The sequence below is a fragment of the Haemaphysalis longicornis genome, unplaced genomic scaffold, assembly GCF_048455015.1.
Source record: "Haemaphysalis longicornis isolate Haplotype H1 unplaced genomic scaffold, Haemaphysalis longicornis Haplotype H1 scaffold_717, whole genome shotgun sequence".
NCBI classification, from domain to species: Eukaryota; Metazoa; Arthropoda; class Arachnida; order Ixodida; family Ixodidae; genus Haemaphysalis; species Haemaphysalis longicornis.
Genome location: NW_027526428.1, coordinates 12542 through 83826, shown reverse-complemented (window position 1 = coordinate 83826; position 71285 = coordinate 12542). Strand labels below are relative to the sequence as shown.

The 71285-nt window shown below is 47.3% G+C and overlaps 2 protein-coding genes across 4 annotated transcripts; one reads left to right on the top strand and one right to left on the bottom strand.

The window, feature by feature from the left end:
• The first annotated feature begins 11124 nt into the window (after nt 1-11124).
• LOC144148035 (uncharacterized) lies at nt 11125-37927 on the top strand. 2 transcript variants are annotated; one of them, XM_077679637.1, is made up of 4 exons: nt 11125-11977; nt 13484-13909; nt 27171-27353; nt 37198-37927. In XM_077679637.1, the coding sequence occupies exons 1-4, from the start codon at nt 11371-11373 to the stop codon at nt 37311-37313; spliced, it is 1332 nt and encodes a 443-aa protein (XP_077535763.1). In that variant the 5' UTR covers nt 11125-11370; the 3' UTR covers nt 37314-37927. The 2 variants fall into 2 exon arrangements, with proteins under 2 accessions (XP_077535763.1, XP_077535762.1); XM_077679636.1 differs by having other exon boundaries at nt 11131-11977; nt 13478-13909; nt 37198-37921.
• Nucleotides 37928-53620: 15693 nt separating this feature from the next.
• Nucleotides 53621-61159, bottom strand: LOC144148034 (peroxiredoxin 2-like). Of its 2 annotated transcripts, none has more exons than XM_077679633.1 (6): nt 61026-61159; nt 56320-56457; nt 56076-56192; nt 55706-55828; nt 54595-54725; nt 53621-53792 (listed from the first exon to the last, which is right to left on the bottom strand). In XM_077679633.1, the coding sequence occupies exons 1-6, from the start codon at nt 61097-61099 to the stop codon at nt 53710-53712; spliced, it is 666 nt and encodes a 221-aa protein (XP_077535759.1). In that variant the 5' UTR covers nt 61100-61159; the 3' UTR covers nt 53621-53709. The 2 variants fall into 2 exon arrangements, with proteins under 2 accessions (XP_077535759.1, XP_077535761.1); XM_077679635.1 differs by lacking the exon at nt 61026-61159 and adding an exon at nt 57305-57457.
• Nucleotides 61160-71285: the final 10126 nt, after the last annotated feature.

Sequence of the window (71285 nt, the reverse complement as noted above, 5' to 3'; positions counted from 1 at the left end):
AAAACAATAGTTAAATAAAAAGTGACATGCAACTACATAAATGCAAGAAGCTAAACTAAGTCGAGTAAAAAAGTTAACCAAATGGTGCCGAGGAAGCACAGAACGCCAAACAACAAAAAAGGAAAACGTACATGACGACGCAAACACGTACAGATGTAGTCATGCACACAATTAAAGAATTACAAAATTTCTTCTAGTGCAGATTCCCGCGAAAAACACAGCAACATTTTTGTTCCTAAAAATGAGTCACTAAGCCATTAGCTTACACTCAGTTGTATACAAGCGGTTAACCAAAGTAATAGTTAACCGAATAAGTAACAGCCTAGATTTCCACCAACCCAGAGATGAGGCAGTGTTTAGGAAGACATACTCAACAATGGGTCCCATCCACGTCGTCGATCGAGTGATGAAAAGATCCGCACAGTGTAATAAATCCATTTACATGGCATTAGAGACTACAAAACAGCGGTTGATTCAATGAACACCACCGCAGCGCTGGAAGCATTGAAAGGGCAGGGGATAGAGGAGACCTATACTAGACGACATATATAAAGGATGTACGGGCAGGATAATCCTACGCTACACCATGAATTCCGGGGCACACATCCAACGGCATGGCGAGCGAGCCGCCGATTTCGCCATCGCCGAATCCAGTCCCCTCTTGAGAGTACGGGCTTGTCCGCGCCCCCAAACCCATGTCTTGGGTCCGCAGGATCATGTGCGTCGGCAGGGTTTTGTCTTGAGGGGGGCAAACCCGTTGAATTGGGGTGGAAAAGGGTGATGGCGAAAAGGCGGGGATATTGTTCTGGGGTGGCTAGGGGGGGGGGGGGGGGGGAGGGGGCAAGTGCCTCTTTTGCACCCCTCTGACGGCGCCCATGTGAAGAATGGACCACCACAGAGAGGTTCGCGCCGCAGCCGCGGCGCGAGCGGGCATGCAATAAGGATCAATCTTCGTGGAGTGCTCCCTCGATGCAACCACCGATCGTGGTATACCGTTGCTTAGGCAGATGGGTCAGCGCTAGTTTGACACCACGCCCAGCACAGTGCAATGCGAGCTGGAGGCTGTACTGGTCGCGGCGAACTGCATCGAAGAGCGCTACCAGGCGGAGGAGCACCGGGGCCGGACGTTTACCATATAGGGAGGTGGTGGCAAGATTCGGCGGCACTCGAGTCGTCGGCTCCACAAGTCACCTCATCAAGGCAATTGCGAAGAGGCTTCGTACTTGCAACGAAATACATTACCGCGCGGGTAGACTGGGTGCCGGGACACGCGGGCGGCGTCGAAAACGAGGACGCCCACGCATGGGTGGGCAGCGAAGCAAGTATCCGCTCCGTACCGTCGCAGCCTGTTCCCCTGGCATGGCACTGCCCTGACCCTGCGAACGGCAGAGCCGCTGCCACGAGAGCAGGGCGAAGTTCCGCCCCGCAACGCCCCATGACCCAAGATCGCAGCCAGGAGGACTTCCCAGGGGGGCCAAGTCCTGGCACATAAAATAAGATACGGCACTCCTCCTGCGGAGGACGTGCTCGCAAAGGGGCGGGTATACGTTCCACGCCGCTCAAGGCACCTGAGGGAATAACCCCCCAACGAGAACTACACGGGGAGAGAGAGAGAGAGAGAGAGAGAGAGAGAGAGAGAGAGAGAGAGAGAGAGAGAGAGAGAGAGAGAGAGAGAGAGAGAGAGAGAATACTTTATTTCGATTCAAAAGAGAAGGGGAAACCGCCTCGTTCCAGGCAGCTTCTGGTGACCTTCAAGATGAATTCCGGCAGGCTCCTCTGCTCCTCCAACTTGGTTGCAGTAGTCAGCTACTCTCAAGTGTGATGTGCCCTAATTGGCTTGGTGTTTGGGCAGACCCACAGGATGTAAATTTGATCCTGCGGTACCTTACAGCGTGCACAGTTTGGGAGGGGTGTGTGAGTGTGGTTTCTGTACAAGTGAAGTAGCTGGTGTGAGAAGCGTGTTTGTCTGTGCTTGACGAAGGAAGGGTAACCTGTTCCTGCCGGGTCAGTCTGGGGTGAGGTGACGGCAGACGTCTCTTATCGGGTAGGTAGGTCTTTAGTGTGAGGGTAGGAGGACTAAGGTTCTGGACTTGGTCACTGATGTCGGCCACCATCGTGACCTGGCCCCCGCGTCACGCGCCAACGAGGCCCCCAGTGCACCACATGCATGCTGTGAAAGCGCTCGGGGCTCGCTGAGTTGAGAAGAGTCCATCTCCCACCGAAAATCGACTTTCCAGAAGTGGGCATCACCTCCTCTGGGTTAGAGTGAACTAGAATGATAGGGCCATCGCCGATGAGAGGTTTTCGGCACTTGATTTCACGGGCCCCCACTGCTTACTGCGCATGCGCCGCGTTGCTATGGCAACGGAGGAGCGATTGTTGGAGCGTCGTCCGCTGCGACAAACCGGGCACACTGCGTCGACGGCGCGCCCAACCGAACCGCCGCTGCCGCTTGCTGCGGCTTGCTGAGCGCGTCGTTGGTTGAGCATTCTCGCGGATGGTTCGGTCAGTATAGGGAGCTTCGTTGGCTTCGTCTTTCATCGCGGTTTTGGTTTAGTATCTGGGGAGTCAGCAGACGCAGCTTCCTGTTCATATATTTGATTACTTTGAGTACACAGTAACACAGCAGAACAGCCAGGGGGCGTGTTTCGGTGTCAGAACTCCCCCGAAATTCGTGCATGCAGATAAATGACATATTACCGCGAACCATGCATTGGGTTGGTTTGTTTGTTTAATTATGTTTTGTTTTTGCCGATCGGCTGCGCCGGGCTGTGTTATCTGTGTTATCCGTGGGCCAAGTGAAGAGCGTGTTTCATTATTTTTTATGTCGCACGTGTTATCTGCTTTGATAGGGAGAGTGTTTAGAACTAATGTAACCAGCTTAGAATGATCATCTTTGATCTGCAATGTTCTGGATGTAATTCGACGTTTCGATAAACACTCTCGCCAGTAGAGCAGATGCCGCTGTATTCGATTCGCCGGCACTCGCCTGCACACGTCACTTTGTTGACTGCTGCTTCGCCGCCTCTGTATTCTTTGAGTTAAGGGAGCACAAGTTCGTTGCAATAAACTTATTTTTCCGTCAAGACAACTGCGTCATCATTGACTTCGTGAGAATATATTGTTTGGGCGTCCGGCGCAGTCTCTTTTTTTATTTTCCCGGTGGCGTACGGAATAACACGACGCAACATCTGCGCAACTGCAGGGATGAAGGAATTCCTCGCACTTCTCCCAGCATTCTTTATTTTTATTAGGCCGGCGAGGATATGCTTGCGGGAAGAGAAGGAATTTTGTTGTTGGCAAGATACGCTGAGCGTCATCCCACGGTTGTCTTTCGGCTCCTTTGTAAGCCCACCAAGAAGCGTATGGCACCAATAATAAGTGCAGATGCGTTCATAGCGGCAGGAGGCTCGTTTACTTCGTGAATTTGAAGTCGCCGAGTGCCGCAATCCTAAAAAAGTAACATGGGCACGCGCCGGCGCCAGTGCGTCTGCCGTGGCTATGACGTCACTCCTCTGGAATGCGCAGACCCAATTCTCTACTCACCCGTACTCCAATTGCATTTCCAATCAAATCCAATAGAATCCAATTTAATCCAATCCAATGCTTCTCGCGCTCGCGCAGCACGGCCCTTCAAGGTCCACGGGAAACTGCTCAACCTCGGCCAGTGTAGCTTACGCTATACAAAACAGCAAAGGGCCTTAAAGGAGCCATGAAGAGAAAACACAACTTTGATTCATTCGAAAGATTGCCTCGTTAGAACCATAACGACACCACTTATAACGCAAACTTCGCTCAAATAAGCTACATAATTAGGAAAAAAGGAAATGACCATGCGACCCACCAGCTCATTTTCCGCAACAGAACCTGTGATGTCACTTGGGAATGCTCTGCGATTGGCGGAGGCCGGCAAAAGCAAACGCATGTTAGGCAGGACTTACAGTTTGCATAGCGAGCTAAATGCCCGTGAAACATACTGCACATTCTTTTTATGACAAAGAACGGTGGAGTAAACGGTTGAAGGTCCGAACGAACTCGCAAGCGTGTGCGCCAATGCATACGAAACTAGCGCCGGCCGAGCTCGACATCTCGCCGTCGCGCAGACGAATTTTCGGGTTCGAGGCTCTTCGGGGCCAACGAACCGTTCCAGCACGCACAGCCGCGACCTTGCTTCGTATCGTAATCCCTTCACAGGAGGTTGGCCGTCATATCGCCAACCAGCAAAGGTAAAAATAGAAACGAGGGGAGTAAGGAACAGCAAGAAGCGACGAGATAGTGCCAGTCGTCGCGTAAGTTTCGAATGGTGTTGGCTTGGTGCTGTCGTTACGAGCTCGTTTCCAGTTTACAACCACTGAAAACTTCAGTTTGTTCGAGTACTTTCGAACGGCTTTCCATACACGACACCGGCCAACTGGCATAAGTGATACTGCTACTGAAATTGAACCATTATTAACCGTAATCAAAATACGGCACATACGTACCAGTCTATATTCGTCCGTCGCGACGGGGCTGACGAGGCAGCGGTGCCGACGGCTGGGCGTTCGTCTGTTGTGGCTATCGCGGAATGGTCGCTTTCCCGTCCACCGCGTATCCCACAACTCTTGCCGCTCGTGCACTTAGAAGCATTGAGCGTTTTTGTGGTGTGAGGTTGTTAAATGCAAGCCCGAGCTCCTCGGCGAGAGTTTTGTTCTCCGGATCAGGCGATTCCATGACTAGGGCTGCGGTGCACTAGGTTTTACTAGTATTTTTAAAATGGCCGCCGTCTCGATCGACTCCCGCGTGTGGGTGCTATATGGAGTCGACATACTAAGTATCTGTTTCATGGACCGGCTCTATGACGCCATTGTACACGTCAGGGAATGTTCAATTTTAGCGGGAGATTTAAAATTTTGGCTTAAATTGCCTTATTTCTCAGTGAATAAAGCATCATTTGCTTCCGGGAAAGCGCTTGGGGTACTATGAAACACCTAATCTTTCGAATAAAACAAACTTTTGTTTTCTCTTCATGGCTCCTTTAAGCATTTCTTTTAAATGCAAAGCATCTCTTGCTCTCGGCTCCGTCGTCCGTCGTCCGTCGTTCATCCATCCGCCGGCTCAGGAATACACCGGCAACAGTTGTCCAGCTCGAGCCTCGACGACCAGATGATCTTGGTTGACAGAGCGGGCAGAGCCAGGACAGCCCATGGACTTCCGGACTAGGAAGCCACCCCACAATTTATTTGCTCATGAAAGTTTCTTCTCTCTCTCTCTCTGCCGCTCCAGGAGCCCTTTAAAGGAGCCATGAAGAGAAAACAAAAGTTTGTTTTATTCGAAAGATTAGGTGTTTCATAGTACCCCAAGCGCTTTCCCGGAAGCAAATGATGCTTTATTCACTGAGAAATAAGGCAATTTAAGCCAAAATTTTAAATCTCCCGCTAAAATTGAACATTACGTGACGTGTACAATGGCGTCATAGAGCCGGTCCATGAAACAGATACTTAGTATGTCGACTCCATATAGCACCCACACGCGGGAGTCGATCGAGACGGCGGCCATTTTAAAAATACTAGTAAAACCTAGTGCATCGGCAGCCCTAGTCATGGAATCGCCTGATCCGGAGAACAAAACTCTCGCCGAGGAGCTCGGGCTTGCATTTAACAACCTCACACCACAAAAACGCTCAATGCTTCTAAGTGCACGAGCGGCAAGAGTTGTGGGATACGCGGTGGACGGGAAAGCGACCATTCCGCGATAGCCACAACACACGAACGCCCAGCCGTCGGCACCGCTGCCTCGTCAGCCCCGTCGCGACGGACGAATATAGACTGGTACGTATGTGCCGTATTTTGATTACGGTTAATAATAGTTCAATTTCAGTAGCAGTATCACTTATGCCAGTTGGCCGGTGTCGTGTATGGAAAGCCGTTCACGCGAGCTCTCTGCTTCGACCAGAAAGATACGAGCGTCAATGCGCGGTGTTTACGGCATTTTTTCCCCCAAGGTCAGAGCGATTTGACGAAGTCGGCGACGAGCGCCAGCATGTCCCAGGAGTGAGCTAACGTAAGGGTCCCTGCCGTAATCACTTCCTCGGAAATGAAGCGAGCACACTCGTACTTCCTTTAGCTCTCTTTCTCCTCCGTTTGCAAAGTTCACAAAACGTAGCCACTTGCTTCGCCTAGGTTCGTCGTTGGGCAGCACATGAAAGGAGATCTCCTCACCGGCGGGGATGTCGCACTCCCTCGACGATTTGCCCGTACTACATGGGCATTTCAAAACGCAGCAACGAAATTTCATTGTAAAGTGCTCGAACAAACTGAAGTTTTCAGTGGTTGTAAACTGGAAACGAGCTCGTAACGACAGCAGCAAGCCAACACCATTTGAAACTTACGCGACGACTGGCACTATCTCGTCGCTTCTTGCTGTTCCTTACTCCCCTCGTTTCTATTTTTACCTTTGCTGGTTGGCGATATGACGGCCAACCTCCTGTGAAGGGATTACGATACGAAGCAAGGTCGCAGCTGTGCGTGCTGGAACGGTTCGTTGGCCCCGAAGAGCCTCGAACCCGAAAATTCGTCTGCGCGACGGCGAGATGTCGAGCTCGGCCGGCGCTAGTTTCGTATGCATTGGCGCACACGCTTGCGTGTTCGTTCGGACCTTCAACCGTTTACTCCACCGTTCTTTGTCATAAAAAGAATGTGCAGTATGTTTCACGGGCATTTAGCTCGCTATGCAAACTGTAAGCCCTGCCTAACATGCGTTTGCTTTTGCCGGCCTCCGCCAATCGCAGAGCATTCCCAAGTGACATCACAGGTTCTGTTGCGGAAAATGAGCTGGTGGGTGGCATGGTCATTTCCTTTTTTCCTAATTATGTAGCTTATTTGAGCGAAGTTTGCGTTATAAGTGGTGTCGTTATGGTTCTAACGAGGCAATCTTTCGAATGAACCAAACTTGTGTTTTCTCTTCATGGCTCCTTTAAGGGGAAGCTTGCTCGTCTCGTGCCGGCCCGGGAAGACACCGGCAACACTGTCGCTCCAGCATCTCATGGTCGGGGCTATGTCCCACCCTTGTTGTGGCGCTGTCCACACCCCCACTGCGCATGCTCGGCTCATCTCGGGCCGGCCCAGGAAGACACCGGTAACGCTGTCGCTCCAGGAGCTATTAAAGAGTAAGACACCACCGGGCGTTCAGCAAGCCGAGCATGCGCAGTGGGGGTGTGGACGGCGCAACAACGACAAGGGAGGGACATAGCCCCGTCGCATCTAATAAAATTACACCATCTTCCCGTAGGGGAACCCTGAGTAGTATGCGAAACAGCCATGGGCTCAACGCAATTTCCCATTTCGTAGTCCCGCTAAGTGTGGTAGTTGTATTTACCATGGAAACCAAAGTGTGGTAGTTACCATGGAAACCAAACTAACTATAACGGTAGCTACGTACCTCAACCTAACGGAAACGATGAACTGAAAACTAATGGGCACTTGAATCGACCCCATGGCTGCTTTGCATACTACCCAGGGTTCCACTACGGGAAGATGGTGTAATTTTTTCTCTTTGGTTGAGCCACTGATCTTCTGAGTTGCATTATGCTTCAATAACAAAATGCTTCAATAACAAAGAAAGGCTGCTTATAGCACAGGATTCATGAACCCTACATTTACTAAAAGATATATTTGCACAAGCCCGTGATTTGGTGTATGATAGTGCATTCAAAGATGAGCTGTCATGAAATTCGTGATTTACGCATACGTATCCAATATTCAAACAAGACATATAGTGCGTGCTATTTCATGCAGTGTCGTTCCCAAAATCATTTTTGGGGGTGTTATACCCGCTAGGTAAAAATAAAAATAAACAGAAGCACCTGTGCCCAAACAATGTCTTGGTCGTTTTCTGTTTTGATAAAACCAATACATTAGATGCCTCATTCGCTGTAATGCCTACATAAAAGATTAGAGCGAACACAGGACTGCCAGATACCACTTATACACAAATGAATACTCCCCTTACCTAAAATTTTCCATTTTAATATATCGATCGATTCGGAGGGTAAATAGCATGGGCTAAAAAAGGCTTGAAGGAGGGGAAAGGGGCATTCTGTTTACGACACGAAATTTTCGGACCAACGAGAGGCTAACAGCTTCGCTTTAAAACGCGGGCAGGAACCAGCAATTCTCGCCTAATACGTCAGGCTAATTAAGAGTGCAGCATAGAGCTTATAGTATTCGTTTCAATAAAGAAAACCACAAAACAAGCATCAAACCACATGATGGATGATGAGGACCCCTGAACAATGGGCGCACCCTCCCAGGCGTTGCCGGTAAAGAGAAGGTTGCAGCTGCTTTTGGAAAAACCGTTTGACGCCATTCGAAGCCCTCGTGCGAAGTGCAAGCCGCATAAACTCGGTTCACTCTAAAACTGCCATGGGTAGACCACGGAAATTAAAGACACCAGAAGAACAGCGCGAATACAATGCTCGACGAAGGGAACAAATTTGTCTCGCTCAACAGCGTCGTAGGCAAAACCCAGCAGTTGTCGCCCAAGAAGCCCAGCGCAGGCGACAAGCCCGCCAAGACGACGAGGAGCGTCGGGAAGCAGAGAACGCTGCGAAAAGACGCAAGTACCACGCTGATCAGCTGGCCCATTTCAAGGGCGCTGATTCTAAATTTAAGCTGCAGGTCCTGGACCAGGAATTTGGCGTGCCGCGCAGTGTGTGCGATCGCCTGTGGTATGGCAATGACTCGCCGAAAATTGCGAGTGTGACGGATACGTCGAAAAAAGAACTGGCTCTCTTCGTGCTCAGCGATGCTTACCCCGACGAGGACGCTACAAACTTCAGTGTGTCAAGTGCGTGTAAAGACTCTCTTCTGCAAGGTAAAACGACACTCTTGTCTAAGACGCATGGCTGTACATTTCCTGAAATACCATCTCACTTTCCAAAGCTTACTGCAGTTGCAGAGCGGCTCCATGCACCGCGGCTCTCTTTCGTGAGCATTAGGTTCTTGAGGCACGGTGATGGACAGATCCGTATTAAAGGACACGTCGTTAACGTACCGATAAACATCAAAACCACGGTACACAGTCTATACCGAGAGTCTATAACGTGACACCGCCTTTAACGTACGTATCAATTAAGCGTAGTCGTATGGCGAAACCCACAAGAGCAAATGTGAAAGCGTGGTTGGACGTACTTTTACAGAGTCCGCTGTGCAAGCACAATAAAATCACGTTGGTCCCTAGTATATTGGTAGTGTCTATTGTCACGGCAACCGTGAGAATTACCCTCTGAAATTTCTCACGGAAGTCGCCTCTGATTGGATTAACACGCCACCCGGAGATTCTCTGGGCAAATATTACCCGAAAAGTAGGTCCTACAGCTGGTCCTGTGGCGCTGTGGTATAGCACCTGCTTTCAAAGAACAAGGCTCAGGTTCGAATACGGCACGGAGGAGGTGTTTTTCTTTTTTTAGCTTTCGGAGTTTTCGCTCATCGTGATTTTGTTAGTGCTTTTTTTTTCTTTCTAGTCAAGTGATCGACGCACATGACTTCTAGAATGAGTTGCATTACGTTTGATATAGGTTGTGTTCTGTGTCATTGAGCTGGGTTAGCTTAGGTTCGTTGCAGTTGGGCTGGATTTTGGTAGGTCATGATACGTTCGGTAGGGCACGTAGAATAGTTCGGTTAGAATAGGCTAGGTTACGCTAGGTTCGGTGAGGTAAGGTTATGTTACGTTACGTTGGGAGGTAATAATATTCAGCGATTTTTCAGGCAGCCAGCTTTTATAGAAACTGTCGTGAAAATTTCCCAATGGTAATTCTTACGGCTACCGTGAGATTAGAGGCAGCCTGATATATTCGCAAGTATCCCCGAAGATGTGGACGTAGACGACGAAGAAATCGAGCATTTGGCCGACGTGAATGAATTGGATGGCCCCAAGCATTGTGTCTTCGCAATGAATGCATTCAGTCAGATTATTGTGAAGGATGTGAAGCTTGCAGGCTTGGAACTTCAGACTAATTACCTTGCCATTGCTCCAGCCGAAGGACAAGTACCTATGTCGCTTCTGCATGACACTGGCCCCAAATCCATTATCACTACAATTACTCTAAAGTCACAGTAAAACATACCTCCCATCAGCATTTGTGGTGTTTGATACAGCTTCGCTGGACGTCCACGTTTGCAAGACGGGATGACAGCCTTTTTTTTTTTTTGTCGTGATCGGATATTCGGCGACAACGCTTGTTGTTGCCAACAACGCGTTTCGACGTGTGGTGGTGGTAAAAACTTTATTTATCTAGAGCTGTTAAGAAAGAGGCACCGGCTGGGAGTGTTTCAACTCGTTTCGGTGGCCGTGGCGTACTAACCGACGACTCCACCGCGCCCTACAATTTGAATTTGGCGCCCACCGACCTGGTAGCAGACGACGTGCCTTTGTTGCTATAGCAACGCGGCGAATGCGCAGAAAGCAGAGCAGTGGGGCTGAGATCTGAGATCATCTATTCGTTTCACCTGCACCACGTGAACCAGTTCAGGCGGTGCGGCACTTCGCCGTTCGTTTCAGTGGTGCAGCTCGCGGCACCTGAACCGCGCCGTTCGATTCACCGGTGGTGCCGAGGGGTGCAGGACGAGTTCATGGCTTCGCCTGCACTCCCTGCCGAGGAGGTGCAGAAGCAGACGAAAAAAGTGCAGGGCTGGTTCCGCCGATGGCGGAACCCACTTTGCACCGCTGTGAACTGGTTCAAGAGGTGCAGGCTGTATCGAATAGACCCCAAGTGCGAAGAGCTTCTCCCATCGCCGATGGTCGGGCGCACCCAAAAGAGACTACCATGTCCTTGTGGACTTTTGCAAGCATAGAGTTACTTCAGCCATTTCAGCTATCACGGGCATAGATGATCGCGGGGATACACAAGACAGTAAGAAACTCTATGACACAAGAGGATGCAGATGCCCTCACCTCCTTCAGCGCCTTCCCCATCCCTGACTAGACCTTGAGTCACCCGTTCTAAATAAAGAATAATAATAATTATAATAAACAAAACCGGAAAACAAGGGCTATTTTTTGTTTTTGCTTTTCTAGTTGGAGCGGCGTTGGCCGAAGTTCTCGTTACTGTAGCTACTGTAGCCGAAGGAAGTCGTTCCAAGTTGGCTAGTGCGAAGAACGTACTGAAGCCGGTCAGAGCCAACAACAGCCAACAAGATGGCGAGTTGTGAAATCTCGTGTGGAATCTAAAGCAGACGGAGTCGGTACTGTGGGTACCGTGAGTACCGCCAGTCAGGCCGAACTAAAACTGAGGTTAACTCTCACTTGACCAAGCTTCAAAACAACTGCACACTTCCGTGCCGAGACGGCGTGTTCGTGGTTGTGTTGCCTTAGCTTGTCGAAACGCTGAATGACATGACGCTTGTGACGGGAGCACACTGTGTGGTCGAATGCTGCAACAGCACGAGCAGGGACCGCGTTCTTCTTCACAATTTTCCTGAAGGGGGGCAGGAAAGGGAGGCCTGGATTAATTTCGTGCGCGGCACGAACGGCGACGACTGGGTTCCGGACAGGTTCAGCATGGTGTGCGCGCGACACTTCGCGGTGAACTGCTACGAAAGCAAGCTCAGCCACCCCACCGAGTTCACACATTTAGAGAAACTGCTGCGCGTGTCGTGGCACTTGCCGGTCCTGAAGCCTGGTGCTGTGCCGACAGTGTGCTGCACCCCAGCTGTAGAAGACGCCAGCGTTTCCAACCTTCTCTGCTGTCCAGGCGGTGCTAGTCATCAGCCAACGTTACAAGGAACTGACCCCGCGCTACAAGGATCCCAACCCGTGCTTCAAGGACATCACCCTGTGCTTCAAGGACATCGCACAGTGCATCAAGGATCCCGCCCTGTGCTTCAAAGACACCACCCCGTGCTTCAAGGACACCACTTCGTGCTTCAAGGACACAACCCCGTGCTTCAAGTACCGCATTCCGTAGTACAGGGGCCTTACCCTGTGCTGCCTCTCCCAGAAGGTACCGTTTTTCATCTAAAATTGCGCCCCATTGAGTTCCCCTACTGAATGGCACGGTTTTCTGGTTCAAAAAAAGGGTGTTTTTTTGGAATACTGACAAGGCGTACACCAGGCAAATGACCGAATTAATTATGTCTGCTGCAAAGCGCATGTCGAATAGTTTTTCCTATAGTTTGCTAGTGCATTAATTAAAAGCGTGCCAATCCGGGCCTTGTGGTGGAGTTCACCGTGCTTAGGATTACTCCACTTGTGTTCTTTTTTCTTTCGTGCCTTCGTTCCTGTGTGCTCCACCTGTACTGTTATGGTGGCAGTGTTACGTTACAGCATTAGTGTTCCTTGAAACGACATTCAGCAACTAACAAACAACTAAGCGGCAGTACTGCTTGGTCAGTGTGAGCAAAGGAAACATACCTTTAGTATGTTCAATGTGGAAGCGAAGACCTAGATTCTGCTGTACGTCAATGTTACTCTAATTGAAAAATGATTCGCAGCCATGGGCACTTCCCAGTAAACCTGTTCCGAGAGGCACCGGCCAGCGTAGTTTAAAAGACACTGCGTAATCTCTTCTTGTGGCAGCTTGACCATTTTCGACCCCTGATGTCCTCTATTAGCTCTGCTGGTGTAGTCTGTGGGCCTCCTTGGCTTAGCAGTCGCATATATGGGCTGACCACGCAGTCCTCTTGGGCACAAAGCGGCAAGTGTGCTATGCTATAAATGGCGACCATGTTGGCCGTTTCGAAGCATCAGCTGTTTCAAATTTCCGTGTTAAATCAGGATTACACATCAAAAGTAAGTGCCGGATTACACCTCAGGAACTCCGAACACTGTCCCAAACCACAAGAAGTCTTGTGCTTCTGAGCCCAAGGACACTGGTTCAATTCTGGCTAAGGTTGCTGTTTTTCAGATAGAGGCAAAAAAAGAAATGATTGTTGGTTGATATTCTGGGGCACACTAAAGATCCCCAGGTGGTTGAAATAAATCCGGAGCCCTCCACTACAGCGTGCCTCATACCCCAAGTGTAGCTTCGGCACATTAAATCGACAAACTTCTAAACCACAAATCAGTGGAAGCCCCCACGCACAGGCAGTAGCAGCATGTTGAACCACAGCGCTAACGACAAGACACCGGACGCAAGAGGACACACAAGGCGCTGACTTACGAGTGGATTTTATTTCCTTCAACGACGCCAAATATAAACGAAACTGAAGAAAACAAAACATGAAAAAAAAAAACACATGAAAAGCCAGCATGAATAACAAAGAGCCAAGGTGTTTTTTTTTATCTTTTGTTTTCTTCATCTTCGTTTATATTTGGCGTTGTTGGACAAAATAAAATCTAGTTGTAAGTCAGCGCCTGGTGTGTCCCCTTGCTATCGTCCTCTGTCTTGTCTTTTGCGCTGCGGTTCAACATGCATCACCAAGTCGCCCAAGTTTTCGCGTTGTCAACAGCAGCAGCTGTGCATCGGTTGAGCTTCACTAACAGTTGTGTCTCGTACGGAAAGTTCCAGGCCCGCCCCCATCGGAAGGGCAACCCCGCAGTGCCTTGCCGGACTCAGCGGATGCCAAGGTGCCTGGCGGAGCCACGGACGGCAAAAGCAAGCCGAAGAAGCCGCGGAAGGTGAACCTGGACCCTGCCGTCGTCGAAGAGAGGCGGAAAGCGAGAGCGGCCAGAGAAGCCGCTCGCCGGGCAGCCATCGACCCCGCCGTTCGCGAGGCGAAGCGCCAGGCGGCTGCGGCCAGGCGGGCTGCAAAAAAGGCAGAGCGGCAGGCGGCCAAGTTGGCTGAGCAAGAGGCTTACCTGGAGAAAATGCACAGGGAGTGGGTTGAGCAGCAGCAGCAGGTTCCGAGGGACACGGAGGCGGAGACGATGGTCCTTGGTCTCCCGGGACCGTCGCAGCTGCAGCAGTTTGGCCAGAAGTCCGTCATACCAGCTGGTACGTGTAGTAGTACCGTATTTTGGCGCGTATAACCCGCACCAAAATGCGAAAATTTTAGTGGCAAAGTGGGGTGCGGTTAATACGTGGGGTTTTTCTTTTAGTGCAGCTTCACGGTTGTGCAGTGAAGCTCTTTTGCAGTAACACTGACTAAGCCTTCTGTCGCTGCGATTGTGCAAAAGCTACAAGGACAAGGAAAAAAAAAAAAAACAAGGACGAGCGCACTCTTAACAATTGAATTTTATTAGTGAATTGTGACTTTCGCCTTGCATTTAGAGTATTCTTACTTGCTAAATATACGCTTTTTCTGTCTATATAGGATTTGATGTGTTGCTTGAGCAGTAGCTTTGGTGCAGCCTTTCCTGTATCAAATGTGCCGGCAATACGTGAGCTTTTTTTTTTTTTTTTTGTCGGGCTGAAAGTGGGAGTGAAGATTATATGTAGGGGCAGGCTATACACGCGAAAATACAGTAAGCTACATCCATGAGGTTTTCGCTGATGTTACTAGGCGGAGCCAGTTGGAAAGCATGCCACTTGATGTAAAAGGTAGCAGTTCCCTGTGAAATCCATGTTAGCTGAGGCACTACGTGTGGAATGGGTAGCATCCGGTAATAGGGGTGACGTTTGCAGATATAGTGTAGGGCCTTGAAAATGGTCTTATCGCGAAACGGGCGTGCGTGCAAGAAAATCTCAACGCATTGTGAGCTTTAGGAACCTGTAGCCTGTTTTGTGCAGAATTGCAAGAAAACTTGGCCCAGGCTGAACCTCAATTGTTATCTTTCCTCTTAATCTCTGTGCCGGTTAACGTCAGGTACTGTAATTCAGAAATGGTAAAAATCGTCAAAACGGCAGATTACTAGTGCACGCACACTGAAAAATGACCAGCTGTAGCCTTTACCCTTATTTTTTCGACAATGAAAGTATGAGCTGCATCCTTATATATGTAAATGTGGCAAGGCCAACTCCACCTTATTCAGTTTGTTTTTGCTCTGAAGAAGATAGCATGTGACATAACCTGCGATCTTTCTCTCAGAACACTTCAGGTGTCATTACATAACAAAGTTTCCAGTCATTGCTACTGCCCCAGTTGGCTCCAGCATCTTTCAGGCGCTAAAGCTTCATGGCTACACCTAGCATGCTTTTTCTGGGGAGCAGTGCTTCTCTGAAGTAGCCTAGGGGCAGATTCGAAACTGTTAGCACTGCAAACTGCCACCACAAAGATTATATTCCACGTTGTGCATGTGGTCACACTTATTTATTTATTTATTTATTTATTTATTCACGTTACCTTACAGGTTCCCGTAGGAACATTGAGTAAGGGGGGGCGAGAAAAGCAAAAACACAAAATATAACAGAAGCAACAGAGTACAAAACATTACAATGTGGTAATATAACATAACTTAAAGAGGAAGGGCATGGAAAAACATAATGTAGTTACAATGATGGTGTCTAATACAAAGGTGTAGAATACGACAGGTACTCAAACAAATAAATGGTGCCAAAAAACATGAGCACTAGGTACAAAGTCAGTACACATATACAGATATGTACAGATATACAGAGCTACATTTTTATGGTAAGTAATGCCGGTATACTTGGTTGCGGAATAATGTATGGTCAGTGATTGAAACTATTGTGTTAGGAAGATCGTTCCATAATGTTACGGCTGTGGGCAGTGCTGATAAGTTAAATGCGTGGGTGTGGCCGTAAGTGCGTTTGAAACTTCGCTGGTTGTTTAGTCTATTAGACATGCGCACGGGAGCTTCTAGGGGAAGGGGGGGTAGATAAGAGCAGTTTACATATTTGTGAAGTAAGCAAACGATGGAAACAGCGCGACGTGTTTCCAAGGGTTCGAGAGAGTTATCAATCTTTATTTGAGTTGCACCAAAATAACGGCTATATTTCTGAGAGATGAAACGTGCAGCACGGTTTTGAATTGCTTCGATCATAGAGATTAAGTATTTTTGATAAGGGGACCAAACAGATGAAGCGAACTCAAGTTGAGGACGGACGTACGTTAAATAGGCCAGTTTACGGACATTCGTAGGGCAGTGTTTTAAATTACGACGTAAGTATCCCAAGGTTCTGGAGGCTTTAGCACAAACAGTAGTTATATGCAGGGACCAGGAAAGGTTGTGAGTTAGATTCACGCCCAGATACTTATATGGGGAAGCTTGGGAGACAGGTAAGTTGTTTAGGACATATTTAAAGGTGGAAGTGTTATGCTTGCGACTGAATGATACAAACTTGCATTTGGGCAGGTTAAGGGACATAAGCCAGATTTCACACCAATGGGAAATAGCGTTAAGGTCGTTTTGAAGAGCTATGTGGTCAGCGGCGTTAGTGATGGCGCGGTATACAATACAGTCATCTGCAAATAAACGCATTCTGGATGATATATTATGTGGTAAGTCATTAATATAAAAAAAAAATAAAAGGGGTCCGAGAACACTACCCTGAGGAACACCGGAAGTTACATGGCAACGGGAGGAGGAAAAATTATTAACTACTGTAAATTGTTGACGGAGAGACAGGAAGTTACGTATCCAAGTTAAGATAGTGAGTCTAGTTTAAGGGCTGATAATTTTGATATTAGTCGACAATGGGCTACGCGATCGAAGGCTTTTGAGAAGTCCAGGAAAATGCAATTGGTTTGCTGATTTGCGTCCATGTTAAAGTGTAAGTCGGTAGTAAATTCTAGTAATTGCGTGTCACAAGAAAAGTATTTCCGGAATCCATGCTGGTTGGGGAAGAAAAAGTTTTTACTTTCTAGATGACTGAAAACATGCGACGCAATGATGTGTTCAAGCATCTTACTACAAATGCAGGTGAGGGCTATTGGAAGATAATTATCTGGTGAGTGCTTGTTTCCGCTTTTAAAAATGGGGACGACTTTAGCAATCTTCCAATTGGCCGGTAGGTTCCCTGACTCTAAGGATTGATTAAATAAATAGCATAATATCTGACTAGAAATTGATGAAGTGTTTTGCAGTATTTTTGAATTGATGTTATCAATACCGGCAGATGTAGAGACCTTTAGGTTAGCAATGAGGCGTGAAATGCCATCAACAGTAATGGTAATGGGTTCCATATAGCGCCAGTCCAGTTCCGGTACAAATGGTACATTGCAGTAGTCTTCACGCGTAAACACAGAAGAAAAAAAGTTATTAAACAGAGCTGCACACTCGCCAGCAGACACTGGTGCTTGGTTATCATCGTGTAATGTAATGTGATGATAATCCTGCTCAGGTGCAATAGTCCGCCAAAACTTTTTAGGATTGTGCTGAAGAAGAGAGGGCAAGTCGCTAGAGTAGTACTTTTTTTTTGCGTCACATATTGCACTGGCGTCAGTTTTTAGGAATTCTTTGTATTTTATGAAAGCAGATGGATTGGAGCCACGTTTTGTTGCCCTATGCAAGCGCTTTTTCATGTTTCGAAGTCTATGTAGTGATTGATTAAACCAGGGATTAGTCTTGTCGTTTGTAATGGTTATTAATGGAACATAAAGATCGATCAAAGTAGCCATATAATTCCTGTACAGTACCCAATTTGCTTCGATTGTGCGGTCAGTGAAATCGGGCAGAAGTTTCTCATGAAAAAAATGTTCTAGATTCGAGTTCATTTCAACGTAATTGGCCCTGCTGAAGTCGCGAATTTTTTTCGTAACGGTGCCGGCGTGAGCTAGTGGGATGCGAAGTAATAGCTGGAGTAATTTGTGGTCAGAGAAGCCATCCAGGCAAGATATCGTATCAACCGTTTCGGGTGCAGTGGTTAAGATGAGATCAAGTGTATTAGATTCCCGAGTGGGTTCATTAACTACCTGGAACAAATTGAGATCTAACGAAAAGTTAAGAAAATTAGTTGAGTTTTGACATGATGAAGACAACGTAAGCCAGTCTATTTGAGGAAAGTTGAAGTCGCCGAGAAGGTATACATAATCTGAAGGAAAACTGTGGGTTGCCATTTCAAGGCTCTGACGAAGGTTGTCAGCAAATTTTGGATTGGCCGCTGGTGGGCGGTAACAAGCACCAAACAGTATTCTTTTTGTTGCAGTCGTGCATCCTGCCCAGGCTATCTCAAGGGACGAGTTTGTAGGAATAGAAAACGAAGACAGAGATTTCTTAATGCCTATCAGCACACCGCCTCCCCGTCGTCCCACACAATCTCGCCGATAGAGGTTGTAGTTATTGAAGTCAGGAAAAATTTCACTATCGCGCACATCTGGGTGCAGCCAAGTTTCAGTTAGAACCACAACATCCGTGTCGTTATTTTCCAATAAAGAACAAAGGTATTGGCGTTTTGGCAATAAACTACGTATGTTAGTAAGGGTTACCGAGAGGCGTGAAGCTGATGTAGCGGGAGAGGGTTTAGTGCAACCTTGCCGACACTTCTTTCTTGGCTATCTTTGCAATTCCACGACAGAATCGGTTGCATGGACATAGATATAGGTTGCCTTTCCAATGTGCAGCTTATCGACAGAAAGTTTGAACGGCTTTTTGAGCGGTCTCGCAAAATCAAGAAGCTTTTTCCTGGCTTGCCGCGTACCAAGCGAAAAATCTTCCCCGATAGAATAATTCGTATCCTTCAGCTTTGGCGTAGCCAACAAAATTGCCTGTTTGTCTTTGAATGTAGTGAGTTTCGCTATTATGGGCCTGGTTTTGTTGGCCGAGAACCTGCCGAGGCGATGCACCCGCTCAAACTGATCGCCTTTAAAGGAGACACCAAGGTGCGCAGAGCAGAAGTTAATCACATTTTGTTCAGACGCTGCCCAATCTTATCGTCATCCTCTAAGCCAAAGAACAGAATATTCGACCGCCTCAGCCTGTTTTCAGCATCCTCGCACCTGGCCGATAAATTCCGTAATTGATCATCTACGTCACGAACTGGGTTCGCTGATGGAAATGTTTTAGCAGAGTCGGTGCCACCGAGTGACGCAACGGTTGTTTCCAATTTCACGACCCTTGTAGTCAAGCCTTGGATTTCATGGTCAGTAGCTTCCTGTTTTTCTTTTACACCTTTCAACTCACTCAAAATTGTCGCCTGCCCGGACTCAAGTCTACGCATTGATTCAAGCATAGAAGACATGATTTCATCACCAAGACCCGGATTCACCTCAACGTCACCAGAAAGTAACAAAAGTAGACTGCACAACCGAACACAGGCACATGACTGCAGCACAAATCGTTTGAACCTAACGTACAGATCAAAGGGATCAAAAGGGTACGACACCGCAACTAAACAGTAATTGCTGCTTTTCACGCAGGTAGCATGGCCTAGGTAACTAACCTGGAAAAAATGGTGCAATGAGCGTTGCATTCCTGTTGCAGCGTCATGCCCGAATGCGCAGGCGACCGGTGGGCGTTTAAGTAGTCCGCTTGCAACGCAGATAACTGAAGTTCCGTGTGAAGGTCCGGGTTGCCAGATGTTTGATCCAGTTGACCCCAAACTTGGCGAGGCAACAAATGCTGCCGACGAATTCTGAAGGGAACCGTCAGGAACTGGAGGACACCAAGCGGGGAGCCAGGTGACGCAACCACACAGGAGCGCGGCCTGTAAAAACGGTGCAATGAGCGTTGCATTCCTGTTGCAGCGTCGTGCAAAATCAGCAGCGGCCTGCCACCTAAGGGGAACAACAAACTAGGGAAATTGCAGCATGACTGAGAATTAAGCGCAAGTTAAAAAGCATGGACAATGGAGAAAACAAGAACAGCGCTGGTCGTATTCTCTTTCTTGTCTACGTTTCTAAGTCGCCTTTCCTTTACCATTATGCATTGCGATTCTACTGCAATCACGGCCACCTGCTTTCTACCAAGTTATCTGTTCTTTGATTAGCAGCAACAGGGGGGGAAGTTAAGGACAGTAGCATGAGAGAAAGACCAGGTACCAGAAAGAGGACAAAAAACTGTGTTTGATTCCTCTGTTATAGGTATCGGTAAAACACGAAAGTGAAATGTGCAGTGAAATCTGCATATGAGCATGATTTGCGGGTCGGCGGCTGTCTTGTCGGTGTGCTTAGCAAGCGATGTCCTGCTGGCGGGTCGCTTTGGCCAAGGTGTACTGGCATCATTTCCGTGACGGATATGACGTCAGTGAAATCTTGGTGTATCCCGGCATAAAACACTTTCGTGTTAAAATATAAAACCCAAAAATGAACAACCCTAAGTATAGCTTACTCCTTAGTACTAAAGGTTGCTTCCCCGCAAGAAGACCCTGTGTGCAGGGGTGCACCTTTTACAGGCCGCTTGCTTCCTTGTACTGGCGTCAATTCCGTGCCGGATATGACGTCAGTAAAATCTTCGTGTATCCCAGAACAAAGCACTTTCATGTTAAAAGTCCCTTTGAACCCTATGTAGCACCTTGGTTTTGAATGGGGATGACAAAAGCACCTCTCTATTCACCCAGTAATGCTTTGGAGCTGTTTGATAATAAGTAGGACTAATGTTACGTAGCTTGCTTGAAACTGCTGCAGTGGTCTGCCGGACCCCAAGTGGGACTCCATTTCAAGCCTTTGCTCTAGCCACACAGTCCTTGCCGATTGCCTGCCTTACCCAAACACGTCCTGATGCATAGTCTTCCCTTTTCACATACTTTTGGTCGACTGCCTCCTTAGCAGCAAGTATTTCTGGCTGTTTAAAATTATCTGCTTCGTATGCGATCTTAACAGTTCCTGGTTGACTGCATGGCTGCTCATGCGTGCAAATGCCTGTCTGTTTTCAGACAATTCGTAGTTCCGATATGTCCCAGCTGTTGGCAAATATAGCAGTCAGGTCGCCTAGCCTCAAATGCTCTAGAGCAGGGGTCGGCAATATGCAGCCGATGGTGCAGTATTATGCGGCCCATGGCACGATGTCAGAGTCCCTCCTCCCCTTGTCACTTCCTATCTGAAAGCTGACATGGCATTTTTTTTTTAGATTTTGAAAATGATTTATTCATACAAAACTTTCTCAGGTGAGTGGGATAAAGGCTGATGGACTCCGCCTGACTAAGGCCCATTCACCCGTACATGAGCATTGCTAACAGCAGTAGCAGCAAACATAAACAAAGTACAGAATGCAAGAAAACAAGATCAATGGTGAAGAACTTCACAGGAAGAACAATTCGGTCAAGCAAATACACAGAAGTGCAAAACAGCAACCATTCCACATGTGCAATAATCAGCAGAGTTAATTCCATAGGATGGGTAAGAAGGTACTGCTTAACGTTGTATTTGAAGGCATGTATCGAACGGGAATCACGTACCATTTCTGGAATATCAGGATGTTTGTTCAAGAAACAGGGTATTGCATGACCAAATGTTTAGGTCCCATAATTTGTCCTAATTATTGGGGTTTTGTATATTTCATGTCTAAATGTAAAATACATGTTGGGTGGTTGATACTGTCTATAAAAAGCGAATTCATTGAGTTTGATTTCATTGCAAATGCCTACTGAAAGCTTAAGTTCAAACAGCTGCATAATTTTTAGCAATTTATGTTTAGAGAATGCACGTGAGGTATGTTCCAAGTAATGAAGATTTTCAATACACGGAACAGCTCGTTTTTGTAGTGCTGTTATTCGTTTCATGTTCTTTATAGTCGTCTGTCTAACCTCAAACGGGGTTAGACAGGAACAAAGATCGCTTCCAGGTGGCATTTTCCCTTATCTTCCAGTTTTGTACATTATTGTCAATCCACCGAATCCTCCTCCTCCCCCCTTCCCCCCTCCTTCTCGTGTCTACTTCATCCAACTCACTTCTGCCCCAGAAGGTTGCCAACCCCTGCTCTACGGTGATTTACCTGTTTTAGATGCGACGCATCTCATTCACTCGCCTTGTCCCTGCATCCATCTGGCGTTGTTGTCGGCGTTGTCGGCGTCCACCCCTCCCCCATTCTCCTCGCCACGCCAGCTGCGCTCTCCGCCGCTCACCCCCTCTCCTCTCCGATAGCGAACACTCTCTCGCAAGGGCATTGGATTGGATTCAATTGGATTGGCTTGGATTGAATTGGATTGGATTGGAACTCTGAGATGCTTCGCATCACCTCAGGTATGGTGGCTAGAAGGGGGAGGTGACGCCAAGGGCCGGTCAAAAGCGATGCGCCGGTTCATGCCTGGCGCGGTGGCGCTGCTTTCCGTAGTTCGATGCCCGCCTGAGCGCCCGCTCTACGACTCGGCGCGCGGCGGAAGCGCAAACCGGCAGAAGTTCGCCGCACGCGCAAGTGTAATTTTACTAAGCACGCAAGTAGTTTGGAGTGGCACATACATCGCAGCTCTCACTGACCACTTCGACGCGTTTTGTTCCGATACGCATAACCTATGCAATACGGAACGTCACGCATCTTGGGCTCCCGACTACTCCACGCTTACCATTCTGTATATTTAAAACAAAATACAATGAAGAGACCATACCCGTTCGCATAAACACATAAAGAACGAAAACTACCATTTTTTCAAAGCCGAATGTATACTACCGACTACACGCAAACAGAAATTCTGAGGGTCTGCATCTGCGACTGCAGCCTTTCACTTCTACTAGTAGAAGGAACAAATTGTTCAGTTTAGAATCTCTTTCCTGCACATATTCGGACTGCTAACATTTTGCTGAAAGCAAATAAAAAAATGTATTAGGAGAAATAACATACTAGGAGAAATAACCGTAAAGGCACCTTATTTTGTAAAAATGCAGAAATATCAATGTTGAACTGTAAATGCCATGGGAAAAGTTTGCATTTGAGTGCTGCAGTGTTCAATCTCGATGACAAAAAATTAAATTGCTACATCTTCAACTACGTTGATCAGTTTTCACATTTACACGAAGACGTACGAAGAGTGAAACAGTACGTAGGTATACTCTCATAAAGCAGCATTTCCTCCTGAGTAGGAAAATAAACTAATTTACTCTGCCAATACAGCGCTTTTAATTTTAATAGGTTTTCACACCATGCACAGTTGGTCTTCTCACCACAGGTCTTCACACCATGCACAGGTCTTTTCTTGGCGTTTGGGGTTATCAGAAAATTAACTCACCCTTTTTGCCAAACCCTTTGCACGGTATCAGGTATCTTCCACAAGCAGCTCTTGCGCCATTGCACTGTTAGTGACCTCTAAGGTATTGACAAGTGTGACTTGAAAGATTTCACTATCACTTCAACGCTGCACTCGAATCCAGTGAAGGTATGGGACTCGTTAATAGAGTTCCACCCCGTCTGACGCCTGCGAGCGTCACCTGAAATGGGCTCAATAAAAGAATTTGTTTCTCTCTCTCGATTGTAGTGAATACGAGAACGACTTTTTCAAATGCAAGGCTCTGGTGATCCATGGTAGAAACTGTAAATGAACATCGTCACCCCAGCAATCTCGTGCTTCGCCAAATAGGTGCTTTGCGGTTCACATTTCACGATATCTGTCACGGTTGGGGAGTTATTGCGAGCGCTTTCGTCTCCAGCGTCGGTAGCGTCGTTGTGCAAAGAGGCAGCTTTTATGGGATTGTTTCTCTGGTAAATACTCATAGACATTGGGATAAATAGTAGGGATCGCAACACTCGTAATTTTAGGTCGGTCACGAGAATTTTTTTCGCAGAGCAGTGCGTCGGCGACGCTTTCGGTTTTACGCAATGAGCTCTGGATTACCGCTTTCAGTACTAACAGAAAATTAGTTTTTAAAAAGTGACAAACTCCGCCTACAAGGCACAAAGAAACACGTGTGCGAACTAACAAACAAACGACGAAATGTAAAGCGCATTTCAAACGAAGTGTACTCGCCTGGTCATGTGCCAACCCCGCTCGTTTGCCGCGCTTCGCTTTGAACAGGCATCGAAGTGCTGACCGGAGCGCCACCCCGGCCACCGCGGCCGTGCATGAAACGAAGAATCGCTTTCCCGTCGGCGGCGCAAGCGCGGTGACGCCACCTCCCCCTTCTAGCCACCATACCTCAGGGTTCCCCTCGGGAAGATGGTGTAATTTTTTGGAATTTCTGCGTCCCTGAAGGTTACTCTGTTTCCCTGCAGACCACTGTGTGGTTCCTGGGAACTGTATTGCTCCACTGGAGTGCACTATGCCTTACCTGAACAACCTTCGCGCTAATCCTGGTCGATATTAGAAAGTAGTTCAAAATTTTGACTAGCCGCGCTCTCAGGCAAGAACTCGTTAACTCTTTCGTTACCACACCTATTCAAATCGATCACCGGTTATCGATGATTTATATTGCCTATTTCGACATGTTGTACTCGTTTCTCGTACACCTAATGCGGCCAGTGGTTAGTCTAGGCACTGCACTTTTAGAGTCAGTTTAAATTGTCCCGCCCCGGTGAGATTCAGATTTTTGAAAGCGTTTTTTGCGAACGGAGGTGCGTGTGTTTTTGAGGAAGGGGGCGTGGCCGCTGCGCTTGACAAAAACGCATGCCGCTCGTAGTTACGCTACATTACCAGAATTTCTTTTTTTTTTTTTTGTCAAAAGGCTCCTGGCAAGTCAAGTACCAAATAATGTTGTCAGCTTTGTAATCCAACAGCGTTGAGAGGTGATAATTACTTGAAAATGATACCAGCTATTCATTAGTGATCTTTGGTTTGGAGAAAGGATAGCTTTATTCTGCCAAATCTTATTTCTGATGGTCCCTCGCATGTCTAGCAAGTGTGCCTGGCATTTTCAGCCAGTTTCCAACAACTTCGGTTTCGTTTTTGCGTTGCGAAATTCATATTTGGCGCTACTACGCAGTTACCCAACTACAAGCTCATTTGCCATGGCGCCTCCGTTGCCCACTACTGTGCCTCGAAACAGGCGTGCCGCTCGTGCTTCCACTTAACCCACGCCTTACTTCTGCGATTACAGCTTCAGGTGAAAGTCTAAAGATAACACCGAGTCGGCGGGTATCAGTTCAGACGAGGAGAACGCTACCAATCGGCCTTGAACACCGCCAGCTGCTCACCGGCCAGTTTCGGTTTTGTCCGAGGATATTTCCGGAAGTCTAGTGTCGCTTCTTAGTAGAGCTGTCTATTCTGACAAAGTCTCCAACAGCCTTGTAACTGTTTCTTTTCGAACTTGTTAGGCAGCGTTGCAATGTAGTAGGCTTGCAATGCTGAACTCGCTTTATAGCACGATGGCGGCTTGGTGAAAGCTTCCTGGGCACAATTCTAGCGCATCGTACCTTATTCCTGCAAGCAGGGCTACCACAGCGAGCCAGAACATGATAATAAACCGCAAATTAAAGTTCTGACTGATAAGCAATGATCAGAACGTCAACACGCATTCACCACAGAGTTTGGTTTTCAACACCAAGCGGATTTTTTCGCATAGCTTGCTTGTCCTCAATATTGTGTTGGTCATAATCATTGACAAGGTGTTAAAATATCACGTGAAGGCTAATTGGGGTCTTCAATGTTGTCAAACTACCAGATTTCTTCTAGAGAACCATCCAAAATAGCGAAATTTGAAATGGAGGTTGGGCTTCACCGCTGTCGTAGATACGAAGAAACTAAGGAGTGGGCGTTGCCTCTAATACCATAGTGATAAAGCTTCTGGAAGAGAATGTGATGACTGAGGCCATCGAAAGCCTTTGTGAAGTCGAGAAACACACCTAAAGCTACATTGTGATTTTAAAAGTTTCCAAGAATATACTCTTTTTGTGCTAGAAGGGCAAGCTTTATTGATTTATTTCTCTGGAAACCATATTGTACTGGGTTTAAAATATTGTATCGGTCAACAAAAGATGTGAGTCGTTTAAGTATTATTTTTTCTGACCCTTTTGAAAACGCCGACAGGACAGAAATAGGACGGTAATTGGAGAAAACGCTTTGATCACCTTTCTTGTATATAACAGCGACTTTCGCACACTACATTTTACGTGGAAACACTTCGGTTGTAAGGCACATATTAAAAATATGAACTGAGAAGTTCACTATTATATCAATAACATATTTAACTAGTGTAATTTGTATGCCTGACACATTAAGGGACTTACTGTTGTTTAGTTTAAAGGGGCCCTGCAGCACTTACCATCGACTACTAGGAATGTATTTTGGGGTAAAGTCTATTGTCCCAGCAATCTCCTCCCGCAAGAATTATGAAAATCCGTTCACTATCACCAAAACTACGCGCGATGAGAAGTTGCGCATAATCGGTCCCTCTCAACTCGACCGCGGACAACGCGACGAAAGCTGCGTTGCTCTCTCCCAGAGAGGGGGCGGCTCGCAGCGTTCTCTTCCGCAGCCTTCGATATATCATAGGCCGGGGAGTTTTCTCCTTTTCTCCGCAATGTGAAGGGGTCTATTTCCGGTGTGGTGCCACAAAAAAGCAGGCATGGGTGCCTGCTAGCAAGCGCGCACTCGGGCTGGTAGGGTGTTTTTGAAGCAATAAATGTTTGTTGTTGAGTGGTCTGGTTGAAAGGGAAGTATTGAGATCATCACTCAAACTCCGCGCGCACTCAAAACATACAACAGCAAAACTGTGCCTACAGATTCAGGCATAGAAGAGGTTCGTACACAGCGCCAACGACGGCTGATCGTCACAGGAAATGCGAGAAATTAGCCGCGAAGTTGACCAGCGACAGCCGATCGGACAGCCATGGCCTCAATGACGTTGTTTAGGCCATGCCAGGGGTGCATAATGAGGAGAACTGAAGAGAGCGCGGTTGGTTTTTCCACGTCTTTCACAGCAATTTGCGAGCTCACTGCTTCTTGTGCACGTGTAATATTTGGCTCAGGTATTTCTGGTAGTGTAAGCTAAGCGTCGTGCAGATTTACTTGCACTGCTCAAAGAGTGTTGCAGGGTCCTTTTGATAAAAAACAAAACTACTTCACTTTCGCTAACCGGGTCTGCTGATGGTGAGCTGATGGTGAAGATGGTGTGCTCGTTATGATATTTTATTTCCGGGATGTGGTCATCCCTGGACAAGAAGGAGGGGAAGATACAAAAAAAATTATTAAAAGCATTAGAGAGCTCCGAATCGTTTAACTCAATCCCATCTTTTACTAGTTTAGTAAGCGGTTCTGGTACATGACCAATTACAGATTTTAATTTTTTCCTCAGCTGTTGAAAACTCCCTGGAGAAGAACAGAACAAATTTGTGTAATACTCCTTTGCTAAGCGAATATTTTTGTTGACGCGGTTTCTAAATGATGAAAAGTTTTCAGTGCTTCAGCGGTCCTCTCTTGAACAAATGCTCTGTATAGTTGCTCACGCTTTCGTATTTCAGTGCACCCGTCTGCCGTTGTGGTGCTGTTCCTGTTGTCTGAATGGAAACGACGCTGCAAAGGATTGATTCCCCCTGCACGTCCTGTCCTCTCCCAGGCCCGTCATTGCATCCTGCTTTCCGCATCACCCTGACCAGAGACATCGAGATGATGCAGGCCCTTGCAGGAAAGACAGACGCCCAGACGCAGTACACGGTGCAGATGGTGGTGAAGACTGCGCAGGCCGCCGTGTTGCCCAAAGTGAAAAGCATCGCATTGCAAACGGACAACAGGGCGCTGGGTAAGAATGCCAACTTTCTTTTATTCCCCTCCTGTTGAAATTTTCTTTTAAAGCGAAGCTTTCGTGTCCTCACTGATGCCGTTGCACGCGGATACGCCCTGCATGGAAGCCAACTTTCTCTGACGATGATGATGAAGGATCGTGGGTGAAGTGAGAGAAAAAAAGGCTTCCCGTGGCCGGAATCAAGTTTGGATCCCTCGTGTTGTGAAGCCGGCGTCTGTCCGATTTCTCCATTTCGACACGGTCAAAGCGGTTTGGAAAACTCAGACGACGACCAAAGAATCCGTCGCGAGAAGAGTAGCATTGCTCTGCCTGCCTAAAGGCTGTTAGCCTAAAGGCTGTTAGCCACAAGACATTAGGCCTGACCGTTTTGAGGTTTAAGACTTAGGCCTAATGTCACATCTTGGGATTGAACACCTCAAACCGGCACCCACTCAAAACATTGCTCACTGAATGCCAAGCAGCTCGTACTGATTCGTGCCTTACACCCCAAACCCAAACCTTAGGCCTACGAAGTGCACACCTGAGAGTTCCTGTGGGTATGCTAGAAAAGTGGTGCGTACCTCCAGAGTAGCACATGCTCGCAGTGCGGTATTGGTCAACCGAAGAAGAACGGGCGCATGATTTTTTTTTTTTTTTTATCGCGTTAAAGGGACACTGAAGTGATTTGTAAACTCTGTGGGATTACGAGCGCAAATTGTAGTCTGGAGTCTGTAGGCCATGTTTTGACCACTCTCGCTGCATTCATGCGACTTTATTCACCAGACAAATCAATTCGACAATGCTGCACTCCTCTCTGCATCCTCGCCCATTTTCGGTGGCGTTTCGTATGATGTCACAAAAAGGTGGCTTGGCTTGACTGCGCTAGAGTCACTAAGTAAGGTAGCCTGAATACGGCTAGAGTCACTAAATAAGGTAGTGACACTAGACTGCGCTACTGCACGGCTCACCGACCTTCCGGCAAAGTCAGCCCAGTGTTTAAACCACTGGCCGCCTATAAGTCATCGCAATTCGTTCGCTCAATTGAAACTAAGCCACAACACATTTGTGAATGGAAGAATGTGCCTTTCTTTAGCTTGTTAGTTCGTACACTGTATCAAGCTCTAAGTCCAGGTCGCTCCACACAAACGCTGCACAAGCACACATGCATTGACGCTTCGCTGACTGGTACGCTAGTAGGAAAATCTACGGCCAATGGAAGGCGGGAGAAGAGTCAGCAAAGTTAATATAGGTACTGAGGAAATAAAATGAATCGAAATTTTTACCGTACAGTGCAAAACTCGGATGTAGGAAGCACTTTTTTGCGCTGGGTGAACAAGCACAGTGGTCAGTAGCACGACCACACATCCGCGAACGCTTGTGCGTCTGAGGAATGCAGTTGCTAGACGAGATATTGGGGGAATTTGGGGGACGCTTACTGCACGAGCGCTATACAACAAATAGTCATGCTGCTTGAAATGCAAAACTAAATAAAAATGTAAACTGGCTATACATTATATACTTTATATGCCTGACACAGCCAGCACTGTATCGTGGCCGAGTGGTCTGGAGCGCTAGGCATCTTGTTTTACTAGTCGCAAATTCAAATCTCCAAGGGTGCATGCTTCTTCTTTTTTTTTTTTTTTTTGCAAAGTTTTTTTTTTTTGTTTTGTTTTGTTTTTGGTTGATGTTTTCTACCCTGCATTCACCATTTTTGTGCTGTAACGTTCATTGCTCCACGAGCAACTATGCAGAACATACTCAGACTGACACTGATGCGCTGGCGAGTTCTCGTTGGCATGCTGTTGCCATAAGTACCGACTGCTTGGGGGCAGTGGGCATAGGCCAGAATCAGCAGACCCTCGGCCTGGTGCAAACACACTTTACGATACAGGCATGAGCCAGGCAAGCTCGAAAGATAGGGGAAAAGCGAATTGCATTTGAGCGTCTACGGTGACACGGAGGGCGTTGATCCACTGCATTTGCTTTGGCTAGTGATTGCTACGATTCCAAGCCATCCTGGTTGGCTTATCTGACGCATATTACAGCCGACAATGTGGCAGAAGTGTGGTATGCCGATTACTGAGATACGGGGAATGTCCATCCATTGATAATTTCAGATGCCAAGCATGTTGTTTCACAGAACCGAAACCAAAACTTGTTTGAATGCTAATCCTGGACGTCGTCCAATCATGTAGCACCTTTTACTGACGTCACTGCTGTTAGTTGGTGCAACCGCCGTAAACCGTGCATGGTAGTTTTTCTTTTCTTCCTTCAGGCTTTATTGACTATTGACAATAGAAACCTCTAGATGCCAGGAAAAAGCTTTCACCACCACTTCATTCTCTTTCGACAAAATGCGTAGCTCACAGAATAATGATTTGCACGGTGCTGCCTCCACCACCGTCGTGGGCTTCATAACTCGCTTCTGTCGAGTCACTGTCATCACTAACTGATGGCGGCACGCAATTCTCTTCTTCACTGAAGTCATCATTGCCTTTGCCAAGTGCACCACCGTAAAATGCACGCGATAAGAAAGCGGCCTTGCTTCTCAGCGAACAGCACACACGTGAAAACGCTCTGCAATCCAGAAGACTTATGCTGAACATTTTACTGCACCCTAGTGCAAATGGCAGAAAACTTCAACAAAGTTCACTTATCCCTCAAGAGATGGTGCATCATGTATACAAAGAATGCAGGCACATCGCAGTTGCTATCACCCCATTGTGATAGATGAGCGTGAATTAGAGATGCTTTTATGGTGTTTTTATGTGCCTATAAATGAAAATTTGCACCTATATGAACACTATTTAGCCTCAAGTTTTGCTTTTGAGTGCACCCTGAGAGCGTTGTTCATGGTACCGGGCAGCATAGACTGTTTGGAACTCTATACTGTTCAAACTAGTCCTCTAGTTCACCAGCTACCAGAAAACAACATTAGCAGCAGTGGAATGGGACGCACAATTTTCAATCCAAAAATCTAGAGATGGTGGCAGTTTTCTGTTGTGTTCACAATTTTCCCACTGTGATTCATAGATTGTTTGCCACGTGCTCTCCAAACAGATTTATTCAAACATGTGCAGTCTGTGGGCCAACGTATGGGATAGCAGAGGATCCCGGCTAGCTTCGCTAGAGAACGTGCTACGCGCCTTACATTAACCCCAGCGAAATTCGAGGACTGACGCACGGGTTCAGGTACTCAAATGCAGTGGACAGACTCTGACTATCCAAAGTGAGGCTTTATTGCCTGGCAGATACAGGCCATGTACCAGACAACACGACTATCGCTCGCAGGGAGACAGTGGCTTCGTTCACTCTCTCAAGCCGCGGGACTCAGACCTCAATATTCGTCATCGCAGTGCGGGAGCGGGGGAGGCATCCCTTGCGACCGGTCAGGACGGAATCTCTTGGCAGAGTCCCGTAGAGCCAACTGGGTTCACTGTCACCGGGGCATTCGGAGTAGGCACTAATCGCCCAGTCGACTCCCAGTCGACTCCCCGGAGCCCCGCGGGTGGGCTCCGGGGGAGAGGTGGTCTTCCCCTGGTCGGGGAGAAGGTGGGCGTAAATGGAGGCGACAAACTGTCCCTCCTTCCCCCTGCTCCCTCGCGCACACCGCGTCGCGTGGGGTCACGAAGAGGTTACAACTCACGTGACGCGCCGTCTGCCCAAAAGGTGGCTCCCAGCTCGCCGAAACATGTGCAGGCGAGGTGTAGGGAAACAAGGGTCCCCACAAGTCGCATCCTCATTCTATAAGCATACTCAAATCCATCTCTATTTTCAGTGCAATGGTTGAGCAATGAACACGCCTGCATTAGCAGATAATTCCTATATTGAAGATTTATTCATAAATCGTCATCTCTCTTCATTATGTCTGTTTTTTTTTTGTGTTGTAATTAAATTGTGGCAGGCAGAGGTAAAGTACCGCTCTTTTTTAATCAGTATTCCCAGATCTCGGGTATTCTTTTTCATGCCTGTTTCACTATATGCGATGCTCAAGCAAGCAACAGTGGCCATTGAATATGAATGGGATCAGTGCGTTTGTTGAAGTAAGCCAGTAGATTTTCACTAGTACCACTAATTTCCACTAATTGAACAGCTATGATCTACTGTTGGCACTTTTGTGCCAATAATTGAATATAAACAATAGTATTTTCGGTTTGCCTGTCGTAGATACAGGTGCATGCGTCTTCGTGTAAAATTATTAGCATTTATGCAAAAATTTATCGTGCCTACATTTACAATGTTGGAGGCCTAAAACGTGATTGTGCCTGCCTTTTTCTGGTGCTTAAAACACACTTTTCTAATTCCTAAAAATCCGGCCTCTGGTGATAAGTTCTGCTGCCAGAAAACGAAAAGTTTTATCTTTTCAAGACAAGCTCCCAATTTTAAATGCCGTCATCCGTTGAGAAAGAAGAATGTTGCCGCCCGGTACAGTATACCAGCCTGCACTCTCTCAACAATTTTGAGCGCACAGCATCAGGTTCACCAAAAGGTGCCCTTTCATTACGTTTGGTTCTTGAAACGTGTAAAGGAACCAAAAAGTGTCAAAAGGAAAAGGCAATACTTTACTTAAGTTATGTTTGTGAATACCGGGGTAAATGACTTTGCTTCTTTGGAGCACGGTGTAGTGCCTAAGCTCGCGCAAAAGCAGCAAGCACAACTTGCGCAGTTTTCCACTCTAAAATAAATCTTCGAAGGACGAGATGAGTTCACTTTCAATGATGTCTAGCATTTCGGTTTCGTTTCTGTTTCATTCACGAGAGCCTTGACTCGAAACCTGCATGTAATGAAAAATTGTGAATTTATGTCGATCTCGTTACATCCAGGTTTAACTTTATGTGTGCCTGTAGAAAGAGCGTACCATGGGCGTTTGTTTCTGAGAAAGGCTTTGGCAAGCTTCACCAATCCTGTGCTTAACCATTCACGATTTGCGATGTAAAAAATTGTAGTGCGTGAAAGTGTGTGCGACATCGACGCCTGCTTTCTTGATTGATTGTAGGGTTTAACACGCCGACGCAACACAGGCGATGAGGTGCGCCATAGTGGAGGGCTCCGTATTTGTATTCGTGACACTGTAATCCACCTGCGTAGGCCATTTTGTTTTTACACATTAATGTAAAATAAGTCAAAGTGGACCTTTTTTAATGGAACATCCTGATGAAACAACACCTAGCCTCTAACAAGCGTTGCCTTAAAGGGGCCATGCACACAAAATGCACGTTTGTTTTATTCGAAATATTTCGTGTTTTATAGTGCCCCCAGCGCTTGTCCGGACGCAAACGATGCTTTATTCACTTTGAAATTAACCAATTCAGGTTAAAATTTTGATTATCCCACCAAATCGTGTGTTTTAACGACGTCTGCAATGACATCATAAGAGGGTCTCTTCAAGCTAAACTTGGTGTGAAGCGGAGACTCATTTACCATTAGTCAACCTAGATGATGGCACCATACTGCAGCGGACCGTTTCCCGCCTTTGCTTTGTTTTTGACCGTATTCGTACCTGGCTTGTTTTTGTTAAGGTAGAAAATAATCATTTTGAGAAGGCTGTGGCTAGCGTTCCGTCCAGATGGAACGATATACAAGTGCTAAAGTTCCGTCCAGACGGAACGAAGCGCTGCGGGTTATCCTTCCGTCCAGATGGAATACAACTGAGAGCTTAGTGTTCCATCCAGACGGAGCCAGCATGAAATTTGTAGAGTTCCGTCCAGACGAAAGCAAAACCGGCTGATTAGACGCCATGCATAGTCTCTGGATTTGGTGTGGAGGCTGCGCCTACGATAGCGACACTTTTGTACCGGGTTCGATTCTCCCCTGACATACTTTTTTTTTTGCGTGGTTGTGACGGTTGTGCCAGCGTTTTGTAACAGCTAACTTCGCACCCCTTTTATAATAGACGCGGTGAGAGCAGTCGGTCTTGATTTAGCACTCAACCGGCCGCTCCGCTACTGCTCACTAGAGCCAAGACCAACATATCCATCGCCACAGAGTTCTCATCATATGTAGTTCGTAATGGTGATTAATTAACGGTTATTCTGGCTAGTCAATGACCGGAAGCGGTTCATTCGGCTGGGTAAATTCCAAGAAAGACTGCTCTCGATCTGCTTGTTGTGAAGCGGGCGGGGTCGAGGTAGCGGCATAGTATTTCTTTTTCTATGGTAGCGGCTTGGAGCTCCGTTTGACGGAGTTGTAGTCATGCGCTGGGTCCCACACTGAACACGCATACTCAAGTTTAGGGCGGATTAGTGTCTGGTAACGAACTAGTTTTAAGTTAGATGTAGCCATAAAAAAATTACGTCGCAGATAGTTAGTCCGGTCGCCTTTCTTGAGTTTTGTTGATTTTTACCCAACCGGTCAAACTGCTCTGCTCATTGACTAGCCAGAGTCACATTTGATTAATAATCACTGTCAATATTACAGATGATCGGCCGTCAAACGAACCGCCAAGCTCAACCACGCCCGCTTCACAATAAACAGATCCAGAGCAGTCTTTCTTGATATTTACCCAGCCAAATAACCGTTAATTAATAATCACCATTACAAACTACAGATGATCAGAACTCTGTGGTGATGAATATGTTGGCCTTGGCTCTAGTGCGCGGCAGCGGAGCGGCCGGTTGAGTGCAAAATTGTAAAGGGGGCGCGAAGTTAGCTGTTACAAAACGCTGGCACAACCGGCACAACCACGGAAAAAAAAAAAAAAAAAAGTATGTCCGGGGGGAATCGAACGCGGTACAAAAGTGTCGCTATTGAAGGTGCAACCTCCACACCAAATTCGGAGACTGTGCATCGCGTGTAATCAGCCAGTTTTGCTTTCGTCTGGACGGAACTGTACAAATTTCATGCCGCTCCGTCTGGACGGAACACTAAGCTTTCAGTTGTATTCCGTCTGGACGGGACGCTAGCCACAGCCTTTTGAGAAACATGGGACTCACTTGACAAATGAGGTCCCGTAAGACGCCGTCAGTTACGCCATCGCCCAGTGTCATCTGAAACAACCCCAAAGAGCCGCAGAGCTGTGCAGCTAAAACAAGCATAGTGTGCTCAGTACCAACAGCAGTATACATCGGTACTTCTATGTTTAAGTGTGCTTTCATAACTTCCCCTGTTTACCGTACCATTCTCTATGCTATAAAAAGAGTGTGCCCTAAATTTAAGTGCAAATAGCTCGTTCGGCAAGCTTATAAGCTCTGCCTAAATTGCGTTTGCTTTTTCAAGCCTCAGCCAATCACACAGCTATGACATCATAGGTTCTGCTGTGGGAAAATGAGCTAGTGGGTTGCATGGCCATTCCCTTTTTCCTAATTATATAGCTTATTTGAGCGAAGTGTGTGTTAAAAGTGGTGTCAGTATGATTCTAACGAGGCAACCTTTCGAATAAACCAAACTTGTGTTTTGTCTGCATGGCTCCTTTAAGCCTTGATAAAGATGATGTTTGTGTGCACACACGAATAAGACCGCACCAAGGTTTCTTAGAACCTGTTGTTAAGCCAAGTGGGGGTCTGATATGCTCAATCACACGTCATTGGCTGTTTCTGAAAAAGAAAAAAAAAATGAAATTTACAGATCTCTTTGCATTGTTTTGAGTAGCTTGGCTGTGCAGTGGTGAAAGTGTTTGCTTTTATGGAAGAACGACGTAGTTTGCTGGCGAATACAATTGCGACCGTAACTGCAATGTTAGCGAGAGGCAGCATAAAGAGCAGAGTCACACCTTTATTATCTTAGATAGCAATCGAGTTCCTTACATTGGCTGGCAGTGACATATTGTGGGATCGGGACCCAGTGATGTCCCGTACTGGGAAGAAAAATTCCCATTTCTAGGTTCAAAAATTCCCTACTTTGTAGCATTTTCCGGCAAGTTTCTCTAGAATTCCCTGAAAATTTCCCTGCATTCTTGTTTTATAGCCGATAGATCTTTACGGGATTCCTGTTCAGTTTTGGTGTATTAGCCAGGGCCACCGATGTCTTTTTTATGTAGCCTTCCCTCACGCAGATGCCGTTCAGAAAATCAGACTTTCAGGGTGAACTAAATACCACTACATCTGGCGCTCAGCAGCATTTAACTATGCAGTTCACGCTTTGTACCAAGGGGCGTGCTTACTTTGCATGCTAGAGCTCTAAGTTAAAACTGCCCGTATGAAAAAGAATGAGGCATTGTCGGGTAATTGAGGTAATTTTGGCTCAGTGGAACTGCGGGCGCCATCTGTTGTTGACATCACGCAGACTAATGCGCACCTGAAATGCTTTTTTTTATATTGTGCAGGAATACATGCGGACAGGCTTCAGCCCTCAAGCCGCTGCCGCTTCACCCTTTACTATCTCTTTCTCATGGAGTATTCTTTCCTCTATGCTCCCACCTGCTTTATTGACTAGATTGTAAACGATCTTGGATGCTTGTGGCTTGCGTGACCACGACTCTGGATATTTGAACATAAATCCCACGAAGCGTAAGGTAACTTTTTAAACAAAAACGGAGTAACAAAGAATGCGTGGTCGAGTTAACTGACCTTATTTTTTTGTTACTCCAAGACTTCTGAAATTGCCTGTCTATTAGAGATTCCTTTTTTCCCTTGTGGCCAAAATTACAGCTGAAAATTCCCCGAAAAAGGGAAAAATCCCCGCACGGAACATCACTGTCAGGACCCCGGTTCCTGCGTGGGACCTTGAGTCAAGTAGGGACAATGTGAGGTGCACCAAGAAGGGGGATTTGTCATCAAAGGAGGGCATTTTTCAGTTGCTTACGGTGCCCTGAAACACTTAGTCCCTGTTTCAGTTATGCGCTTCATGCAGGCAATATTATTTGAAGTACTGTCATGCCGTATTCGAGGTTGGAAGCTTCTCTTATCATATTGAAGGTCCCAAAAATTTGCCAGTGTTTTGGGCTCGAATATGTGTCGCATTAGCGCATAATTTCCGTTGTTCAAACCCAGCGGTATGCCTGTTTTTAAAAACCACATCACCAATTTGTAGACGTACTAGAGTCGACCAGCCACGGTGGCTTAGTGGCTAAGACGTTGCGCTGCTGAGCACGGGGCCGCGGCTTCGATTTCCGGCCACGGCGGCCGCTTTTCTGATGGAGGCGTGAAAAGCAAAAACGCCCGTGTGTACGAGATTTCGGCACACATTAAAGATCCCCAGGTGGTCAAAATTAATCTGGAGCCCTCCACTACTACGCGCCTCATCGCCTGCGTTGTGTCGGCGCGTTACACCCTACAATCAATCAATCAATCGTACTAGAGCAGCGACACCTTGTGGCATGTGATACCAAGCTTTCAACATGTGTGCAGTCCTTTCGTGCACATACAGCACTACATCCGTCTTGCAAGCTGGTGACCTGGTTCGAGCCTCAGCGATATTCGTACATTTTTTCATTCATTCTACTTGAACCAGATTTGTTTCCGTCGTTGGTTTATTACGTAATTTATGTTACCTTTGTGCACTATTTTTGGAAATCGGGGGGGTCTTGTACCTTCTACATTGATCTTGGCAGGAAGGGCAGTTGTTCACTGGATTTACTGCACTGAATTCCTTGCACGGAGCAAGAACATATTGGCGGTGAAATGGGCTATTGTGTTGGGGATGGTAGCAGCATCTGATAGACGGAATGATGGCGGCCGCAATTCATTCTGGGGCTGCGCAGTGCAACGCCGATCACAGCAGCCGTGCAGTTTCTTCTCCCGAGACGGATGCTGCTAGCTTAGCCTTGGCCAAGCGCCTGTGACGTTATCTGGCCGCGCTACGAAGCGTTGTTTTCCCTCCTGTCTTGATGTTGCTCTGCGACTCTTTGGCACGCTGTGCCTTTGGAAGAATTTAAATGCACACTGGGCATGCTTCAAAGAAAAATGTCGTCTTGCTTCAATTGCAGGGCCGAGGACAGGAAAGAGCTGCAAGCTCCTAGCTCCATCCCGAACAGTCGTCTCCAGCACCAACGCAACTACACATCGAGCGATAAGAAGAAGGGGTCTGCGGAATGTCACATAACTCATTATTTGAAAATCTCCTCAGTGTCAGCTTCTTGTTTGCCTGTTGTTTGCTTGGCACTGATCGCAGTAGTGTGTTCGATAAAGTGTTGTCGATTCCACATGAACCCAAAGAATGTAATGGTCCATGTACCAGAATTAAAAGCAGGCTGTTTCTGTTTCTGTTAATGGCTATAACAAATGAGCCACATCACAGGTAGTCAAACAATTGCATCCGGTGGGTCCGAAGGAGAGCCTAATGCAGCTTAGATTATTTTAATGCAGCGTAGCTGATTTTAATGTAGCTTAGATGACTCAGATTATTTTATATAGTTGACAAATATATTTGCAATAAAAATATTGGGTACACTCTCTGTGCTGTCACAATGTTTGCCAAGCAAGTATTGCCAAGGTGGTAGTGCCTTAATAACTCTTCTGTGTTCCCTAGTGAATTTGCTGTGACCAGTGAAATCTAATCTACACTACCATCGTTGTCCTATCTGCAGCAGTACAAAGGCTGCTCCAATATTACCCAGCTGCTCCTGTCTTGCTTCTGTGGATCCCCCAGTATAATAAACAATGCTCTAGACATCAACCTAGGCTTAAGGGGGCACACTGGTCTTAGGAACTTTTTTTTTTTTTTTTTTTTTGCTTTCCAACCAATCTTCCTAAAACTTTATGGGGGCTTGTTCAGTTTTTTAGCTGACTTCGAATATCCAATTAGTTTTGACATAAGGCATTTAGTTTCCAATATAAGCATAAATATTTCTTGATTGTTCCTGAGAACAATAAAAAAACACTTATCTTGAAAAAAATTACCAGCAACGCATGAATAGATACCGCAAGTTGTGGAGAATGAAATGTGGGAAACAGTTCTTTTTTGTTTTGTTTTGTTTTGCAATCGCATACAAGTTTGCATTGATTCTAACAGGAGTACTTCTAGGTTTGAAGTACTCCTGGTAACCAGTTAAAAATAATGCTAATTATACAACTACTGAAACAGAAAATGCAAAATCTGCTTCCTTTATTGGAGGGTTTAAACATTCTGCTTTACGCTGCAAAACTAATTATCTTTCTAGGTGCTCTATGTGCTGGGATTTATCTCTCGAGAAAGGAGAAAATTATGGAAAAAAGTAAGCCCCGCCGCTGAGGGAAGTGTGCATGCCCTGGGAGGCCAGTCCTATCGCCCAAGAAGCCGGCCACAAATTGTTGCGTGCTACCGCTTCGGAGCAAAGCATAAGAAGTAAAGTTCGGTCGGCACCAGAATCCCGGGACGCTCGCCGCCGAGTCTGTACACAAAGCAGCCGCGTCGGCGGATTGCCTCGAAAGCGCGTCATCCCTATTTCATATTTGCCGCGCTTTCGAGGTGCTTTTTCAAAAAAAGTGCTACGAGTTGTGCCGCGCCTCCGCCAGATGGCGCCACGGGTCCTGCGACCGAGAGAAGACGCAGTGAAACATCCCCCTCGCGAGGGGCACGATCAAATGCAGAGCATTTCCGGGGGCGCACGACGTTAAGTAGTTTGCGTTACGTTAATGTTGTTGCACTTGTGGCAACTGCTGACGAGAGAGCGCTCGTCAGCAGTAATTTGAATGAGTCAACGATATAAGGCGCGTTCGTAGCGTCCCATTCTGTGTCGGCTTTGTGGCGCAGTGGGTAGAGCACCATGTACATTGCGTTCCGCCCGCAGGGTCGAGGGATCGAAACCGGGCGCCGGATAGTTTTTTTTTTTTTTTTTTTTTATAGTAGGGAGGGGTGCGGTGCGGACTACGGACGTCAACGCGGGTGACATTGTGAGTTACTGAAATGCTCTGCATTTAAAATTGTTAGATTTTTCCTCGGAATTGGGCCTGTACGGCTTTTATAAGTACCTGGTACTGTTCAAGGGCCAACCTTTCGGAGGAACAACTCTGCAAACGAAAGAAAATGTAATACCTAAAAAAGTGCTTTTTTAGGGAATTTTTCAGTCCCAGAGACCCATGAGCCCCCCGAACCCTGCAGCACTTACCATCAGCTACTCAGAATGTATTTTGGGGTAAAGTCTCTTGTCCCAGCAGTCTCCGCCCACAAGAATTATGAAAATCCCTTCACTATCGCCAAAACTAGGCGCAATGAGAAATCGCACATAATTGTTCCCTCTCAACTCGACCGCAGACAACGTGACGAAAGCTACGCGGCTCGCGGCGTTCTCTTCAGCGGCCTTCGATATATCACAGGCCGGGGAGTTTTCTCCTTTTCTCCGCAACGTGGAGGGGTCTATTTCCGGTCTGGTGCCACAAAAAAGCAGGCGAGGGTGCCTGCTCGCAAGGACGCGCTCAGGTTGGTTGGGCGTTTTTGAAGCAATAAACGTTTGTTGTCGAGGGGTCTTGTTGAAAGGGGACTATTGAGTTCGTCACTCAAACTCCGCGCGCACTCAAAACAAAAGAAATGCCAAAGCTGTGCGTACAGGTTCAGGCATAGAAGAGGTTGGTACAGAGCACCGACGATGACGGATGTCGCAGGAAATTCGTGAAATAAGCCGCGAAGTTGACCAGCGACAGCCAATAGGACAGCCATGGCTGCAGTGATGTCGTTTAGGCCATACCAGAGGTGCATAATGAGGAGAACTGAAGAGAGTGCGGTTGGTTTTTCCGCGTCTTCCACAGCGATTTGCGTGCTCACCACTTCACGTGCACGTGTAATATTTGGATCAGGTATTCCTGGCAGTGTAATATAAACGTCGCGCAGGTTTACTTGCACTGCTCAAAAAGTGTTGCAGGGTCCCCTTAACTTACAAACATCGGCAGTGAATTGTCTTCATCTCTTCAACCAAACTAAAAAACGTGCAAAAACAACTCTTCTTACCTAGACCTTGTAAAATACGAAGCAGCAGTTGGCTCAGTGGAAGCTGCTGTGGTGGTGAAAGTGCTGGGAAACCAGGCCTTACAAAGTCTCGTGAAAGCTCTTAGAGAATGTAGTACATGTCGATGGCTCACACTTACGGGGAGTTTGCTTTTTGAAACCGTGAAAGACTTTATCTGTCTGAAGTGCTTCCAAATGCAATTTCAGTGCCAGTAACAAGGCACATTTCAGAACCGGCACCCACAATGCAGCACAAGCTCATTAGAGTTCACATAACTTCAATTTTTCTGAACCCCAGTGCAAGAGATAAAAACCCTAACCACTGTTATCTACTCCACAGTCATTAAACCAATCCTTAAAGGGGCCATGCAGACAAAATAAAAGTTTGTTTTATTCGAAATATTTCGTGTTTTAATGCCCCTAGCGCTTGTCCGGCAGCAAACGATGCTTTATTCCCTGACAAATTAATCAATTTAAATTAAGTTAATATTTTGATTCTCCCGCCAAATCGTGTGATTTCGTGACGTCTGCAATGATTTGTTTACTATTAGTCAACCTAGATGGAGCCACCATACCGTGGCGGGCCGTTTTCTGCCTTTGTTTTTGGCCGTATTTGTACCTCGATTGTTTCTGTTAACGTAGAAAATAATCGTTTTGTGAAACATGGTGTTCGATCGACAAATATGGTCGTGTAGTAAGGCGCCGTCGCTTACGCCAATTGGCCAGTGTCGTCCGAGACAACCCCAAAGCGTTGCAGTGCTGTGCATCTAAATGAAGCATGGGGTGTGAACTACCAGCAGCATTGGTACTTCCATGCTTACAAGTGCTTTCATAACTTCCACTGTTTACCTCGCCATTCTTACTGCTATAAAAAGGATGTGCCCTAAATGTAAGCACAAATAGCCCATTCGTCAAGTTTAAAAGCCCCGCTAATTTGCGTTTGCTTTGCCAACCTCAGCCATTCGCAAAGCTGGCACATATGACATCGTAGGTTCTGTTGCGGGAGATGAGCTAGTGGGTTGCATGGCCGTTCCCTTTTTTCCTAATTATGTAGCTTATTTGAGCGAAGTTTACGTTAGAAGTGGTGTCAGTATGCTTGTGTTTTGTCTGCATGGCCTTTTTAACACAGAAAAGGACCTGCAGAAACACCTTGTGTATCAAGGTGACGGTAGTGGTGACACCGCGGACCCCGAGCCCATGTGGGTTGGACCCACGCACGCCCTCGGCTGTTCGTGGCTTTGCCGCATCTGGGGAAAAGGGCATCCTGGTGGTCGCGCCAAAGCCAGGGTTGTTTTTGTTGGCCTGCTGGCAGTGGCAACACGCCGCTTTGGCCCCCACTTCTCACAGACTGTGCCCCCGGTCTGACCCGCCCTGGGGGGATTCGGCCAGTCACCCTTTCCTGTCCTCCTCTTGGTTCCTTCCCTTTCCTATTATCTTTCCTAACCCTGTCCTGTTATCTCCCTCCTTCCTTATTATACGTTTTTCCAGGCGGCGAGGGTTAAATTTGTGCAAAGATGTCAGTCTTCAATCCAAGCATAAGGTTGTAGTGGCAAGGTTTGGTTAACGTGTACAGCACAGTCCCGTTCCCTTGTTGGGTTGGGTGACCAGCCTTGCCAACGAATTGAAAATAAGTTTAATGGCTACATTTTCTATTCCACTCACAAAATGTGATCAACCTCCTATAGGGTTGTTACCTTTCCCGGAAAAAAAACGGCCCTTCGAGGGGGGGGGGTATGTAGAATGTTTAATTTGTGTTGAAAAAAAGACACCATGTTTTTGACATGTATTGCTATTTATTGTAGCGTTTTCTTAGATAGGAATCAACATAACCTTTGTACTGAAAGTGATTCAGAGCTAGGTTATTGCTCTGTATGTGCTTCACTGAAATGTAACCGCAATTGCTTACTGCCGCGGCAGCATTTCGTTCTTTTCTTCCTCCCTTAGGTCCCCCTCCATCTCGGGCAGCGCGCTTGCCCGCATATTTTTTCTGCTCGCGTGTCTTTGCGCAGCTTGTCGACATATTTATCGTCTTAGTTGTTGAATTGACGCTTATAAAACCCCAAAATGGACATAATCACGGCGCAAAGGCCAAAAAACCGGCTAATGACAGCCGGTTTTAATTATGGACCGGCAACCGGCCCGCTGTTTAAAAAAAAACCGATCGGGCAGGTGGCCACCCTAACCTCCTAAAAGGGATCTCACCGAAGCACTGAGAATCGAACCACCTGAGGCAACACTCAGCAAGTACCTAGTGGTACACTCAACCGACGACAAATCACTAATCATTGACCTGTCAGTGTTCTTCATTGCCAAGTGCATTGAAAACATTGTTGGGAAAGATCACAATGCCAAAAAGGTGCCCTCCAGAGATGTACTTGTTGCGGTAATGCGAAAAAACCAAAGTGAGAACCTTCTGAAGCAAGAAGAAATTTCCAACTTGGCCGTCACCATTGTGCCGCATCGTACTCTAAACACTGTCCAAGGTGTTATTTCTGACAAAGAACTACTGCATGAGGCAGAAGGTGATCTCCTTGAGGGAATGCGAGACCAAGGTAATGTTAGCATTCGTAGAATCGTAATGAAGAGAGGTGGACCAGACATCAAGACCCGACGCGCCATCCTTACTTTCGCCAGCTCTACCCTGCCCGAGACAGTGAAGGCAGCTTTTATTAGCTGTCGTGTTCACGCCTACATGCCTAATTCAAGGCAATGCTTTATGTGTCAGCATTACGGCCATGGAACACTAGCTAGCCGTGGCAAACTCATATGTGGCGAAAACGATCACACCTCTGAGAAATGCCAAAACACAATTATGAAATGTCAAACTGCAGTGGCTCACACGCTGCATACTCATGACCTTGCCCATCTTTCAAAAAAGAAAAGGAGATCATTAATATCCACGTAACTGAAAACATAACTTTCCTAGAAGCACGCCGAAAGCACAAGTTGTTTTCAACCGCATCCTATGCAAACACCACCCGCCGGGGGGTCGGGGCGACGTTTGGTTAGTACGGTGACACAGTGTAGCCTAGCTTATTTGTCACTATCGTTAACCCCTTTTGAACGGTCAGCAGCTCCTGCCTCTAGAGCAGAGGCCCTGGTGGTTCCTCCTCCTGCTGGGCTGCCATCCACAGCCCAGCGCCCCACCGCAACTCCTGCGGAGCACGTGGAGGGTGTGGCGATGGGCGCTGTTGGGACTGGTCCGGCCTCTTCCAGTCCAGCTCCATCGGCCCCCACGACACCTGAGGGCATTGAGAGCACGAACATTGGGGGCTCCACACATACACACATACCCCTTTCCTTCCTGCATCACAGGCTCGGGCTTTGCAGAGAAGCCCAAGGCCACGTCAGGGACCAATCCACGAGGTAAATGTCAGAAGGGTACCGCTTTGGTGACACCTGAATTGTCAGACGAAGATGTGGACACTTTGGCATCTCAACCTGCACAGCAGGCACAAAATGAGCGCCGAAGCACTCGTGGCCGTGGGAAAAAAACCAGCTCCTCGCATCGCAGGCCCTAAACAAGACTCCCTGACGTGAACCAAAACGGGCAACTAACAAACTGCATTTTTATTATTTCTAATCCATAATTCCTGTTGAAAACATATTTCAATGAAATTGTAGGGGTCTCGTAAAAAACTTAGATGATGTATATGAACTCCTTTATAAACATCAATCCCGTCTTGTTTGCCTCCAAGAGATACACCTGAATCCCAAGCAAAGTAACTTTCTGAAGCAATACACTGTCTTCAGGAAAGATGGAGATGCCTTTGCTTGTTCACCTGGCGGGTTTGCCATTGTGACCCGAAAATCCATCTTATCCCAGTCGATTAGACTACTCACCAGGCTTGAGGCGGTTGCTGTCAGCGTTATCATTTTTGGTCAGCTGATTACTGTATGTTCCTTATACATTCCCCCAGATTATCGTCTATCTACCTCAGAATTCGAGTCCTTGGTGGATGAGCTTCCTGAACTCTTTATCTTAGTTGGAGATCTAAGCGCACACAACAAACTCTGGGGTCCTGGGAGAACTGATGCCCGTGGCCGTTTAATTGAACATTTCTTGGTATCATCTGGTGTTTGTCTGTTTAGCAAAAACAGCTAACAGATTGCAACACCACACACAACACGTATTCACGCATAGACTTGGCAATCAGTTCGACCGTTAGGAAGTGACCATTTTTAAGTATCCTTGTAGTGCCTAGGCCAAGACCCCTACACTGCAACCCCAACTAAAAGGTTTAAAGAAACCGTTGCAGACTGGGAGAAATTTAAGCAGAAATCTTAACTCTCACACCAGTGGTGTAACTAGATAGGACGGCGCCCAGGGCAAATATATTTTCGCGCACCTCATGATAATATTGATAGTGATTATTATTATTATTATTATTATTATATTGTCGTCAATATGTTGAAAAAAGGCCACCTGGCTGTTTTAGTAAAGCGAATGAGTGATTGTTGGATTGATTGTTCGCTACAGTGGACGATAGCCGTCTTAGCATATGTATTCATCGTACCATATGCCAGAAGTCCACAAGGTTCGAAAGAAAAGTGAAAGAAAAAACGGGCCTTCTCGGTAACCGGTTCTCGTCTCGCTTCACATGAAATAGGACTATGAAATGTATTGCTCAAATGATTTATTGCAACTTCATATCTGCATACTATGCCCACATTTTTTATTAATGCTAACGATGCGTAAAATACTCATCCCGGGAATCCCTGTTGTCACCTCGTCGCATATCACTGCCGTTTATGACGCCAGTGCTGATGCTCATCGTCAGCAAGTTGCCAAGAAAAAAAAATGACTCCAATCCACGCTGTGAAGGTGGTTGGAAAGCAAAGCTTTAAACGACGCCCGCAAGAATATCCCAATGCGACGTCACTTGGATTCACACACATGGCTCTACAAGGAGTGAAACAAGAGATTCTGCCAGCCGTTACCTAAAATTCACGGGGCGGCGTCACGAACGTAGCAGTGTCAGCCACGGCCAGGGCTAGAGCGGCGGATCCCGCCACTGTAGCCCGGCCGTGAGTCGGCGGAAAGAAAACGGTGAGGAGCGTCTTTCGAAGTGTGAGACAACGGAACCTAGCCATCCTGATGTGCTAGCTTGGGGCTGCGGCAGGAAATAGAACGCAACCGCGCAAGCTCAGGAGCGCAACGCCTTCCACTGAGCATTCGAGGCGGGTATAGTTTTTGATGGAATACGACCATAATGCTTTGGAGTGAATATAAAAGAGGGTCCCTAACATCTACTGCACGTGGTTCACCTCGCCAGCTCGCCTTGTAAGAATACCTGCAAAGGAATAATCTAATTGTAAGGGTGCCACCCACCCCACCGCCTGCTTCTGGAATACAAACGAAAACAGAAAGCACATGCATACGTGCAGCACCCACACACACTCGATATCATCTGGGGTTGCCTTCTGGACTCCGCACCCAAGTATTCACACATAGGTGCATGCGCCGCTTTGTGACAACGAAAGCAGTAAGGAAAGCAGAAAGGAAATCAGAAAGGAAAGAAACTGCTTGAACAGCCACATTGTAGCAAAAGAATAGTGCTGAGGAAGACAAGGGCGGACAGAGAAGGACATATATGCGGGGAGGTGCACGGGGCGCTAGCGCCCCGTGTGTGTCCTCCGACATTGCGCCCCATGTGTGGCTTGCTCTACTCGTCCTTGTCTTCCTGAGCCCTGTTCTTTTGCTGCAATGTCGTGCCAACAAGCCCATACTGGCGCTCTCTTGAACAGTGACTTTTGCGGCAGTGCCGCCCCGCTGCGGTGACATACGGTAACCAGCTGCCGCTTTTTCCCCTAGGGCACATGTTGGGAGGACTCGGATCGGCGCCCCCTCCCAAGTGGCGCCCGGGGCACATGTACCCCCTTGCCCCCCCTTAGTTACGCCACTGTCTCACACACTTCCATAGGACGCTTGGGTATTGATGAAGACTGTAGCCATGTCACAGCGCATATCCTTGATGCTTGAGAGAAATTCCTTCCCCAGACTTCTGGTTTGATTGATTGATTGTGGGGTTTAACGCGCCGACACAACGCAGGCGATGAGGCGCGCCGTAGTGGAGGGCTCCGGATTAATTTTGACCACCTGGGGATCTTTATCGTGCGCCGAAATCTCGTACACACGGGCGTTTTTGCTTTTCGCCTCCATCAGAAAAGCTGCCGCCGCGGCCGGGAATCGAACCCGCGACCTCGTGCTCAGCAGCGCAACGCCTTAGCCACTGAGCCACCGCGGCGGGTCAGACTTCTGGTAACACAAGTAACCTAAAGTAAAGTAACAAGCACGCCACGCGCAGAACAAGGCATCGGGCATTCTTCGCAGGTACCCAACTGCGGACAACCTTGTAGCGTCCAAGCACACCAAAGCCATGGGAAGGCGCATTCGCCATCAGGTCAAAAGCAATAGCTGGAGGTCCTTCTTCACTTCAATAAATTCTTTCCCAGATATGCGAAAGGTTTGGAACAGGATAAGAAAACTTAATGCCCTTGTTAACACCACTGGTGGCACAAATTCCAGGTGTTTTAGTACCGTGACTACATGGGACGGCGATTACGACGATGACGACAGGAGACGCCAAGAGCCCCAGCCACTAAGGGGCGTTGCCCCTAAAAGTCTTGGCGCTCTTTGGCCTCAAACACCCTTACGCCAATACAACACACATAGTAGAACACAGAAAAACGTTTAAGAGTAAGAAACTTGTTGCAGAATGCCCTCCAAGCAATCTACTGCATGGGTGTGAGCATTGATGGAAGACTTGGAAGTGTAACTATTTCCCTTGAGACACCTATTTTGCAGTACTGGCTGCAGTCATAACATCCACAATAACTATGGTCGTGGATGCAGAACCTTACGACCTTATAGCCATGCCATTCATTGTCATAATCAGAGTCTCTGCTGGACTAGAGCATTCCCACCACCCTTGGCAATTGTCTTCACTGATTCGTGAGAGGCCTGCCGTAACATTCTGCCAAACAACCTGAACAAAAGCATGGTAAAGGCATTGAATCTTCACTTTTGACATACTTTCAACATTATTAAAGACGGTAGTCTTTCTTTGGCTACTTAAACGCAGAAATTTTGGTCTGTCTCTGTGTCTTTCTGTCTGAGACTCGATTCAGCCACCCAGCCAAAGTGAAATAAAACATACCCACAGCCAAGCCTAAGTCCGGTGTTAATGTTCACACTTGTCAACATTGTTGAACAAGAACAAGACATTACACAAATATAAGGTAGAAGATCAATAAATGAGTGATATTTGCAGTGTTCCTTTATTAAAAATTCACGAATGCTTAGTTTTTGGTGTAGCAAATAAAACAATACATCAACTGCAGAAAACCGTTGCCTGCTGTTGCCCGTGCTACCTGGCGGCATTTAAAAAATCAAACAGCAACAGCAACGAAAGGTTCCACTAGATAGGTTCCATGTTCCATTTGGAACGCTTGCAGAGTAGCGCAATGTGGTTCTACAAACGTGGTAGGGTGCCTCAATTCACGCGTCTCTGCCGTACAGCAGCGCTGGCATCAGGGCAGAGCAGTGGAACACGGTAAATTAAAATTTACTTGAGCTGACTTCTTGCTTGTTATCTTGGGAGGAACGAGACGGGAGAGGAACAGCATGAGAGGTGAGCGGGAAAGAGAAGGGAGGCATTTACTTGCCAGGGGTGCCAGTCCACTATCGTCTTTCGTGGACATTTGCAACAAAAGGAGCAGATACGCAATTATTCTTATGACCTCTGGGCCTGCTGGGATGTTTGACAATAAAAAAAGCTTGATGCTCCTCATGCCCATGTGCTAGTGCTTTTCTTTGCACAAGGTGGTTGCTGTATTTCACCAAAAAGAGGGTTATTGAGTGTATCATTGTTATTGAGTGTGTCATTTAATCGCATTTTAGAGTGCACACTGTCGGTGTACTGAGGTTATGGGAAAACAACATTGCAGGGAAGTGCTAAACTGTACGTTGTGCAGCGAACCCGATGCAGAACCTGCAGTGCAAGTTCTTTGTTGCACTAGCCAAAAGCTGCTGCCATGGCTTGAGCCGTAAGCTTACTCACTTCGCAAATGGTGATTCCATAGATTGAGTGTAAAAGTTCCAGCATTTATTGTCATTCTTCCCCTGGTTTTCAGTGTTGGTAGGATGCAGCACAAAGGGTAGTTGCTTCGATTTATGCAAAAATTAGACGGCGCAAAGGACTCTTTTGACATTATGTGTTCATTTTTTGTTCATACAGCAAACAACTGAAAGAATCTTCCTGGCATCAAAGCCGTTATTACCGATAACAGTCGTTTTAGGTACGCGATAGAAGAATTATGTCCTAATCTGTAGCAATTTTTGTTTTACACCTTTCCACTGTATCTTGCCTGCCTTTTTTTTTGCCCACCCCTCATGTAATGCCCCCGAAAGGGCCCTTGAGGTACCAATAAATAATAAATACATAATGTGTCTGGCTGTACTACAGTAGCTGACCGATTTTTCTGGACCTGGAGGGGAACGAGAAATATTCCAAATAAACGCGCAGTCCGAAACATCCATGAGTCATTACTCCTATGGAACAACTGGCAGTTCCTCGGGGAAGTCCGAAATATCCAGCAAGTCCGAACTCTTGGAGTCCGAAAAAATGGTCGGCTACTGTAGTTGGCACACGTGGTGCATGCATCAATGTATGTGACCGTCACATTCAGATGATGCAGAGTCAGTTGTCGCAGCAGTTCAATAATTAAACACCAAAGATTTGATTTTTAAGTGCGAATGCACTTTATAAGCGACCCCAAACCATCCACCACCGGCGGCGTTGGCGTCCGCAGTGCTCCTCTATATTTGAAAAAGAAACAGCATCCGGCGCCAGGTTTCGATCCGAGGACTTTGCGGCCGCAGCGCGACGCGCTACCGACCAAGCCACGGACGCGACGGTGATATCAGTGTTAGACGCGCCTTATATCTTTAACGCATTCAAACTACGTCGTCAGCGGCGTGCATTGGTGACTCAGCGGCGTTATAGCGGCTTGATAACTGCGTGGTGTACACGTGATACTACAAACCCGATGGAAGAGATGGAAGAGAAGGCGGCGAGGCGGTGGGCTGCGGGGGCCGAGCGCAAGCGCCGCAAGCGGGCCGACAACCGTGCATTCGCACTTTCACATTCTCCCCCTCGGGGAAATGCGGGGGAATTTTTTTCACTGATGCAAGGTAGGGGAAGTTTACTGGGATGGGCTTTCTGGTTATCTGCGTGTAGTGGGCATCCAGCAGACTATTGAGCATTGCTTGAAACCTTTAACGCGGGCATTTTATCTGCGTTTGTTTGTGTTCATAGCAGTAACGTCAAGAAAAAAATCTACCTATTTCCTGCTTGACTGTTTTTCTCTCGACTTGTCATTCCTTTGAGGCTGACATTGTTTCAGGAGGAATTAATCGATTTGTGTTGGTGGACAAGTTCATTTGCGTTTTTTATCACATCTTGGTGTGCTTGATCAGTCCTTCCAGCCATACTGAATAACGCCTCGATCCTCATTTCATTTTTGTACTTTTAAGTCGCAGCATCAACTCCTTTTAACCAACATTCTTCTTTTAATCAGACTGCCGCTGACATAAGGAGCCACAGTCAATCAGATGGGGGAAAGAAACATTCGGGGTGCACAATTGCAATCGTTTTGTAATGGATATTAACGCACTTCTGTGAGGGTCACCTTAGCTATCAAGATCCAGTGAAGCTTACGGCCTGTTTCTAGGATCTTGTAAAGACGTGCGTTCAATCTAACCGAGGTGGGAAAATGTAGCTCAATGTAGGTGGATAATCTGACATATGATATGCACATTTGAAGAGGATAATTTGACATCTGCCTGATATGCAGTCGTAGAGCAGAGCTGCAGACGACACAGCTATATCGGAACACTTCATAATTAAATTTCTTTCCATTCTGGCCTTTCAGTGACAGTGGCTCCACCAGGGGAGCTAACCAGGGGGCTAGCTGCTTCAATTCCCCCAACAGCACATTAGTGGTTCACTTGTTTCAGGACTGGGAAAATGCGAATTCGAATCCTATTGCACAATCTTTTTTTCTTCATCAGCTAAGGCTGTACAAGTGATGCTCCCTGGGTCTAAACCATTATTGCAAAACGCTTACCACGCCTAAATCCAGCTGCCCGTCAGTCTTCTGACACCCTTTCCCCCTAATGTTCAGACCCAAAATATCCGACAGATTTGATGGAGTTTCAGGCACAGGATCCCAAGATACCCATCCGCACGTTATGAAATATATTCATTGACATGGTCCTTTGGAGGGACGTGGCAGTCAAAGCAGAGCTCCTCCAAAGTCTTATTCGGTGACCACAGGGCACTACTTACAGGGTTTCCACAAAAGCCTGATTTGTTGCATTTCTGCATGGTTTGCAGAATAAAGTGGAAATGCCTGTTTCTCTGGTCAATAGCTCAATTTCCGCGACAGTGTTGTAAAGTGTGAATGTGTGGAATTTTATTTCTTTAGCAACTGCTCATGTCAATGTAATGTCGCACCACTTAAATAGCACGTGGGCATGCCACCACGCCTCTGTAATGGTGTTCGATATTTTCTGGCATGAGAAACATTTAGTTCTAAAATTTTCTTTAAAATAAGCCAAAGACTGCACCATTTGAAAGAGTCTTGATCCCTGATTAATATTGTTATGTGGCGGCAGGACAATGATGAGGCGAACCATGGGTGATGGTGGAGTGATGTCTTTACAAGATGTTGCCGCAGAGCGATGCGATCTACGTATTTACAAGTGGCCATGATCACTCGAGCAGTGAGCCTGTGTCATCTACTATTCTGTCGTCGTCAGTGATGGGTCCCACGGAGCTACGTGTCAGCATCCACTTGCGCTTCCTGCAACGATATTTTCATTGGCCATATTGGGTTGCTTGTACCTCATGCAGTTTCTTGCCCTCAGGGCTAGCCCAGCTTAATTAACCTGGAGGGGACAAGTTTGGAAAAAAAAAACTGAAATACAGGCAAACAAATTATGAAGTATTCTGATCCTTTCATGGCGTTAACAGAAACAAAGTGCTTGCCCACTGACGTTTGAAGTGTGTGTATCTTGTGGCACAAAAGTGATCCATGTTTACTGTAGACAGATGCACAAAGAAGTAGCTAAGGTTTGCCAAGCTGTGGTGCAGGCATTAGGCTATCCTTAGACCTGGGAGTCAATTGACCACATTTAGGAGAAATCCCCCGGATGGAGCAAGTTTCTCCAAAGGAAAATTTGGCATCCATCTTAAATGCAGCTGTACAGCTGTGAAGTAAAGCTACACAGCTTTCTTGGAACTTTGCAGCTGAAGAAAAATTTGTCCTGGGCCAGTCCTTTCATATCCCTCCGTCAGCGTTAGCCCTCTTTCTTTCTGACCAAGGAGCGCAAAAGTTAACAGCGCAAGTTCTGCATTGCTAACTCACTGAAATTAGTTTTAAAAACTTCCAGGAGTGTTCCACACCAATTACATTAATATCAGGGGGACAACAGTTCTACAAACCTATTGAAGTATTCACAAAACTAAAAATCATTGTACACTTCCAACCTTTACTGGGAGCCATATTGAATCTGGTTACAGTAACATGCAAGGCCATTTAACTTCTTGTATTAAGAGCATTGTTACTGGATGCATTAGACTGCTGCTGCTGCAAAAAAAAAAAAATAGCAGCCATTTAAGGGCAGAGGACCGCTTTTAAAGGGACACTGAAGTGATATGTAAACATTGCGGGATTACTAGCGCAAATTGTAGTCCGGAGTCCCCAGGCCATGTTTCGACCACTCTAGGCGCGTTTACGCGATTTTATTTAGTAGAAAAACTAATTCGAAAATGCTGTCCTCCTCTCTTTACGCTCGCCCATTTTCTGTGGCGTTTTCGTGTGACGTCAGGAGGGGATGAGGTGGCAATTGGCTGGCTGCGCTACTGCACGGCTCCCCGGCCTTCAGACAGAGTCAGTCGGCCCAGCGTTTCGTCCGCCGGCCGCCGGCGGGTCGTCGCAATCAAGGAGGTTAAAAAAAATTGCTTGGTCGCAATTCGTTCGCTTAGTTGAAACGAAGCCAGGACACGTTTGTGAATGGAAGAATGTGCCTTTCTTTACTTGGTTTGTTTGTACACTATCTAGCTCCAAGTCAAGGTCGCTTCACACAGGCGCTGCACAAGCGCACATGCGACGCTTCGCTGACCTGTACGCCAGTAGGAAAATATAAGGCCTCTTGAAGGCTGGAGAAGAGTCAGCGAAGTTAATATAGGTACTAAATAAATAAAATCAACTGATATTTTTACCGTACAGCGTAAAACTAGGGCGCGGGAAGCACTTTTTTGCGCTGGGCGAACAAGAACAGCGGTCAGCAGCACGACTACGCATCTGCGAACGCTTTTCCGTCTACGAAATGCAATTGCTAGACGTGAGCTACTGTGGAAACTCGGGCGACGCTTACTGCACGAGCGCAGTACAACAAATAGTCACCTGAGCTGCTTGAAATGCCAAAACTAAATAAAAGTGTAAACCGGTTGTGCAATATATACCTTATATTAGGGAGGCCTGCGGATCCGGCTTCGTGGCCGAGTGGGCTAATGCGTTATGTAGTTCACCGCAAATGTTTTGCAAGTAACGAGTTCGAATCCCCGCGGGTACGTGCTTTTTTTTTTTTTGTAAGTTTTATGTTTTCCGCCGATGTTTTCTATATTGAGTTCACCTTTTTTTGGGCCGCAACGTTCATGTCTACACGAACTAGTTCACAAAACACGCGCAGGCTGGTACTGGCGCGCTAGCGACTTCTCGTTGGCGTGCTGTTGCCATAAGCACCGACTGCTTGCAGGCAGTGGGCACAGGCCAGAATGAACCGACCCTTGGCCTGGTGCGAACACGCTTTTTACGATACAGGCATGAGGGAGGCAAGCTCCAAATATGGGGGAAAAGCGCATGACATTTGGGCGTCTGCGGGTACGCGGAGGGCGTTCATGCACTGCGTAGGTCTCGGCTAGTGAATGCTACGACTACAAGCCGTCCTGGGAGGCTTATCTCGCGCATTTTACAGCGGCCAACATGGCAGAAGCGCGGTACGATGATTACCGAGATATTGAGAATGCCCATCCAACAACGCCATTGGTTATGTTTTACAGAACCGAAACCGAAACTTGTTTGATTGCTAACCTTGGGCATCGTCCAATCACGGCGCCCCTCCTCTCAACGTCACAGCCTTAGTTGGTGCGGCCGCCGCAAACCGCGCATGGTAGTTTTTCTTCTTTCGCGCTTTGTAAAATAATTACCGATTTGTCAACCGGATAAACGATGAAAAGTGTGGTAATTTGAGCCAGTCTACGCAGTGCAAGCAAAAACGGGAGCTTGACAAATTCACTTCAGTGTCCCTTTAAGAGCACGAAACCATTTTTTTTAACAGGCTCAAAACAGTGCTTCCGAAAGAAAGCTCAGAACACCAACTTGGGTATCGTCCCTCACACAACCGAATTCACACAACAGGGTGTGGAAAAAAAATGTTTTATTAGCTTAGGTGAACACAAGAGGACATGAGACACACGGGGCTTTGGCATGTAGCTGAAGGCTGTCAGATCTATTGTTTGGCGAAGTAGGCCTTGCTGCCCTTGGGATCCGGCTTCATGGTGTCGCTGCCAGGCTTCCAGTTGGCAGGGCACACTGCGTGGACGAGAGAAACAAAAGGGGGGGGGGGGGGGGAAGGGGGGGGGACAAGACAGTTGTTGAAGGGCCTTAGCAACATACTGGCATGTGCGTATTGACAAGAGGACAGATGTAACTTGTGAAAGTCTGCAGCAAGCAAAACTTCCGTAAAAAGTGCACGCTCGGTGCCCGCGAGTTTCATGCCACGCCACCTGTATCTAGAGGAAGCTAGAAGGGCAAAATGGGTTGTTTCACTTCTAGCTGCCATGCTACAAAAGTACTCGAGACTTCAAACCATTCATTTTAAGGGGGACTCATCTGATCACATTCCTATGGGACTTGCTAATTCATGACCCACAAGCTTAAAAAGTCCCATGTCATTGTTCGCTGGAAAACGCTTCTCCACAGATATTAAAAACAAAACCGATTTTGGTTCGTTTTTACTGGATGGCACTAGCTGCCTAGCAACGAGGAGTGTTTCAGTAGTGACATAACTAAAATAAACCAGGCCATTGCAAACAATCGCATGTATTTGCAAAGCGTTATAACATTGGTGCAAATAGGCAAGTCCCCCTTAAGCAAGTTTAGATTTGCAATCGGCACACTGCAATACACATCTGCCAATTTTTGCAACACTGGTTCTAAAATTCTAAAAAAAAAAAAATTAGGCCCCCCCTCAAGCATTAACTGCAGTGTGCAATGGTTGAGGGAAAAAAAAAAGGGGGGGGAGGGGGGGGGGGGTTGGGTTGGAAGGCCCGCAGGTGGGCAGGCAAGACTACTGCAACAGTGTACAATCGAAGTGAATTGGACAAGTACTCACCTTCGCCATGCTTGTCGGTGTACTGGAAGGCCTGCACCAGCCGCAGGGTCTCGTCCACGGAGCGGCCAACCGGGAGGTCGTTCATGGTGATCTGGCGCAACCGCCCCTTGTCGTCGATGATGAACAGGCCACTGGGACGAGAAAGGCGGCGGCAAATCAACAATGTGATCCAGACGAGCGTTCAATAATACACCAGTTCAGAAACCGGGCTATGCAAGCACCAATGCATAAATGAAGCAAAGTGGCAAGTGTGCTAGCACAGTACCTAGGATTCAATTAAAGGGACAGACAATCCATTTTGTGGAGTGCACGTAGTATAGCTCATGAACACAAGAATTTTATATAGTGGGCAACCGCAAGTAATTTCTAAACGAACAGGCGGAAAGGAATAGGAAAGGCTGCACGTTATTTTAGCCGGGGATGAGGATAAGATACCTCCTAATCTTGCGCGGACTTAACTATGCAGCCACATGGCTCACCGTCATAGTTGCGAGCACTTCTTTTGGAGACACACAGGGCTGGTTGATATGAAAATTTCAAAAGCGCTAGGGTGCTACCAGCAAAACTGTTTCAGGTGAAGGGGTTTCAAGCGATACCCTTTTATTTGGAACACCGAATATTTTTGGCCGAAATCGCAGGTCTGTCCCGTTCAACTTTGCTAGGAATAATCACTTAAGGTCCCACAGTTCGTTTTCGATCTGTCGACAGGTTGCAGGCAAGTCAACTTGCCCCAGTTTGCACCCAGCACAGCACTGTTTCCGATCGGGGGAGTGGCACAACTGGTGTACAGCTGCAGTGGCTCAGTGGCCAAGGCGTCGCGCTGCCGAGCACGAGGACGCGGGTTGGATTCTCGGCTGTGGCAGCCACTTTTCTGATGTAGGCGAAGAGCAAAGACGCCAGTGTGTACGAGATTTCGGCACAAGTTAAGGATCCCCTGGTGGTCAAAATTAATCCGGAGCCCTCCACTACAGCGCACTTCATTGTCTGTGTTGCGTTGGTTCATTAAACCCTACAGTACAAAAAAAAAAAATCGCAACTGGTGGATAGTGAGGAAGTTGGGGGGGGGTGGGACAAAGTGGGGAAAGGGGGGTGGCAGAGAAGAGATACTGACCGGAAGGGAATGCCCTCATCCTCCTTGAGGACACCGTAGTCCTTGGAAATCCTCATGTCCTTGTCCGCAAGCAGGGGGATGTTCATCGGTCCGAGGCCGCCTTCCTTGCGGGGAGTGTTGATCCTGCATCAAGGCAGGAAGTTGCTCAACTACACGAAGTAGACGGGAAAGCGCAAGTGGACAGTGAAAAATGCGTAGGAACTTTCGAAGTTCCAATAAATTACCAGAACTTGACCTATTAAACAACCAAAATAAAAAAAATCGAGGAAATGAAAGAATTTAACTATCCGCACGAAGACATGCACCCCATAGGCGTTACGAGCACCATTCTTAAAAGACCAGTCTGCAGCCACAACAAAATCGCCCTTACCAGGCGAGGTGAGAGAAGTGGCTGTCGGTGGAACACGCCACGACCTCGCAGTTGATTTTCCGGAACTCCTCCACGCGGTCACTGAAGGCGATGATTTCCGTCGGGCAGACGAAAGTGCTGAAAGGATGAGCGCAAGCGCAACGATGTTAGAGACGTAAAACTCGGTAAGCGGTTCCTCACGAATGCCGGTATGAAAACTGCGCACACAAAACAATAAGAGAAGGAAGAACAAGTTGCTACTCACAAGTCAAGCGGATAGAAGAACAGGACGAGGTACTTGTTCTTGTAATCGGACAGCTTGATCTCCTTGAACTGGCCATCCACGACAGCCGTGCCGCGGAAGTCCGGGGCGGGCTTCGCCAGCTTAGGCATAACCACGTCCCTGAATTTACGAAAACGAAAAAAAGACGACGACCAAAATTAGAGCAACTCTGCGAGACTTCGCTACGCAGGATACAGGTGCGCCAAGGGAGGTACCAAATAAGCGTGGCAAAGGGAGCGTGCGCGCGCGCAGCTGTCTGGCAACTGTACGCGACACGGGGAAAGAGGAGACGGAGAGGAGACAGGCGGTGACGGAAAGGCGATAACTGCACACTTGTCCGCATGAAAGTGCCGCTGCGGCATGACAAAACGTCAGTTTCCTACAGCAGTAATTACTAGGAGCGTACAGCGTATGACGCAAGCAAGGTGTCACCCGGTGAAGAGCGGACGACCGCACCGGCGAGGCCGAGCGCCCATGCGTTCCGACACACCACGATATTGATCGCCGGAAGAATACCCCGCTCTCTCGACGAATCCCGTTAGCGTGGTAGCTTCAACAGCTTGACCGCGGCAGAATAACCCGCTGAAAAATCCCCGAAACTGTGGAAACCGGAAACTTTTTTGCGTCGCTTTGTGTTAACAGACAAAGGGTCGCAACGTGCGACCGCTTCGATTGGCTGCGAACTCTGGAAATATTACGCGATATTGCTTCAAAGAGCGCGAATTAATGGCTGTTCATGGCTACTTCAACTGGGTTACGCCCATCAAAATCGGGTCGCAACAAATCCGCACGTTTCGTGGTTAGCGCATGCGGCGGTACTAGTTAACAAAGGCACAAGGACACAATGCCGGCACCGCGACAGAGTCCGAATGAATGGGAACGAAGCGAACGTCAGCATCGCAACAAACGCGCTTCGCAGCGTTAAATTTCAGGCGCAAATTCACGCCCGAATAAACAGTCAACTCACATTATTTGAGGTCGAGCGACGGAAATGAAATAATCCACAGAGACACCGGACACCCTGAACAGCACGCCACCAGCACTGAGCGCTATCTGCGAGCGGAGCGCGCGCAGCCTTCCGCTTTTGTGCGTTTGTGTCGGCGAGACCGGCGCGTCACGTGACAAGGGGCGGACGCGTGAGCGCGCGCCGGCAACGACGTTTAGGCACTATAACGTCGCTCTGCTTTCGAGAATGTTCTCGTCACCGTTGTGTGCAGGCGGCCTTAGTTCCTGAATTGTCCGCGCATTATTTATTTGTATTGCTTCGCGCACTGCGCTTGTATGGAAGGAAACAAAAAAAAAGAAACAGGCAATGTCGCTTCGATTTCATTCATTCAATGTAGATCCTCACCATCCGATACTGGAGCAATCTCAAAAACCGCGAGCAGCCCGAGTAATTCTTTCGGAATGATTGTTCCCGCAAGCCCCGTAAGAATACGAAGGAAAATCGCGTGCCGGATTGTCTCCCGAGCTCCGCAGACGGTCCGGAACTAGCGGCCTAGGGCCAGCTGGATGAAGCGCGCGCTTTTTAAACAGGCTTCAGGCGCTCTCCGCGCTTGCGCAATGAGGCGTTGGCTTGCGCTTTGGCAGTCGTCTGTGAACGTGCTCAAAATAACGACCGCTTTTGGGGCTGACCTACGTTGTACGCCTCATTGACCAGTTGCTCAACAGTGAGCGACTAGCAAGGTGCTCTAAACTGTGAGCGTATTAACGCATCACTCTTGATGGAAGAGTATCTTGAAAGCAGGCGCGGAAAAGACGTTGACCAAGAAAAGAAATACAGAGGACGACGCGCTAATTTCTTTAAAGAAACTCTAGGAACTCTTCGTTTTAAATTTCTTTTCTTGGTCAACGTCTTTTCCGCGCCTGTTTTCAAGATGAATCAACACCAACTCGCCCAACTTTCCATCCTGTGAAACTTTTTAGTCGTCCTGGGATTTGCGTACGGAGTGCGCACGTGATTACATAACTGGCAAGGTTTTCTGACCCGTAGAAGGGCACTGAATGATTAGGGCGATTAGAAAGCAACGTCTTATGATGTCGTTCGGAGAAGCGCACCTTACGGGAGCGGCGCGCACGCAACAGGCCCCGAGGGATTTCCCCCCTCGCGGCGGCAGTTTTGTGAGGCGTTACAAATGATGTAATCACGGATCGCTCACGCCCTTCCTCGCCTTCGACGTCGCCGCGGCCGACCTGACATTCCTGGCGCAAGAGTCTCGAAGGGGGAGCGAAACCGGCCACTAAGTCACGGCGGGTTCCCAGAAGGCGCGCTACCGTACATCCGAAAGTGGCAGACGATGAGATGTTTGAGTGGCGCCCCCTGGCTCTGACGTCGGCTTGGGACCGGCGCCGCTGTCGTCTGCTACACTCCGCTTGTGAATGCCTGTGCTAGAAATCACCCGCTTCCATGGGGCAACGTGTAGGCTTCCATTGAAGGTAGTAAATGCACTGTGACGGCATAATTTATGGCGAACGAACCAAAATATTTTTGATGCATTCTGAGGGAGACAGAAACGAGGCAGCAATCCTAGCGGAAGCCCCGTGTTACAAGAATTTCTCCAGGGATGACGAATGCACTTATCTCGGGAAGAAACACTACGTGCAGGTTCCTTTCTGGGACTTTTGCCCTCGAACGTGAGGCGACGGTCAGCCTATAGTTCATAGAGCTCTTAGAACAAACTTTAGGTAGTAGCCCAGCGTCTTGACCACCTCTGGCGACTCCAAGCAGAGCTTTATTCCCTAAGGCTGTCGGCCCACCTGAAAATTTCGCCCGCACCAAAAACCGCGAGGTCCGTCTATCCTTCTAGTAAGTACAGTTGTTAAATGAAACGCGAACACAAAAATATGAACCAAAACTCACAAATAGCGATATTTCTTTCCACGCAAGTCAAAATACGCGTGGGTTAGGTTTAAGAACAAGTTGGGAAATGTGGCTTTCCTAAATATACCAATGTGCCCCATTATTGGACCTCAACGAACAGCATTTTTCAATTTTGCGTGCTCTGGTTCATACTTTCGTGTTCGCATTTCAGTTGCCCGTGACTGCACTCTATACAGGCCGGTTGTGCTCGTGACAATCCCTAGGCTACTGCTAGGCCGAGCAGCCTCTGTTAGGTGATTATTGCGCAACACTGACAAAACTGCCCAGAGAGGGGTCTTTCCTTCTCTGTCCTTATCGTATACACGTAGCTGCGGCGGCGGCCGTACGCGAGTTTCCGTAGCGGTGCGTCTCGTAGTTGCTGCGACGGAAGACCCGGCAGCGCTCCTATCCTCTTTGCACATTGCTTTGTACTGTTACCAACCGGTACGGACGCGCGGCGCCGAGAGCGAAGCTGCGTCAGTTGCGCCTCAGGCGTCGTTCTTTGCTGGACGCGTCGGACACGGAACAACCGCGCAAGGGCGATTTATGGCTAACTTTACATCGCTTTTTTTTTTTTGGTAATATTTTGTCTCGAAGAGAAAGCGAGCGTCACGGAAACGCTCTGCGTGGCGAAGCCGCCGCCGACGCTTCGCTTGAAATGAACCGACAGAAAAACGTCGCATTCCGCTTCCCACGCGCGCAGCGTTTCGTTTCCGGTGGCTTCTTTTGTTCAATTTTTCTACTTTTTTGTACTTTCGGGAAAGTGAAAGTCAGCGTACTCTTCCCCTTTTTTTGCAGGCGAACGCCGCTGGCTTTTTATACAAAAACAGGTTCAGTGACGATGACCCATAATGGCTGTGACTTGAAATGACCCGCAAACACGCGGAAAGTGCCTAACAACGCCAGAGGTCAGCGCAGTCGACCTTGACCTTTCTCGGCACGTGGACTCTCGAACGCGCACCCTGTCGACCTCTGTAAATCGACTTGTGATTACTACATGCTCGCATGGTAGTTTTACAAACAAAGATCTACAAATGCGACAAGTCCAGAGTCGAGTGACATTAGTAGAAACTCAACACAAGGTCCATTTACTTGGGAATATTTACGCATTATCAGACCGGTTCGCTTAAAATTTTACGCAACTGTCAATCAGCGGTGCAGTTGTTAAATGAAACGCGAACACGAAAATGTGAGCCAGAACACACAAAAAGCGCGATTTCTTTCCATGCGAGTCAAAATAACGCGTGGCTTATAACAAAGGTGGGAAACGTGGCTTCCCAAGTATACCAATAGCGCGTCATTATTGGACCTGAAAGAAGAGCATTTTTTTTCGATTTTGCGTGGTCTGGTTTATACTTTCGTGTTTGCATTCCATTTTCCCATGATTGTTTAGGTGCCCCAAAAAGTAAACAGAGCAAGGGTTGGAGATTTTGATGGGATTTCTTCGCCATGTGCCTAACCAGCAACCTCTAAGTCACTTTCCAAGAAAGTCATTCTAATATAAAATCGGACCGCACATGTGTATTTACACTGGCAGCCGCACGAGATAGAAATTATTTTAATTTCACGAAGCCGTGCTCTGTTTACTTTTGGGGGCGCCTGTACGTCCAGGCGGGAGGTGAGGAAAAAAACACGAGAAAGCGCCAAGTACACATTGTCGTACGGGGACTTGGATTGTTTTACTCGATTGTCATGGTTTCTGACCTAACGTGGTTTTGTTAATCCCAACTGATACTTTTAAATGTTCCATGCTGCTGCTGTTATTCTAAGGCGGTTCTCTCGGCCGAAACGTTAAAACCACTCCTTGTTCTAGGATGAGTTCACTTACTCTGTGATCAAATCACTCTGTGGAACCATGGTGAGCAAGCTGCGTTGTTTCGGCTGCTCGCAAACCGTCGGCATAGCTTCCACGCCGTCCCCTCCGTCAGCTGCTGCCGCTGCTGCAGTCTGGCGCAAAGGCTGTTTCGCGCGGTCGCTGTAGGAGATCGCTGGCGGCACACCCGTCAACCCGAACAGCAGCCCAGCGCGTGAGCTGATCAGCATGAACATGAAGAAAGGGTCATAAGCACGCCTCACACATCGAATTTACTTTTGGGGCACCATGTTACACCCGCTCGCAAGACGTTTCCGGCTATTTTCAAACATTTCACACAATTGTACGGCAGTTTCGGTAATTAACTGCGCGAAGTACTAGCCAAGAAGTATAGACGAACACGAACATAATATTTAGACAATGTGCGAAATTACAGCGCGTTACTCGCACGCGTAGCATAAACGTGCCAGCGCCCCCACAGCTCAGACACCTGAACCGAAAAAAAAAAAAAAAAGTAGGCACGTTCATGAATGAAGCTGACGCTACTTAACGGAGGGGGTTACCAGATTCGCGTAATCAGGAACACAATTCACACTGCGATCCCGAACTACGAACGCGCCGCTTTAGAGCATGTACAAACCATTAGCAGGATTTGAGCACATGGCTCGTGGGGAACATCGCACGATTGACGATTGAATATGCAGGACGCGGTATGCAGAATTTCTTCAAAGAAGTCGTGAGGCTGCCAGCGTATTCGTAAGCTCTATATCCAGTGCAGCAAACGCACCCGCTGCTGGTACAGAACGATGCGAACACACCTTCGCGACAAGCTCAACAATGCACACTTATTTCGAACGCCCAATGAAGCCTAAGGCTTAGCGGCGGAGTGTAACCCGGCTCGCAACCTGCGGTAAATTTATGCGTTAATCACGCTTCGCAATTAACACTCCCCTTGACGTACAAGCCGAATGAGTTACCGGAAGCGCAACACTATAGTCCGACAGTGCTGAACACGATTACAGCTCACTATGGGCGAAGAGAAACTGGTCAAGACCGACGTGGTACCGCGGCCGCCGTAAAATGAAATGGCGTCCGTTCTCGAGCGCGCGCCCACGAGCTGAAGCCGGAGCTGAAGCGCTACATCTGATGACAATCGTTCGTACAAGCAGCTCTCTTGCAAGATACTGATATGTTCTGATATGTTATTACTTGCCCGTGTTTTTCAAACACATGAAGATATGGCATGATGAGTATACATAACAGGCCCTGGGGATTCTGGTGAAGGCGCAAAACGAAAACGCTCGCGTGTCGAGATTTCGGCGCACGTTGAAGATACCTGTCACGGTGCCCTGGTCGCGTCGCCCTGACTCGTTCCTCGAAGCTCGCGTGGGCGTACCGTCTCCCGGTTCTTCTCTCGCCCTTCTCCTTCGCTTATATATTTTCTGGGCTCCATCGTGGCACTCTCGGATTGGCGCTCTCCCTTTCCTTTTCCATATTTGGTCACAATGCCGCTGTACTCCGTCGCGGCGCTAGTGGATTGGCTCCTCATTTCACTTCATATTTGGTCACGATGCCATGGGACTTTGTCGCGGCGCTCTTGGGTTGGTCCGTTCTAGGCGCACTGTTCAAATTTCCTGGCTTTGTTCTCTTTTCAGGGGGTTGCCCTTGACACATGACAATAGTCAGGTGGTGCAAATTAATCGCGAGCCCTCCCCTACACTACGGAGGCCTCAACTTCGGTCTGTAAAGTGCAAAATTTGGATCTATAAAACAAAAACGCCGGCCTGTCGAGATTTTCGCGCACTTAAACGATTCCCGGGTGGTCAAATTAATTCGTATCGTAGAGCTAATAGATGAACTCTGTTGCAGCCCTCCACTACGGTGCCGCACCTCCATAGCCAAACGCAGCTGCGATGCAACACTGAATCCTTTTAAATGCGAACGCAATTGATCGAAAGTCCGGCGTATATAACAGAGAGGTTCGTGTCGTCATGGAAGGTACTTAGCTTGCGCGAAAAGTAACTTCCATAGTAACTGTACAACAAATGCTCTGTACAACAAATGCTCCAATTCGAGTGGGCGCAACAATGTGCGGAGACCCTGGGGATAACTCGGAAAAAGAAAATTGCGCCCACCTCCCCGCGAGGGGAACCCTGTGTAGATGCGACGCATCGTGGGGTTCACTTGGTGTTTCCGTTGAATTGATTCTGAAATCGCGTGAAACGTGTCGGGAACGCGTGTGATTATTATGTTTTTTTTTTTTCATTTTCAAATTCATTTTATTTGTACGGAAACATACAAGCAAATAATTATACAGGCGAGGGTCCCAGAGTCTGACGACTGTAACGGGACCCTCGATGAGAAATGCACAACGCAAATATATAAGGCAGCAAAACAAAACAAATATACCTGACCATATCTAGTCAAGAAAAAGAAATCCAAATATCAAGAGACCCAAGTTTGAGAATCAGCAAACACTGAATTAAACAAAGTGACAAATAAACAACAGGAAACGAACGTGAACTACAACATTATAAAATAAAGGCATACAAGAACATACACTTGCAGACAACCATGAAATATAGGTGGATTTCCTATGTTAACGACAACAAAAAATCTTTGAGGCGTTTTTTAAAGATGGTTATGGATGATGAAGACTTTATGTTGAGAGGTAGGCCATTCCACAATGAAATTGCTGCAAAGCAAGAAGTTTTCTTGCCGTAATTAGTATGCACAGTAGGTAATAAAAAGTTGTTATTGGCTGCAAACCTGGTGAAATTTCTTGTCCTTAAGTGAACAAGATCTATGGCATCGTATGAAACGTAACAGTGATTATTATTATGTTTTATTGGCCAATCTTGGTCAATCTCTCTAAGTGGTATGCTTGGGGCTTCGCTGTCGCAACGACCTTTACTCCATCATTGTTGCTGTAAGCGAGCTAGCTTCTTTTCTTTTATTGCAAGTGTTAATCATTGCCCCATCATGCGTTGTATCATAGCTTCTTGACGTAGTTTGAATGAGTCAAGGATATATGGCGCGTTCGTAGCATTTGATTCTGTCTCGGTTTTGTGGCGCAGTGGGAAGAGCACCATGTACCTCGCGTTCCGCCCACAGGGTCGTGGGATCGAAACCGGGCGCCGCTAACTATTATTTTTTTATAGTGTAGGGGGAGGGGTGTGGACGGACAACGCCGTATGGAGGGACAAGGCGAGTGAATGAGATGCAGTCGCATCTAAAAAAAAAAGAATGAAGTAACTGCAAAAGCACAGAGTCGGTCTGAGTTGGTGACCCCCTGGCATACCTAGGCGGGAAGGTGCATTTCGTGGCAAGAGGTGGACAAATACCCTCCCCCGTGGGAGGTATGTTCAAGAAGAGAACGGAATTCTGCTAGAGTAGTGGGAAATATTATAAACAGGGTGGGCAGGGATTAAAACGGGAATATCAACCAGGGCTGGTCACGATCAGGAGGGCACAATAACAATTGTGGACCTATTGGTGTGTTTTAAGTGCTCTTTTAACAAAAAGTGAAGACCAAGTAAAAAGGTTTACACAGGAAATTAGGAATGGTTAAAAAGGGGATGGAAAAAAAAACTTTGTAAAAGCGTAGAACTATACATGTACAGTAAGGTTTAAGGAAGAGAGGAAGAGGTTAGAGTGGCCGCACCCGCTTGAAAATATCTGAGGTTTGTTGGCAGATATAATCGCGTAACGGGGTGCACGAGATCATATATTACTGATAATTAGCGATAAACACGACATAAGAGCAATAGTGTAAAAGTACGTTAAAGTAGGAAGTACAAATTATAAAGGGAGTAAAAGTTGGAGGAGTGGGAAGTAGCGGAAGTGCAACAAACTTCCGTAAAAAACGACTTGCACCCACAATCAAGATAGCTCAGGTAGGAATATCAGTAACAGAAACAAGGTGAAACCCCAATCAAGATAGTTCAGGTTGGAGCATCACTAACAGCAAGAACTAATATGAAGTAAGGGGAGGAAGTAATCAGTTTCTGAGTATTACAGAAGGTCTACCAGGGCACAAGGGACAGCAGGACAGGGGAAGATGCAGATCGGATCACGGCAGAGAACGAAGACGGAAAAAGGATCAACTGATCAAGAGGAGTCAACATTGAGCGTGAGATTTCACCATCGAGGAAGCACTTAAACTGCATATATGTTTGCATATCCAGATCGCATGTATGAAGAACGACATGTTCATTCTTAAACGAGCTTTCACATATCCGTTTAAAAAAACTACTGCTGATTGCCTCCCCTCCCTTGGCTTGGTTTCGCGTGATAGATCTCTCTTCTTTCTTCTTTTCCTGTCTCTTAAAAACTCTTTTTGACTTTGGTCCAGTTTATTTTTAATTGGCGTCACCCGTGATACGTATGTGGTACGGGTTGGGCGTTTATTTTACTTTATAGCCCTTTATTTTATCTGTCTGTCTGACATAGAGCTCGGCAAATTAAAAAAAATCACCATTCAATGGCGCTACAATATTGCATTTGGAAACTTCCAGGCCGCTACACCACGGCATAGTGATATCAAAATGGCATGCGGGCAAACACTCCGAAAGACCGGCATCTCAACCATCATCTAGGGCAGGGGTCGGCAACCTTTTCAGGTGGAGGGAAGGGGGAAGGGGGGGGGGGGGGGGGCTTTGCAGACTAAGACAAAATATTTAGCGAATTTACAATACTATTTCACAATAACTGATAAGGATCTGGCTAAGTGTGAAAAAGGGGGGAAAATGCCAACTGGAAGCAATGTCTCCCGTACCAAATTTGAGGTCCAAACTGGCGTGTAGGGTTCCCAGACAGTTTATCGAACGCCGTTTTATCGAACGCCGTTTTATCGAAAAAATGCCCGTTTTATCGAACACCGTTTTATCGAATGCCGTTTTATCGAACCACCTACGTCCGTTTTATCGAAAGTGCGGTTTTGCGGCTTGCATTGTAATTTTCGGGGTTTATTTTGTTTAACTGGCCATCGCATTAACCTAACCTGCAGTAACCTTCCTCCTACATTGTCTCTGCCGTGCATTACATAAAAAACCTATCTATATATGTTGACGCGCCTTTACAGTGTTTTCGATAACCTTTGTTTTATTAAATTATTTTTATTTTTTGAGTCTTTATTGATTTCACTCAAGCATGTATGACCCCCTTGTTTATATTACAGAATTTGCCCCTATACTACCAACCCGAATCCCGTGCGCAATATTCCTTAGATGTGTATCGGCGTGTTTAGGTTAGTGTTGAAAAATATATCCCTTGCGCCATGGTTCATCATTACGTGATCCAGAGTCTTGTACCCCACAATTGTTCTAGTCACGTGGTTTACCCGCGACTCCTACTCGGACCTTGGGGTCACATTGTTTGCATCTGGAGAAATGTTGGGCCAAGAACTTCTGAAAGATTAGTGCTATGTGACTGGAACAGGGGGGTTCCGACAGTGATAGTGAGACCCCAACAGAGGTGGTGGAGTCTAGGAGAATCGTCACAAGGGAACCTGTCACAGCCAACTCGTCATAGGTGAACTCGTCAAGTAGGACAAGTCGTCAGAGGTCATCTCGCACTACGGAAACTCGTAAGCTAGTACAGCTGGACAATTGCCCATCCCATCACAATTTACGTTTTTTGTTAATCACGCCCAAATAAAAAAAAAATACAGGATTTCGTATAATTTTCTACTTTTGCGTCAACACTCTTAGCCCCTCTTTTGATTCACCAACCTTACGTTTTCGTGGTGGCCTTGGAGGAACACGCCCGACCAGGCAGCGCATTTTGTTGGTTTTTTGTGTGCCTTGTTCAGGTAATCGCACGGGCCATAGTATTGCTCGTTCTCATTTTTTAATTTTTCCATTTTTATTTAGAGGTAATCGGGTCACGACGCTGTATTTTGAGTAGACCTTCATGATTTCTCCATTTTCGGTGTTTACTATTTTGATCTTACTGTTTTTATGCCTTCTGATAAAAAGGCAAGATCATGCACCCCAGCAGACATGCTGGGGTGCAACCAGAGGGAGATGAAAACGAACCAACCTGCAGTACGGTGGCAATTTTGTACCTAACGTTTTTCTCGTTAGTTCATGCAAGGCAACGAGAACAGTAGTACAAGGCTTGGTAACCCCTTAGCAACTGAACTCAGATCCCATTAAGAATTAGGAATGCAGAAATCGGGAGAGACTTTTGCTAGCGTTCCGGTTAGGTTTTTGACATTGGACCCTCAAGCGCCAAGAAGTGCCTTACTTATGTACAACATACGCGGCGAAATAATTAGATTATGTGTCCACACAAAAGCGGTTTATACAAAAACGTACGAAGCATATCGAGGCATTTTAATCAATACGCCAATCAATACGCCACAATGCCGTGATATGCTTCGGATCAGAGGGGATAGAGACACAAGGAGATTCGTTATGGCAGTACCAGTTGCGCAATGAACACAGCAAAAAATTCTGGTGACATATTTCGCGCATCACAAAAACAAACAAAAAAAACACGCAGGAAATAAAAGTCAACTAGAAGACAGACTATAAATGTTTTTAAATAGGCCTGCTGTGGAGACAAGATTTGCAAATTACATAGCGAGGAGGAAATTAAAAAAACGTACTGCAAATTCTGTTACTCGAAAAGGCCGAGAAAAACACTTTTGATAAAACGGCTTCGATAAAACGTCCGTCGATAAAACGGCGTTCGATAAAACGGCGTTCGATAAAACGACTTCGATAAAACGGCGTTCGATAAAACGGCGTTCGATAAACTGTCCGGATCCCGGCGTGTAGGCCTTAAGATAGGAAGAGGGTTGGCGGTTCTGACGACGTGCTGAGGGCCGTATAAAAATGCCCCGCGGGCTGCAGGCTGCCGACCCCTGGTCTAACTGGTGCCAAATCACGCAGGCAACCCCGGTAATCAGGGGGCCCATAGTTAGGCTGGTGAACGAGGCACGATTTTTTTATCACCGCTCCCTATACCCACGGGCCCATCCTCTTTCGTTCTACGACAGAGCCCGCAAAACGAACTTCGGCAAATGGAACAACGGCTCCGGTACAACCTTCTACCTACCATCCCCAAAACCAACGCTTCGGGGATGGTCCCGGAGAGACAAAGTTATCGTCAATAAAGCTCGATCTGGCTACGCAACGACAGTCGACATAATCGCGTTCTGGCACCATGGCGACGGAAACGAAGCGACCCCGATAGCTCTCCATCCCCACCGCCAAGTGCCACGGATCACGGATGTGCCGGCGAAGTGACGTGCGTAACCTCGTTTGGGAGTGCGACAATTCTCAAGTCTATCCGCGACAAGCGTCGGCCCGTGTCGGTGGAGTTAACTTTCAAAGGTGCATCGGTCGGTGACGTCGATGATCGAAGAGATGATCCGATGAAACGACGACTGGCTGGCTCGTTGGCCGACGGCACGTAGCCGACGACGGTCTACTCCAAGCAAACTCAAAATGTAAAATATGTACACTTTATTTACACTACGTATTTAAAACTCATGGCTCCTGATCGGAAACAAGAGGGCGGGCAAGGTCCGCGTCGAGCGGGAGCTCGCCGCTCTCCTCTCCTCTCTCTGCCCGTCCCTCTGTTCGATCTCCCAAAACATCAAACTCCTCGGTTTTACCACTTAAACCCCGCCCACAAACGGGACGTCACAACTTGAGAGTGAGGACGGCTCATTCATTAGCCCACGCTGGGCCACTGATTGGCCACGGTGACAAACAAAGCTATAGGTGTGTTCAAAATAGTCACGTGACCCACCTCTCTCACTCTCATACAGAAACCCGAAGGTGTTCCGCAAAACACAAATATAACAGAAATGAAAACCAACCACTAAAAGCAGACCTAACGACAGGAAAAGAAGACCTAACCATGTACGCTTATGTTTGTGCTCCGCCGCCAGAATTCATTTCCTTTGTAAACGCGTGGAGCGTTTAACAAAGCCTGGTCGCTTATACCTATTGACGCTTCCCAGCCACCGAGTCGCCATGCTCAGACGTGTGATGAATGGCAACTTCGCCCAGTAACTTTGAGCAGTGCAACAGTCATAGACTGAACGTCTGGTGACCAAGGTTTGACCCGTTGACCGACCTTCAGCTCCCGTCCGGTTCGGGGATTCTCGTGGCGGTAATCGCGGTAGTAAAAATATCAACGGTCCCCCTCCGCCGGCTCCTCAGTCGAAATCAAGGAAATCCTCCTTTGGAAAGCTTACATCGCCTTCAGCTATTATGGAGTGGCCGACGCGTTTGTATGCGTCGTGTCCGGGCCCGCTCGTCGGGTGGACACAAAAGCGCGGCGAATAACAACGAAGCCTCCCCGGTTTCTCCTTATGCGCCCATCGCGACTAACTCAGCTCCGCCGGCGGGGAAACAAACACAATACAGTTAAACAAGCTAACCCTAGCGGAAGATATCCAGTTGCCGGGCGGTTTTAATTATTAAATGAGGGGTCCGAACTTAACAGGCGGTGTCCTATGAACACTGGATGCGCGCCCAAGAACTGACGCCGAAGAGACAATCAGCTCGTCATGAAGTTCTGCCTTCGAGGCTTCCATATAATGAGCCGCACTTAACCTCTCTTAACCTTCCCTTCCCAAACTTCTTGCGCCATCCCATTTAATAAATGATTCTACTACTACTACTACTACTACTACTACTACTACTACTACTACTACTACTACTACTACTACTACTACTACTACTACTACTAACACCGAAAGGTCCGTAAATCTCCCATTGGCTGCAGCCAATGAGAGGCGCAACAGATAACCGCGGAGGTGTATTGGCTAAAACTTGCGAGAGTGTTAAATGCCACCTGAGCGCAAAGGCCGGCGTCCGGCGTTTTTATCAGAAAAACGGCTCCTTAACCATGGGAACAGGTTAAGCGCCAGGCACAACTGGAGGAAGTAAAACAGACAGGAAAGGGGCGCACTAACAACTGAGCTTTATTCGTTCCGAAAGCGATTATAAAGGCACGAAAAACACCATGTGACACTATTTGCACCACGTGTGGAAACGTTTACAGCTGCCGCACTCGCCTAACTAAACATCCAGATAATCCACCTCACTCGAAAGAAGGTCAACTGAAGGTTTGCTGACACACTGTCGGTCCCCCATCTTTTTTATGACGTGAGCCTGGAACATTTCCCGTTCTTCTTTTTTTTTTGCGATATGAATGCAGCACTTAAAGGGGCCCTGAAAGGCGTTTTGAGCACACTAAATGGACTAGCGCAATCGTTAGATTGGGTCGTCAACGTCATCTGTGCCAAGTATTACTCTTTACGCGCAGCGGAAAGCTCACACTTTTGTTGCAAAGTTTGTCGCTTTTTTCTCACCCTTCCCTTCGTGTTTTTGGGCACCGCCATCTTCACATGTCTACGTCATCGATTCCCAGATGTTCGTCATGAGCTAGACATCCTGCTATTGGGCGACTTTTTCACGCACTTCCGCCAAAGAGATGAGTCATCTGCTCAGCGTCGGCTCGCGGGCTTATCTGCCAGCGTATACGTGCCGGAGTGCTTGGACATTTTACGACAAACGAAACAAGTGTAAACAAACGCTTAACCATTTGTATTGAACGCAACAGGGACATAACACGATATGGATATTCTCTTACCTGAGTACGTTCCATAAAGAAAGCGTTGAAGCCCCGTGGCACTTCTTTCGTGCAATCGCAGAGAACGCCCTGAGCCGAATGCCCGGGTTTGACGCACACATTTTATTCAACTTCAAAACAATCCAGATATTCGTTTCGAACGAACACAACGTCACAACATGCGTTGCAAGTCTGAAAAGCGATTGACAGACGATGGGTTGCCTCCGCCTGCCCGTAATAAATTCGGCACTAACCTCGCGCACGGTTTGCGGGGACGAACAGCAAGTCACTTAACTCTGGCGCACAAGCCGAGATGGCTTTTAGCCACGCACACTGCACATACCCCATGCGAGGTTGAGTCGTACGTCGCTCGAGAAAGATAATCCAGGCCATGGGAAGCATTATCCACCCGCAGAAGCACAACGTCGCATTTCATCGCGAAACAAAGGCGTCCACAACACACACACCATCGCCTCCTGTAATGCCAAACGCATCTCGCACTTCCCAATGGGAGTGAGTGGTACGCCTGCAGTGCCCACATGTCGCGAGGTGGGGCCCCGAGCTGAACCGGGATCACGGAACCGTAACTGACTTCTAGAGCGGTTTGTGCCTTGTTGCCAAGGCCACTGATGCTTGAGATTGTCAAAGAAATGGCGCTCGCTCCAGCGCTAGAAAGCT

Excerpts from the sequence above, each read along its gene's own strand:
- LOC144148035 (XM_077679636.1), top strand. The coding sequence starts at position 11,371 with ATGACGCTTGTGACGGGAGCACACTGTGTGGTCGAATGCTGCAACAGC. Across the intron at positions 13,910-27,170 it reads GAAGTCCGTCATACCAGCTG|GCCCGTCATTGCATCCTGCT; the intron begins GTACGTGTAGTA and ends GTCCTCTCCCAG. Across the intron at positions 27,354-37,197 it reads AACGGACAACAGGGCGCTGG|GGCCGAGGACAGGAAAGAGC; the intron begins GTAAGAATGCCA and ends CTTCAATTGCAG.
- LOC144148034 (XM_077679633.1), bottom strand. The coding sequence starts at position 61,099 with ATGCCGACGGTTTGCGAGCAGCCGAAACAACGCAGCTTGCTCACCATG. Across the intron at positions 56,193-56,319 it reads TTCTTCTATCCGCTTGACTT|CACTTTCGTCTGCCCGACGG; the intron begins GTGAGTAGCAAC and ends TCATCCTTTCAG. Across the intron at positions 54,726-55,705 it reads GATGAGGGCATTCCCTTCCG|TGGCCTGTTCATCATCGACG; the intron begins GTCAGTATCTCT and ends TTCTCGTCCCAG.